The sequence below is a fragment of the Mercenaria mercenaria genome, chromosome 16, assembly GCF_021730395.1.
Source record: "Mercenaria mercenaria strain notata chromosome 16, MADL_Memer_1, whole genome shotgun sequence".
Taxonomy (NCBI): Eukaryota; Metazoa; Mollusca; class Bivalvia; order Venerida; family Veneridae; genus Mercenaria; species Mercenaria mercenaria.
The window spans coordinates 69,834,493-69,906,581 of NC_069376.1; the positions used below are offsets into that span (position 1 = coordinate 69,834,493).

General features: G+C 34.7%; 2 protein-coding genes across 3 annotated transcripts; both read left to right on the plus strand.

Annotated features, from left to right (window-relative positions):
* Window positions 1-2,176: 2,176 nt before the first annotated feature.
* LOC128549383 (N-lysine methyltransferase KMT5A-like) lies at window positions 2,177-55,328 on the plus strand. The gene is made up of 5 exons (XM_053526014.1): window positions 2,177-2,297; window positions 47,617-47,668; window positions 49,636-49,764; window positions 50,340-50,547; window positions 55,218-55,328. The coding sequence occupies exons 1-5, from the start codon at window positions 2,177-2,179 to the stop codon at window positions 55,326-55,328; spliced, it is 621 nt and encodes a 206-aa protein (XP_053381989.1).
* Window positions 55,329-61,529: 6,201 nt separating this feature from the next.
* LOC123540165 (cysteine-rich, acidic integral membrane protein-like) lies at window positions 61,530-70,679 on the plus strand. 2 transcript variants are annotated; one of them, XM_045324972.2, is made up of 4 exons: window positions 61,530-61,682; window positions 66,231-66,941; window positions 67,546-67,639; window positions 69,799-70,679. In XM_045324972.2, exons 1-4 carry the CDS (start codon window positions 61,598-61,600, stop codon window positions 69,845-69,847), a joined length of 939 nt encoding a protein of 312 aa, XP_045180907.2. In that variant the 5' UTR covers window positions 61,530-61,597; the 3' UTR covers window positions 69,848-70,679. The 2 variants fall into 2 exon arrangements, with proteins under 2 accessions (XP_045180907.2, XP_045180908.2); XM_045324973.2 differs by lacking the exon at window positions 61,530-61,682 and adding an exon at window positions 65,425-65,916.
* Window positions 70,680-72,089: the final 1,410 nt, after the last annotated feature.

Below are 72,089 nucleotides of genomic sequence, written 5' to 3' on the forward strand. Positions count from 1 at the left end.
TAAGTTAATCTATTGACAGAAGTACACAGTTCCGGCAATTACCGTGACGAAAATCATTGAAGCAGTTGGCGTTCACGATGGTAGAGCAGAGATGCTGACGACAGATGGCGAATCCATTGTTATAGACGCAGAAATGTTGATGCGGGCCTCGAGTCCTGAAGGAGAGGCTTTAGACATAGAGTTGTGTACACCAAAGGCTCCAGTTGAGTTTAGATTAACACAGCAGGGGAGCGATGTTGTTAGCATAGAAAAACTGTGATGTTCATAAATGTAGGGAATGGGATGCAAGACAGTATTCTCGAATAATTTTCGTTAGTCTAATTGTCTATGACAAATGTTCACCACATGGAGACAACCTGCCGAGCACATGGTGCTCTGGATAGATCGCTTTAAGGTCAAGGTCACACTTAGGGGATCAAAGGTGATATGACTGTTTCATGTGTTTTTTGGTTGATCTGCAATTGCAGTGCTGTTCTTATTTGTTTTGTTCAGTTACAATAATTTTCTTTAATTACTTCTCTTTTATATTACTATAAATAGCTTATTTTGCAACTTAAAGTATAAATGGCTTATTTTGCAACTTTCATTATTGGTCTCAGGGAAAAACTTTCTGGAGTACAAGGACATTGGTACATCCAATTTCAGGTGTATTTTGACAGATCTGTTTAGGCCTAAAAAAATCCCTGTTTCCAGTAACAAGCTAAAAACAAGAGGGCCATGATGGCCCTATATCGCTCACCTGTTATCATTGCACTTGAGGACAAGAAGGCCCTCAGAAAAAATATTTAAGTCCAAAGGACAGGAACAACAAAGGGAAGAAATTTAACCAAAAAAGAAAAAAAATCTTACAAGGTATAGATATGTCAAAATACACCTAAAAATTGGAGGTACCATCCATGTTGTACCACAGGAAAGTGGTCTCGGTTTTTCCCGTAAAGGCCAATAATAACAAAGTTACTAAAATAAGCTATTTATAGTAACGAACAAGAGGACCATGATGGTCCTGAATCGCTCACCTCTTCCCACATGACCCAGTTTTGAGTATGACGTCGTTTTTTCTATTAATTGACATAGTGGCCTAGTTTTTGAGCTCATGTGACCCAGTTTTGAATTTGACCTAGATATTATCAAGATAAAAATTCTGACCAATTTTCATGAAGATCCACTGAAAAATATGGTCTCTAGAGAAGTCACAAGGTTTTTCTATTATTTGACCTACTGACCTAATTTTCGAAGGTACGTGACCCTGTTTTGAATGTTACCTAGATATCATCAAGGTGAACATTCTCACTAATTTTCATGAAGATCTCATGAAAAATTTGGCCTCTAGAGAGGTCACAAGGGTTTTCTATTTTTATACCTACTGGCCTACTTTTAGACCGCACGTGACCCAGTTTCGAAACTGACCTAGATATCATCAAGGTGAACATTCAGATCAATTTACATGAAGATCATTGAACAATATGGCCTCTAGAGAGGTCAAAAGATTTTTCTAATTTTAGACCTACTGACCTAGTTTTTGACCGCAGTTGACCCAGTTTCAAAATTGAGCTAGATATCATCAAGATGAACATTCAGACCAACTTTCATACAGATCCCATGAAAAGTATGGCCTCTAGAGGGGTCACAAGGTTTTTTTTATTATTTGACCTACTGACCTAGTTTTTTACGGCACGTGACCCAGTTTCAAACTTGACCTAGATATCATCAAGGTGAACATTCTGACTAATTTTCATGAAGATCCATTAAAGGGTATGGCCTCTAGAGAGGTCACAAAGATTTTCAATTTAAAGACCTAATGACCTAGTTTTTGATCGCAGTTGACCCAGGTTCAAACTTGGCCTATATATCATCAAGATAAACATTCAGACCAACTTTCATACATATCTCATTATTATTTGACCTACTGACCTAGTTTTTGAAGGCACGTGACCCAGTTTCGAACCTGTCCTAGATATCATCAAGATGAACATTCTGACCAACTTTCATATAGATCCCACAAAAAATGTGACCTCTAGTGGTCACAAGCAAAAGTTTACGGACGCACGCACGGACGCCGCGCGATCACAAAAGCTCACCTTGTCACTTTGTGACAGGTGAGCTAAAAACATTTGAATTTGAAGAAGCCTTGGATGATATATTAGCAGAAAGGCTCGACACAACACCAACTTACACAATGGCATCTTTCAGAGGTACTTCAAGCCCCTCATCATCTGCCAGTACTGCCAGTACTTCCAACTCTTCATCACTGGCCAAAACTGATCTTCAAACTGAAGAAGAAGAGGACTCTGATTCAGGTGAGCGGTCCCAAAATAAAGGTGTTGGTGCACTTAAAAGAAAACGCCAAAGCTCTGCTATGCAAATAATGCAATACCTTAAAGAGTATGAATTTTTTTTTTGCTTTGAGTTTAAAGCCGTTTTTCAACAGTATTTCAGTCATGTAACGGCAGGCAGTTAACCTAACCAGTTTTCCTGGATTCTGTACCAGTACAAACCTGTTCTCCGCAAGTAACTGCCAACTTCCCCACATGAATCAGAGGTGGAGTACTAATGATTTTAGACACAATGTCGTTTATCAAATAGTCACGGAGAACATACGCCCCGCCCGAGGATCGAACTCGCGACCCCGAGATCCGTAGACCAACGCTCTTACCTACTGAGCTAACCGGGCGGGCTTTAAAGAGTATGAAGAACATGAAGAGGAGAGAGAAAAAGCGCGCCTAGAACTAGCCAAAGAGATGTACACTGAGAAAGTTTCTCTCTTCAAGAGTCTTATTGATATAATGAAAAAACAACAGCAAGAAACAAGAAACGCGGCAATGCCACGAAACCAGGTTTTCAACACTTTTCATAAGAATAAACAAGAGTGCCAGAATGTCACAATATACGCCCGTCACAGCAAATTTCTTTACTCTAGCACATGTATTTGCAGATGTAATTTTAATTTTGCGGTTGTTTAGTAATCATTGTAATTCTTTTGTTTTTCTAAGTCCACAAAAAAACTCCTTACCAGGTACACGGTGGGGAAACCAAGAATGCAACGTCACCAAAAAGCAGCGCAAATGAGCTGGCCACACAGAAATTTACGTCGATTCAGGTAAGAAAAGTCTTGTAACTTTTTTATTACTGCAGCTTTCGACTCGAGATAAAGAGCACCGTACCCGGCCTGGAGTATACTATTCTGCGGTAGTGTTCCATGTTGTACGTATAGCTTGGTTTTTGCTCGAAAACGCGAACAGTTGGCAAAGAGGGTATGAGCTGTACCACACTTTTGCCTAGGAAAGTGAGTTTTGACCGTATTTTCGTGAAATGAGGACAGTTTTGACGCTCATTTAATATCAGTGACGAGCATAATAGTCAACCATTGTTTTATTTTGCTATGTACAAGGATATCTGACGATATTTTATTCAAAACAAACAACATTATTAAAATGAGAACATCCACACTGACGACTTTGTTGGAGAACATCCACACTCTTAATTAGATCTACCATTATTGCAGTTATGCTTCCTAAAAGCTATGTCTTAGGCAGTCAAGCTACGTTGTTCAACAACAAATGTCGTCTATACATACAATCAGCAGTTCTAACCATTTACCCCGAGGCTATAGACCAGTTAAAATAGATCTGCCAAATCATATAGCAATGGCTGAGCACATGTTAGGCTAACATTAATCTCTGTGTATAGTGTAGCATAAGAACACCTTGTTCAGATTGATTGCATCTTAGGAAAAACATTATTTTAAGATAACAAGACAAATTTGCATAAAAGTCCTGCAAACAAAGTTTAAAAGCAAATAGAGGATTGAAATAGTTATTGTATTGTTATTTTGTTTATAACTATATCCACCCCAAAGTGCATAAAACACGGATAGTTAGTACTTTAACTAAATGTTATAACTGAAAGATATTTTAAATCTTATTTCAGCAAATGGAAGTCTCTTTCAAATATTAAATACAATCCAACCTTATACATAAACAAGATATATCTTTAAAAATGATGGTCGGCGAATTGTAATAAGGAAAGAAGTTCATGAATTTTTCATCTAACATTCATCTTTCATCTAACATTTTTCAAATTGCAAAACTAAACACCGCACTTTAACAATTTAAATGGTTCTCTTTTAAGTTTTCGCAAAGGTTTCGTAGGGTTGCAATTTTGTTTCGTTTATCCTTAGACGAATAATTACAGCAGTAGTTTGATGAAGATTCATGAAGCGAGGTCATTAAACGTGTTTATATTTTTAGCTAAATTGGTCCCTATCCCCATTTGTAACAAAATAGCAGGAGACCTTACGATATTGTTACACATCGAGTTTGATAAAAATCCATTACATTTTAGTGGTTAATGCGAAGAAAGGCATATCTACTCTTAGCTATAGTGGTCCCTAATAGGGCCCAAGTTCCTATATAAACAAATTTGGAAGAGAACCTTATAATGATGCTCCAGACCAAGTATGACAAAGATCCACCAAGTTGTTCATGAGACGCTGTATAAAGGCATTTCTAGTTTTAGCTCTAGCAGCCCCTAAAAGGGGTAAAATGTCCCAGCTGAACAAAGTTGGCTGCGGGCCTAATAAAGATGCTACAAATCAAGTTTGATTAGAATACATGAGAAAAAATCAATTAAAGGATTTTTTTATTTATTATTTTTATTTATTTCTAAAATAGGCCAACTGATCCCGCTTTAACAAATGCATATTCGCTATTCATGAATCTTTGGACAATGACGTCACACCTATAAAAAAGTGAAGGTCAAGCAAAACATACAATTGTAATTATTTCAATATTTTTGTTTCATAAGGAAAGTTTGACCGTAGTCATATCACATAGATAAACTGTATGCAGCGTACCTTCATTTCAGTGTAATGAGATTCAGTCATTATATAGCATATATATAATAAAACAGATTTCAACTGAGTTCAATATTTGCATACCAAACTAAAGAAAAATATTCATATATAATAAATCAGTTAAATAATTTATAACAAATATATCAAAGCAAACAAGTACTCATTTTAATATGCAATCTGAATAAGTCACAAAAGCAAGAAACCTTTTCATATACAGACGACAATTGTAACAAGGAAAATCTTTTAAAAAGCACTTCTCTACAGAAAAGACTCTTATCACACCCTTATTCATGTGATACGCAGACCGTATTCAGCTCTTTCTTTAATTTGATATATGTTGGTATTTGAACAGGTTTTTATCATATTTATTAAACTTACTTATCATTTTGAGATATATCAATATTCTTGCTAAATAAACTGAGCCAAAGTTAGCTTTAAAACTGTGAACAGCGTCGTTTAGGATAAACGCTTTGTCTACATTTCACTCAGCGTAGCACAGTCACCAGAGTGAAAGAAATTGACACTCTCGTCCAATCAGGCAGAGTGTTACATAAATCTTCCATTTTGATAAATTATCTATAATGCGTTATCAAGTAGTTTGATTTGCAAACTGAAGTCACGTGGCATAGGTAACGAAAACGAATTTAGACGGCGTTCGCCGAAAAAGGCATTATCACTTAAGATGATTATGCACATTTGATAAACCGGCAGAAAGGCATACAATGTATTATCATTACGTAGACTAAAGCCTGGGTTCTGCATACGGAACCGAAATTCATTTATTGAATGGCAATCCCATGACAACAATATTATATTTCTAAAGATGAAACGTGATATTAAAATTGTTCAAACATTAAATAGTTCTAAATAGTGTCTTTAAATCAGCTTGAAAGCGCTGATCTCTTAAAATAAAGGCAACGTCTATAGCCTAGTGGTAGAGCGTCCGCTTCGAGCGCGCGAGGTCGTGGGTTCGATCCCCGGCCGCGTCATACCAAAGACGTGAAAAATGGTATCCGTTGCTTGGCGCTCAGCATTAAAAGGGAATTTTCGACTGAGAAGATTCATTAAAAGCTTCATTGGGGACAATTTACTTTTGAAAAGATGATTTCCTATAGGCACATATTACAAAAAGTTACTAAAGGTCAAAACATTTCGTTAAGCAGAAAAATCACATGACACTATCAATTTACATTTGCTAAAAGTTGCAAGTTTATTCTATAATTTGGGAAAAAATCGGAGTTTAATCAAATTTCAAATCAGTAAAGAAAAAAGAATGGATCCGAACTTGTAGAACTACCTTAGGCATCATATGGAAAAGATTTTCATGTGACGCCTTAAACTTTCGTCAGTATTTATACACCTTTCCACACTCCTCACATCCTTGATTTTCTCTCTCCGCTGTGACTGTCTTAAGTTTTCCCGCAGAGCAGGTTTTCCGGCTGAAGCTTAGCCCCTAATATCGCACTTCAATCAAATGCTGATTTATTAAAATAAATTTCCCATAATTTGAAATGTACTGCAATGCATTGGACAAAAAATAATTTCAAACACTAAATACTGTTACAACTGTATTAATAAAGTTACTAGTTGCGGACACCTATTAACATTAGCAGATCTTAATAATTTCGAAATGTTTTATAGAGCTTGAGCCGTATTGTTCGTTAATAGTAGTTCAGCCAGGAAAATTGTACGGGTGTTTAAGTATAGGTTTGTGGTTTGGCAAAAGAAAATTACATATACTTTGTTATCTCGCATATGTAATTGGTGCCAAAATTATTTAAATGGAATGAGGTTTTATTTTTCTATTATTGGCTAACCTGTTTAGTGTTTAAAATTATTTTTGTTAACAAATTTAAGCTCGCGTACTGTAGGCTATGTGACTTACCGGGTTAATAAACGACTGGAAGTAAATGTTGATTTACCAAAATTAATTTCCCAACGGTCGACATTTGTTGTTGAACAACGTAGCTTGACTGCCTAAGACATAGCTTTTAGGAAGCATAACTTTAAGAGTGTGGATGTTCTCCAACAAAGTCGTCAGTGTGGATGTTCTCATTTTAATAATGTTGTTTGTTTTGAATAAAATATCGTCAGATATCCTTAAAAATAACAAAATAAAACAATGATTGACTATTATGCTCGTCACTGATATTAAATGAGCGTCAAATCTGTCCTCATTTTACGAAAATACGGTCAAAACTCACTTTCTCAGACAAAAGTGTGGTACAGCTCATACCCTCTTTGCCAACTGTTCGCGTTTTCGAGCAAAAACCAAGCTATACGTACAATATGGAACACTACCGCAGAATAGTATACACCAGGCCGGGTACGGTGCTCTTTATCTCGAGTCGAAAACTGCGGTAATAAAAAAGTTACAAGACTTTTCTGACCTGAATCGACGTAAATTTGTGTGTGGTCAGCTCATTTGCGCTGGGTTTTGATGACGTTGCATTCTTGGTTTCCCCACCGTGAGGTAGAGATATCTTAAAATACACCTAAAATTAGAAAGTAACAACTATGTTGACCACAGAAAAGTGGTCTTGGTTTTTCCCTACGGTCAATTATAAAAAAGTTACAATATAAGTTATTTATAGTAACAACTAAGGGAAGTTAATCTTAAAAAAAAAAAAAAAAAAAAAAAAAAAAAAAAAAAAAAGTCCACACAGAAATCCTTACCAGGTAGAGATTGGTCAAAATACACCTAAAAATTGGATGTAACATGCATGTTGTTCTACAGAAAAGTGGTCTCGATTTTTCCCTACGTCTAGTAATGAAAAAGTTACAATATAAGCTATTTATAGTAACAACAAAGGGAAGTAATTCTAAAGAAGGGAACTGCGCAAGACACTTCGTCTCATGATGGTGTATAATTGTGCCAAGTTACATCAAAATCCCTCTATGCATGAAGAAGATATGCTCCGGACAAAGTTTTCATTCTTGTATCCTTTGACCTCTAAGTGTGACCTTGACCTTAGACCTAGGGACCTGGTTCTTGCGCATGACACTCCGTCTCATGATGGTGAACAATTGTGCCAACTTTCATCAAAATCCCTCCATGCATGTAGAAGATATGCTAACCCTAACCCTAACCTAGCCCTAACCCTATTTTTGGTAACAATGACCTTGACCTTGATCCCAGAAACCCCAAAATCAATCCCAAGCTAATTATCATTCTTAATATATTTCAACACTCTAATGTACATTGTATGTGTATGAATGAAATGTTTTTAGTGTTCCTGAATCAGACTTAGCCTATATTTTCATATTAGGTACAGAAATTAAGTATTTATTTATTTATTTTGTTGGGTTTAACGTCGCACCGACACAATTTTAGGTCATATGGCGACTTTCCAGCTTTAATGGTGGAGGAAGACCCCAGGTGCCCCTCCGTGCACTATTTCATCACGAGCGGGCACCTGGGTAGAACCACCGACCTTCCGTAAGCCAGCTGGATGGCTTCCTCACGTGAAGAATTCTACGCCCCAAATGAGGTTTCGAACCCACATCGATGAGGGGCAAATGGTTTGAAGTCAACGACTCTAACCACTCGGCCACGGAGGCCCCAGAAATTAAGTATGTTTGGATAAAAAGATGGTTCAAAAGCAGTAAAAGATTGAATTTTACACTGTAAAACTTATTTTTTTCAAAATCAAAATTTATCACTGTTACAATACAAACTAAATGGGTAAGTATTGTCTTACTCATAACTGGACTTCAGAAGATCAAACTCTGCTAAGTAATAAGTAAAATATTTTCTTGAAATACAGACATGGACTTTTGCGCTAATGGCTCAGAGTTTATATGCAATATTTCGTGATCGTGGTTGTGACTTTGGTGTTAATGATACAGAGTTAATATGAGTTAATATGCAGTTTGTGTTCAGAGCATACAAAATGGTAACAGATAGTTCCATTGCAAATTGATCAATTTTGTTATAAGCTCGACTTTTCATGTTTGCATTTTCAGATAATTATCCTTATAAATATATATTAATACTTTTGCTTTGATTTATATTGTATTTCTATGACATGGAAAAATTGCAACGTTATTTGGGACACAATTATTGCTAGTTACGTACTGACAAGCCTAGGAACAGTCAAGAATGCTGTCTTGCAATATCTTCATTAATTGTGCCCCCCCACCCCCAATGAGTGGTGGGGGAATAATAGATTTGCTCTTGTCCGTGCGTCCGTCCTTCCGAAGTCCGTGACTTCGACCTTGGCCTACTTTCATGTCTTTTAAGATACAGCTTGAAATTTTGATGACATGTACAGTTTTGCACAATAATCTTAAAACCTACTTTCAGTGAACTACTGACCTTTCTTAACCTTTAAACATCTGTTTGATATTTGAAACATAAAGCTCATATTACTCAAGTGAGCAATCCAGGGTCATCATGACCCCCTTGATTTTAATTTGAATTGTCTGCTTTAAGCTTAGTAGGGAGAGAGCAGATCTACAGATCACAGGGTTTTTAGGTCGATCCCGGGGAAAGGTGTATGTTCTCGTTGAGGATTTAAATTAAAAAAACTTTTGTGTTTAAAATAATTTTTTTTCCCTTTTTACCCTCTGATTCCCATATGAAAAGAGGTTGGGCAAAATTAGTGCTAAAAAACAGGTTAGTACTGGTACTAAACCGGGAACCTGGAAAAGGTTTAAACTGCCCCCCTTTTACTGATTTTCAAAACATAATGAATTTTAATTTAAATTTAAAGGGTTAGTAAAGTAAAGTAATTTTAAAAACAAAGGTTCCTTCAATTTTTTGGGTTCTCCCGGGAAAAAAGAACCCAGCCCCCCCCTTGGGAGTAGGGGCCCAATTTAATGGTAGAAAAAATTTCCCGGGAAATGTTTACAAATAAACAAGAAAATTTCAATGGTTTTTGAAAATGGAAACCAGGGGCCCTTTTTTCCAAGGGTTTTTCCAATAAAACCGGGACAATTTTACTTTTGGATTCCCAAGGGGGTTTTCCCACTTAAATCCAGTGGTTTCCACTAATACCAGTGGAAAAAACCGTGGCTTCCACTTTTTTCCCCAATGAAATACCGGAAAAATTTTCCCCCGGGGAAATTCCAGTGGTATTCACGGGAATTCGTGGGTTTTCCATTTATTCCAGTGGTAAAACCAGTGGTTTTCCCACTGGTTTTCGGTTGAAAACCGGACAATTTTTTTAAAAGGTGGTTTCCAGGGGAAATTCAGCTGAAAAAACCAGACAGTGGCATTCCACGGGGTTTCCAAGGGAAATTTTCCCGGAAAATTTTTAACCGCTGGATTCCAGGGGGATTCTCTGGAATTCAGGTTTTTCCGGCTGGTTTGGGGCTGAAAAAACCGGTTTAATTTTACCTTTGGGTTTCCCCACCCTGAAAGACCAGCGTGGCATCCATGGAAATCCAGAAAAATTTTCTTTTTAGGGCAGTTTTTACTAAATAGATTTAAAATTAAAAACTTAAAAAAAAAGTTTCACCTTTTTCCCCCAAATCAGGGTACACATGGGTGAATAACCCCCCAAACAATTTTTCATGAATTTTCCCTCTTTTTTTTTTTTTTTTTTAAAACTTAAAATTTTTAATTTTGTTGTGTTTAACACCCAAGGACCAATTTTTTAGGTCTTAGGGCCCGACTTCCAGCTTTCTTGGTGGGGAAGAACCCTGGGGGCCCCCTTCCATGCATTTTTCTTTCACTTGAATTTAATTTAAATTTGGGGGGGGGTTTTTTTTCATTATATCTCATTTTTATAAGATGGATTTGACTGAATTTTAAAAAAGATGTTCCCCCTTTAAAATCACCCACATCATGGACCCCAAATGTATGAAACCAATCGGTCATAAATTTATTTTTTTAACTTTTTCGTTAAAACTTACAGTATTGTTTTTAAAAAAGGACCTTTTTTTATATATAAAATTTTTTGAAATGAAATACAGAAAAATTTTATGTGCAAAATGAAATTTTTTTAAAAAAGAGTGGGGTTTTAGACCAAAATTAAAAAAAATTTGGAAATAAAAGTTTTTAAACTACTGCTTTCTGCTTTTTAATCCCCCCCAAAGAGTGGGGGGGGTTTTTTTATAGGAAGGGTTTCCCCCTTTTTGGTCCCCCCTTCCGCAGGGGACGGACTTTTTTTGCAATTTTAATTTTGCCCATTTTAAAGGGGGGACATAAAAACATAAAAAGGGGGGAACACTATTGCCACAAAAGGTTTAAACCAAATAAAAATTTAAAATTTCCCCGCTACCCCGTGAGGGCCTTTAAAAGTGAAAGTCTGAAAAAAAAAATTTTAAAAGGGAAACCAAGAAAAATAAATACATCCGGGGGAAATCACCCTTGCGTCAACAGAAAAACGACGATTTAGAAAGAAATTTTTTGAAATTTTTCCCAAAATTTTCAACAAAGTGGGGTTTATTTTTTCCCCCGGGGGAAACAAAAAAAAAGGTCCCCTCCCTTTCCTCATTTGACAAAAAAAAGAAAAAAAAAATGAAAAGGCAGTATCACCTGGAAGGGGGCCCATGATGATAGTAATTTTTGGGAGTTTTTTGGTTTTGTTTTTTTAGATTATTTTAAAACTTAATTTCACTAAAAAATTTTTTAAAATATGGGAATCACCAGTCTGTCAATCGGTATTTTCCAAACCTTTATCTTTAAAAGGATAGAGAGATCTTCCCTTTTTTTGGGTACAATTTTTAGTCCCCTAAAAGTATTTTTAGAAATTAAGGGGGAATTTATCATGACAAAACCCCCCCAAATTTTTTGGTTTTTACTGATGGGTTTAGAAAAAACCCGGTCTTTTTTGTTTAAAACCATTGCCGAACCGGTTTGGGTTTTTAACATTGGGGTTTCAAAACTATTCCCCCAAACCAAAAAAAAAATTTTACCCCCGGGGGAAGTGGGTTTGGTGGGTTTTTGAATGTATCCAAAAATACAGCAAGCCAAGCCCCCCCCAATTTTTTTATTTTTGGGGGAAATTTTAAAACCTGAAACATTTTCCCAAAAAAGGAAAAAGATTTTCCCTGCAAGGGGGGAGGCCCCCATACAAAATTTTGACGGGAAAAGGGTTGGGGGGGGGAAAAAATTTTACCCTTTCCCTAGATTAAAAAAGGGGTTTATCTGGCGGTTTTTTTTGGAAGTTTTTTTTTTTCGTTATTTTATTTTTGGAACCCCCTATATGAAAAACCCAAATTTAAACACAAATAAGAATAGTTATTTTGGGTACCCCAATCAAACCTTTTTACCGGAATTCCCCCCATGGTCTTTTTCTATAATCACTTTTTGCCTCTCCCAGTTTTACCAGAGATTTTCCCTTTTACTTTTCAATTTAAAAAATTTTTTAGCTAAGTAAGATTAAAAAAAATTAAACGGGGGCCCTTCCCTTTGGGGAATCATGGTTTGATTTGGGAATTTCCCCAATTTCCCCTTTTTTTAAAAGGTTTTTAAAAGGGCCAAGTAAATTCGGTAAAAAATTCCCCTTTTAAAATTTTTCCCATTTCTTCCCGCGAATTTTTGGGGGCTTTAAATCGTGGCAAACCCGGGGCCTTTTTTTTTCATTTTTCCTTTGGAATAAATTTTTTTAAAAAAAATTTAGGCCCAATTTTTTCAGCAAATTATTCTTTTAATGTTTTCAGTTGTTTTTCCTTTGAAAACGAAAGTGGGGGCTTTTATTTTTGGAAACCCGTTTTCCTAAAATTTGGGGCCCAATATGGGGGTTTTAACTGATTTTCGGGTTGACTTGCTTTCACTGCTTTACTATTCATATTTATGGGATATCTTGGGGAAAAAATAGGTCTACGATGGAAGTGAAAATCTAAAAATTGTAAAGGGAAAACGTTTAAATTTAAATGAATTTTATATAAAACAAAGAACAATTTTTTTTATTGATAAAAACCAAAAAATTAAGTGAGGTTTAAATGAAGTGTTGCGCAGGGCGCGGAAGAAGTGTTGTTTTTAATGGGGACTTTGTCAAAGGGGGTTAACTTTTAATTTTTTTTTTTGGGATGTAAAATAAAAATTTAAAAACAAATTTAAAATAGTAATCTCTACACCCAAAAATTCCTTTTTTTTTAACGTAAATTTAAACAAATTTGCCCGTTTTTTTCCCCGAGGTTTTAAAGGGTTTTTCGGGAAATAAACGTGATTTAAAGGAGTGGGAACGTGGGGGGTCCACAATTTGACAAAAAAAATCATTTCAAAACCCAAAAAAAATAACAAACACTGGTATTCAAGGGGGCCCCAAACACAATGTGATTGAACAGTAAAAGACAAAAAAGGCAAGCACCGGGTAAGCAAAAACCAGCATTTTTCCCAAAAATTTCGCCCGCCCGTCAAATCGGGGAAAAAAAAGCTTTTAGTCGAATCGGGAAAACGTTCTTTTACAACCCAATTGGGGCCAATTTGCAAAGTTGGATAACAAAAAATTTGAAAAAATGATTTTTCCCAAAAAAAAACAAATGTCCTAGCAAAACAAAAAAATTTGCTGCCAAGTTTGGCAAAAATTTTCTTTGAAGGATTTTTACGGGGGAAAATCTTAAATTATCAGAAGATTCTCATGAATGTAAAAAATCAGAATTTCGGGCCCCAAAAATTTTGGTCGTCTTTTTATGTTTAAATTTTCCCGGGTAGATGTTGAAATGGGGGAATTTTTTTAAGGAATTTTGAATACAAATTTCGGGGCAAGGTTTTTGGTAAAATAAAGATTTTTGAAAAAGGGAAAAAGGTCAACATTGATGATGATAATAATAGGTTTAGTGCAAGTCTAACCCTTTTAAAGCTAGGGGAAAATTTTTTTGCCCTTGAAATTAAATGTTATTTTTAGCAAGTAACCCCTTAAAACTTGAACTTTTCATAACGGTTTTTGATCACTCAAAGTAAAACCAAAGACCCGTCAAGGAAAATATCCCCCTTGCCCAAACCCTTTAAAAAAAGGGTTTTGGTAGTGGTTAAAAAATAACCACAAATAGGGGAAAACATTAAAGGGGGCTTTTGGGGCAAAATCAGTTAAAAGGGAACTTTGCAGAATATTGGGGATCCGGGTTGGTAAAATGGGCCCAAAAATTTAGTAAAGTAAAAACTTTGTTGAAAAAATGTAAAATTTTTGGGGGACTAAGGGGAAAAAAGTAAAAAGTTGAAAATTACTGATAATGGGCCCCATTACGGAAAAAACAATTGAAAAAAAGATAAATTTAATAAATTTTTTTGGATTTTAAACAAATGAAATTTTGCAAAAAAAAATTTTTGGCCCGATTTTTATTTTTTTAATTCCCATTTTTTCTTTTAGAGAAGTAAAAAACTTTCTTTTTTGGGGGTAAATATCCAGCGAGTCCTTTGCCCATTTGTAATGCGGGAACATGAAAACAAGTCCCTTTTCCTCTCCCTATTCAAAAATCCTGTCTGGTTATAACCATACAAACCCTTGTTTTAAAAAACCCCAGTTTTTCCCACCCAGATTCCCGTCGAAACAAAAAAGCTATACAACCAGAAACAGTGAAAAGATTTGGGAAATAAAACCCCAGTGCTCGGACAGAGGGGGTTTTTAGAAATAAACCCCTTTTGGGGGGGTTAAAAAAACCCCCCTTTTTGGACGGGTTGAAAAACCTTTGAAAAAATTGATTGCATTTCCCCATTTTATTTCGGGTTAAGCTATTCAGGTTAAACCCCCCTTGTTGATTTTGGGCAATTTTGTAAACTTTTTAATGAAACTTCTAAACCTTTTTCGGGTTTAAGCTTTAAGACAAAAATTTCCTTTTTATAAAAAAAAAGGGTTTCCTGTTTTTTAAACCCTTGGATAAAAACCATTTCTGTGGGTTTGTTTTTTTCAAAGTTTATTGCCCTTAAATTTCTTGGGGTATGGGGGGGGGGTTATCAGATGTGAAATTTTGCTTTAAACCCGGGGGAGGGTGGGTTAAAAGGGGTAAAGGGTTAAACAGCAAGGTAAAAATTCCCCCATCATTTTTAGGTCCAGACCCCATAATTTAAAAAATATTAAAGGGTAGACTTGGGAATTTTTTAGGAAAACAGATGAAGATCTGAATCTTCCCTCTTTTTTTTCTAGGTAAATTACCAACCTCAAGGGGCCCGGGCCCCCAAAACTCTGAATTTTTTTGGGGAAAAAAAAAAATTTTGAACAAACCTAAAAAACCCACTTAATATTCGCCTTAGAAGTAAAAGTAGGGATTCCCATTTTAAAAAACGAAAACCACAGGGACTAAACTTAACCCCAATTTAATATTGTTACCCCCAGAAAGGCCCCCACCGAAGGGAGGATAAAAAAAAATTTAAAAGAAAACCAAAATATCCCGGGTTTTAAATCAGAGACATAATCAAAAGGAAAGGCACGCCCTGCTTAAGTTTGTAAAAATTTTTTGGAAAAATGGCATTAACAATTCTAGTGCATACTATGACCCTTTCAAAAAAAACACAGAGAGCAGCGGTCGAAGATAATATAAGTTACAAATGTTCGGGGTGTCAAAAACCTAAAAAAGACTCAAATACCTGAAAAAAAAACCCCCTTTTCCCCAAAACATTCCAAAACAAAAAACAAACATTAAAAAACCTTAAAAAAAACCATCAAAAAATTTAAAACCCCAGGAATAACGGGTTTTACAACATAACAAGCAACAGATACGACCCCGCCTAAGACCATAAAATTCAGAGTTATTCCAGTGGAGAAAAAATGATCCTGAAGGACCAGAAAAATAAAAAATTTACACAGCATCTCCACATTTTTAATTCAAAAGTTTCTTTTTTGGCTGAGTTGTTTTTGATGGGTCACGGGCCCGTGGGTCATCCGCTTTTAATTTTGCTCAAACGACATCTGCTTAAACCCTGGGGCCTTTTTTTCCCAAAACTTTACAGAAGTTTCCGTGGATGGTCCTTTCCCAAAAAGCCGTTAAAAAAAATTTCCCCCCGGAAATTGCACATGGTGGCCCCCAAAAAAACTAAAAAAAGAAAATTTTTTAAACAAAATCTCCAGGACGGGCCAGTTTTCCTTATATTATTTATAAAAAAATTTAAAAAAATCTTTTTCCCAAAAAAATTCAACGCATAGAGCAAAAATTTTTGGGATTTAAATTTTAGCATTGTCTAGTGGTCCCCCTACATTTTTTTGTTCAAATAAGACATCAAAATTTAAATTGACCTGTCTTAATTTTTTTGGGGTTTTCCCTTTTTTGGGCGCAGCTGAGGCCCCCCAAAAAAAAATCGTCCCAAAAACGTAAAAACAGTCCCCCAAAAAAAATTTATTCTTTGGGGAAAAAAGAGACTTAAGAAAAGACTGCACTATATAAGAAAAAAAGAAGAGGATTGGGAAAAAAAAGGGGACAAAACCCCATAAATCACTCAAAAAAGGGGAAAAAACCTTAACGTTAAAATTTGAAAAAAGACAAATTTAGAATGAGGGAAATATAGACAAAGATTTTAAAAAAAAAAGGTTCTTTGGAAAACCCTTTTTATTTAACAAAAAAACGGGCAAAGTTAAGATGGGACTAGCGTCGAAGAACGAGAAGAAAAAAAGGCAAAATGACCACTAAAAGTTTAAAAAAGTAATAAACGAAAAGCGAAGAGCCAAGAAACAGATTTAAAATCAAAGGGAAAAAAGGTTTGTTTTGATAAAGGGGAAAAATTTAAAGGGGGAAATCAGGCACCACGAAAAGAAAAATGTATTCGGTCCCTACCTAAAAAGTCGGGAGAAAATTTTTCTGCACTTTTTAAACCAAGCAGTGAAAAAACGCAAACCCCAGAAGGAAAAAAGGGCCTTTTTTTTCAAAATGTAAAGTCGACATCGTACTTGCAACCCCCCCTCTATTGAGCAAATTTTTGTTTTAAACGACCGGCCCAAAAACCCCCCCCCCGGACGTTTCCGGTCCCATTAATTCATTCCATTTAAAACAATTTTTTATTAAAGTAGTCCCGACAGGTTAAAAAAATCCGACAAAAGATTTTTTAAGCAACCGGGAAACCAAAAATTTCTACCGGCATTTCTTCCCCTGGGAAATTAGAAAGTAAGTTTTGCAGTGACCTTGAATAAAAACATCCTTTGTAATGTCAAAACTGAAAAACAATCCAGCAATTTTAAATTTTTCCCTTTTTGGGGGAAACTTTGGGAAAAAAAGGGTTTTTTACGATTTTTAAACCCCAATTTTTTTTTAAACCCCCATAAAAGTTTTTGTTCTTTAAAAAAATACAGTTACAGTAGAATTTTTTTAAAAATAATTTTTCTTTTTCCATCTGACTAAAAATTCCATTAAGAGCCCCTTTCCTTTCAAGGGAACACTTCTTGGGCATTTCCCCTTAGGGGGGTTTTCCTTTAAAAAAATTGTCGCCTTTTATTCCCAAAGAAAAATACTGGCCCCACAAAGCTTTTTGAAAATTTTTTAAACAGAAATTTTTGACAACAAATTGGGGGATAGTATATTTTTTGGCAAAATTATAAAAAAAGGGGCATTCATTCTCTTTCATCCCAAGATTTTTTCATTTTTTTTTAGCTTGGGCCGGTCTTGGTTTTTGGACTTTTTTAAAAAAGAAAAAAGGGAAAGGGTTCGGGTTTTGGGCTCTTTCAAAGGGTTGAAGAAAGGACAAACCTGAAAACATTCTCTTTTAAAATTTTATTTAGCGGGGGAAAACTTTGTTTACAGCAAAATTTGGGGGGAAATCCTAAAATCTTTGGACAAGAGACCCCATGTTCCCCTAAAATCGTCTTTTACGATAATGAAAATTTTGGCTGGCCCGATTTTTTTTACAGCTGCCCACAAGAAAGTCTTTAAAAAGGAAAAGTTTAAAACCGGGCGGGAGGTACCAGAGGAGCTCTTCTCCTTCCAGTTAAACCCATGGGAAATATTTTGGGAAAAAGGGGAAAAAGAACTGAAACACAACTAATGAAAGAAAGCAAAAGGAGCAGGACGCTTTCCTTTAGAGCCCTAAAAAAAGAAACTGAAAGCAAAAAAAAAAATTTGGTTTTTCCAAACAAAAAACAAAGGGAAGTTTCCCAAGGGGGCCCCCAAAAAGGAAAAAAAGAGGAAAGAAAAAAAAGGGGGTCCAAACAAAACCAGACAGGAAAATGAGAAAAAGGACGGGAAAAACAAAAAACTAAGGGGAGGGGCAAAGAGCGGCAGCTGTTTACTTTGAGTTTTTAAAAAAGAAAAAAAGAAAAATTTTTTTTTTTTTTTTTAAAAGGCCCAAAAAAAAAAGGGTTTAAAAAAATAAAAACAAGGAAAACAAAAGGAAAACCATTGGAAAAAAAAAAAAGGAAAAAAACAGCCCAAAAAAAAAACTCGGGGCCAGTTTAAAAAGGGAAAAAATGTGTAAAATGGAAACCTGCACTTCAAACAGGGAGAAACAATGATTTCTTTGGATGGACCATTTTCTTGGTTTTAAAAAACCCCTCCCGTTTTTTCCCAACAGTCCAATCAAATTTAAGTAGGGACCAACAGTGAAACCCTTAAAACTGCAATCTAAAAAGACGAAGGAAAAAAATTCCAAAATCAAAAACATGAAAAATGGGGGGGGGATCTGATGGCAAGGAAAAAAAGGAAAGGCCTCTACGGCCCCCCCGGGAGGGGAATATTTTCCCCAGTTCGGGAACGGGTTTTTGCACCAGCAAATGGTTTTCATTTAAATTGTTTTTGCTGATTTAAAATTCCCACAAAATTTGGGGTCTCACCAATTCCCAGGGCCCAGACTTGCCAAAATTTGCCATGGGTTTTGGCTGTTAAGCAGCAAAAACTTCGCACAGCCCCAAACGGGCCCAAATTCCAAGTATGAAGTAAAAAAATTTTAATATTTTTTAAAACCCCTAAAAATGAAAAATTTTTGTTTTTAAAACTCCTTTTTTTTTTTAAATTTACCCAACTGATACATATTAAATGGATTGTAAAAGCTCGTTTAAAGGGTCAACCTTTGTTTTTTTGGGCCACAATAAAATGATTTCCCCTTTTTTATGGGTTTGGGTCAGGGGCAAAGGGATATTTTAGGGGTTTTTTCCATTAAAAATTAATTCTAAAAATTTTGCTTTTTCCCCCTTCCCGGTTTGGGAAAAACCCCGTCCTGTTTACAAAACGTTTGTTTTTTTTTTATGGACTGTAATAATTAATGTAGTAGTTTTTTTATAAAAATTTAAATAATGAAAAAAAATATAAAGCCTTAAAAAACCCTTGACCACACCCATCTAAAACAAATTTTTAAATTTGATTATTTTTTTAAACCCTTTGGGAGTAAAAAATTTCCCGGATCCCTTTGTTTTTCAAAAGGAAACTTGAACTTTAAACGGGGAAACAAATTTTTTAAAGTTTACTTTTTTGGGCTATTTTGTGTTTTTGGGAATTTTTAAGTTTTGGGGTTCTGCAAACTTGAGGGCGGGCTGTCAGCCAATTTCATTGCTTTAAAAAGCTTTTAAACATCAAGTCTCCCTTTATTTTTTTTTTAAAGTTTTAAAATCTTCTTTTCCCAAATTTTTTAAAACACCGGAGTTGCCCCCCCCCCCCCCCAAAAAAATATTAAATTTTGTTTTTTTCCCTTTTCAGGAACACGACGGGACAAAAAGAAATTGGGGACAAGGTTTTGCCCAAAACCTGAGCTCTGTGTTAACATTTTAATGCGGGAAATTTTTCAAAGTAGAAATGATGTTTTAAAAACTTACTTTTTGGGGCCTCATGGGGGGAAAGGAGGGGGCCCAAACCCCCCTTAACCTAAAAAAAGGGGGCCCAACCCTTTTAAAGGGGTGTTTGAATTTTTTTTAAACATTTAGAAACTACCCACTAATAACTTTACATTTTATATCGGAAATCTAAAATAATATTGAAATTTGGGTCTTCCATTTAAAACCAATGGGAAACCTTTTTTGGTTAATAAAGTATCATAAAACAATGTGTAAAATATTCGTAAGTAATAAAATACGAGGGGTTTAAAGGGTTTTAAAATTTTTTGGGGATTAAATTTATTATTATGACAGTGAATTTTATAAAGGGTTTTTTACTAAACTCTGTTATGTTATTTCGGGTTGTACTGATGGAGAAGATGACACCAACAAAAAGGGAAAACGAAACCCAATAAAGGGCCGGGACTGAAGTCATGGGGGGGGGAAACTTGGGGGGAACCACCCTGGGAACCCCCAATCTGAAATTTCAAACCCTTTTTTACCAGAAATTTTTTACAGCCGGGGGGAAAACCTGTTTTCCGTTTCCGTAGCGCCCCCTATTTTTAAAACCCAAAAATATCGGGTGTTTAAAAAAGGGGAACGAAAAACTTCTGAAAGAAATAACCCATGGCTAAAAATAAAAAAGGGAAATTTTCCCCCGGGAAAAGACAGTTTTGGAATCGTTTTTATTTCCCGGGAAGGGGTTTCCGAAAATTTCCGGGCCATAAACCAATTCCTTTTTGAAACCTCCCAAAACCTTTTTTCCACAATTAACAAATGAAAAATTTTTAATTTTAAATTTAAATTTGCGTATAGCTTTCAAGTGTTATATTAGCAGACCTAGAAATTTCCTACGAATATTCCCAAATTTTGGGCTTTCCTTGCCTCTTTTTTTCGTTTAAAACCCGCGCAAAGACTCCGAAGTTTTTCAGAGAAGTTTGAAAATCAATTACATGTCCCCCGGTACTTATTTTATTTGGCCTTATGATCTATAAAATTATAAAAAAATTTAAAATTGTATTTCCCCATCCCGGGTTTGGGGTTTTGTTTGGATTAAAAGGGGGAAAGGTGGCAATGCTGCAACACAGAATTCTTCCCTGCAGGGAGAAATTGTAGATTGTGGCAGGGGTTTTACAATGGGGTGAGTACTTTAAAAGTCTTTTTTCAAATCATTGGAAGGTTGGAGGGGTCACAGAAATATCAAAAATTGGGAGTTAAAGCCCCTTTCCCAAACATTTTCCCTCCACGTAAATTCCCTCGTGTGACAAAAAAAAGTTAATTTTTAATAACCCCCCCTACGGGTTTAACTGTATTACTTCAAAACCCTTTGTTTAATTTATATTTAAGAGTTTATTTTTTGCACCATTTAAACCCCGGGCAAAGTTCGCAGGGAATGAAAGGTATTTCTACCGGGTCTGAGGTCAAACTGGACCTTTAAAAACCCTAATTTAATTCATCACTGGATATTGATATATTTTTCCCGCATTTAAATTCAGATCGAAGGAAATTTCCCAAAAACAAAACAACATTTCAGCCCCAAAAAAAATTCCAGAACCCAACTTAAACCCCCCAGAAAAACCCCCAACGTTTTTTCGGCCCCAGCACCAACAACCTACACCCCCAAGAAACAACAGCAGCTTAAAACCCCCCGAACTTTTTTCACATAAAACAACTTTTCAAAATAAGCAACAACAACAACCACGAACAAAATGGGGCCAGAAGAAAACAAAAGCAGCAATAAAAAACCCCGGTCTTCCAAATTTTTTCTAAAAACCGGGGAAAAAGGGGGATATAAAAAGGGTAATTATTCATTTAAATTCAACAGGAATGGACCCCCCAGCGGCAACAAAAAGCTTTTATTTTAAGCTTTCAAAAATTTCAATTTTTAAAACAGTTTTATATATTTTTAACTTTTCTCAAAAAAAATTTAAAAAAAAAGGTCACTAATACTAAAATTTTTTTTCCGAAAAGTCTTTAAAAACTTTAAGGGAAATTTCAATCCGGGGGGAATTTAAATTTAAAACTTTTTAAAATTAAAAAAAAATTTTTCGGGACCCGGGCTGTTGCAGACAAAAAAAAAAAAGCTGGATCGGATCCAGAAAGGGCCCGCCAAGAAATTTTTTTGGCTTTGTTTTCACAGAGCAGGGAGGTTGGGCGGGGAGGTCTTTTGCGGGGAAGTTTTTTCAAAAAGACCTGGCTGGGGGGCCCCAATCCAAAATTTAAAAATGTTTTTGGGAAAGGGAAATTAGAGAAAATTTTGCCTAAACATTAAAAAACAAGGCAATTTTTTAGTTGAAGACTTAAATTAGGTTGGTTCTCTTAAATTTTAAATCTTTTTTGAAAGCGCATAGGTTTTAAAATGTCACAAAAAAACCCTAACCCTTTTGGTAAACATTAATTCTCTTTTTTTTAAAACCCAAGTTTTTCTGATAAAAAGCAAAGTTAAAAAAAGTAAAGAAGGATGACTTTTTTAAATTACCCCCATCTCTGAAAGAGAGGGGCGTATTATTTTTAACCCCTGTGGCGGGGATGGGGCGTCCAAAAGCATATCCGCCCTTTAAAAATGGGCGGTTTCCTCGGGTTTTTAACAGATTTGGGGGGAAAAAGTTAGTAGGTAAAATTTTATCTCACCCCTTTTTCGTAATCAACAAAATCCCCACTGGGCCCAAATCGGAAAATTAGGGCCCCTTGAATTTTTCCCAAACTTAAAAATTTTAAAGCCTGTCCGCTTTTAAAAGGGCCTTTTTCACCCAAATTCTGCCCCAAAATTTTTTGGGAAAACTTTGTGGGTTAAAATCATGGAAAATTTTCCGTAACCAGAAAAACCCCTCCCGCCCGAGGCACTCTTGGTTTGGGGGCCCCTTGAATTACTCGAAAACCTGGAAATTTTTACCCTTGCCCCGCTCATCCGTTTTCTTAAAAAAAAATTTGGGCCTACAATTTTGGGGTGGAAAATTTATATCGCCCAAAGGCAACCACAAAACCCAGAAAAATTGCCCCCGGCACTTTGGAAATTATGACCCTTTTAAATTTTGGGCCCAAAAATTTTGGCCGACAAAATAGAAAAAACCCATACAAAAACATTTAAAAATTTAGTACCTTTTGGGCCCAAAACAAATGGGTTGTTTTAAAAGGGAAAAAAGCCTTGCTTTTTACAATTAAAGGGATTATTTTTTTTTTTCAAAATAATGGGGAAAAAGAAAGTATGGGGCGAGGAAGCCGGTGAGGTTTCGTTTGAGATTTTTAAAGAAAAGCCGTCACGGAAAAATGTACTGTTTTAAAACAGAAAAAAGGTGTTTTAAAAAAAAACGAAAAAAGTTTTTTAAAAAGCAAAAAGGGAACAGTATAAAAAAAAGAAACAAAAAAAACTGGGTATAAAAACAGAAAAAAAAAAATTTTTTAATCTGTTAAAAATTTTTATTTTTAAATAAAAAATTTTAATGTTTCAGAAAATTTTTTTTTTTGAGTCATTTTTTAAAGTGATCCCAAAGGAAATTGATTGTTGCCCAAACCCCAGGGGTCAAAGGTAAAATTTAAAAAGATAAAAAATGTAAAGTTCGGGAAAAAAAGGGTTACTTAATAATTTTTTTTTTTAAAGTAAAGTACCTACACGAAGTAAAATTTTATTTTTAAACGTAAAGACATCTAAAAAAATGCCGCGGAAAATTTTCCGCATTTTCCGGAACAATTGCCCGCATAGATCAATTATTCCCCGCATACCTTTGTCCCCCATTTTTTTTGTATTTCCCGCATACAAATCCGCATAATCTTTGCTCCGCATACAAATTTCCAGGTTTTTCCCAATTAAAAATGTCCACAAAACCTAAAACCTTTCCCTTTTACAAAATTTTAAAATTGGGGGAAAAGTTTGGGGAAAATTTGGGGTTTTTCCATTACCCCGCATAAAATTTTTCCCAACACAGTTTCCGCATGAATAGCGGAATTTTTGTGGGGAGTTTCCCTTTTTCCCCCCCGGGGTTCCCAAAACCCCGAACCCCCCTTTTTAAACAATAGGAAAACCCAATCTCTGCTAAAACCGTGTTTGTTTATTTGGGCAGGCAAAAAAAACCCCATTATTTTTCCCGTTACACCGTTTTTAAAATGTAAAAAACCACGTACCTAAAAAAAAATCATAAAGTTTGCCGTAACAAAAAACCCTGCCCCCTTAATGAAAATGTCAAAAGACACCCCAATTTTAAACCCGGGCCCTGAAAGGTTTTTTTTAATCAAAGAATGGAAAATTATAAAAGATATGTTAAAAAAGGGAAATTTCCCTTACAAATAACCAAATTTTTGAAAAAAGTTAAAATTTTTAAAAGACTTTAAAAAAATTTAACTATGTTTAAATGTTTAATTTACTTTGGTTTTAATTTTACGCACCCCGTGGTGGCAATAAAGTTTTTACTTTGTTTAATAGTTGATGAAATTTTATTGATTTCCACTGAAAATTGAGGAACACACAGAAAAAAAAAGGGCCCGTCTGACAGGAAAGGCCCTTTAATTGCGAAAAAAATACAAATTAAAACATAAACAAGAAACCTTTTAAAAAACCCCAAAAAACCAAAACATCGTTTTATGTTCTGGAAATGGTCGTAGTTTCCCCAAAAAAATTATTTTAAAAATACACCCAACCCCTTTTTTAAAAACCGCAGGGAAAACCCGGGTTTCCCTCGTGACTTTCTATTTATCTTTGGGAAAACAACATAAAAATAAAAATTAGTTTGACCCTAAAAACCAGCCTTTTTAAAATCCGGGGGTCTTTTGAAAAAAAGTAAAACAAATGACATGTGTCATTCCCCAAAATTTTAAATTTAAGGGAAAGTTTGAGGGCCGTTTTGTTGATTTTTTCGTAATTAAAAACAAAACAAAAAAAAAATTCCAAAAACCCTAAAAAAAAAAAAAAATCTGCATTTTGTGAAAGACAAAAAAAATTTTAAAGGGGGGGGCTGGGGGGGAAACGAAATTGGGGGAATTATTTTCCCTTCAAAAAAAAACGGGCCTTGTTTTTTCCCAAAAGAAAAGGTGGGTTTTTCGTTCTTTTTATAACATCTTGTTATCCGTCGGGCCCAGACTGTTTATTTTTCAGAAAAAAACCCAAAACCCTTTAAACCCTTTATGTTTCTAAAAAAGGGGTTTATTTGTTTAAAATTTTTGCTGATCAGGGAAACTTTTCAAAAACAAAACTTTAAAACGAAATTTTCCCGTTTGTTTTAACCTTAATCCCCCCAGGGGCCAGTTTTGCCCGGGGGTAGAAATTTTAAAGGGGCCCTTTTTTGGGTTTGGGTTTTCCCTTTCTCGTTTTTTTTTAAACTAAAAAATGCGATTTAAATGTTCTTTCCCCGCATCTTTAAGCGGGAAGGATTAGGTTTTTGGGACCCGGGCAGAGACATAAATATTCTAACGATTTTAAACCCAATTTCCGATTTTTATGCCGAAACGAAATTCGACCGAAAACGAAATGTGACATGCTTTGTTATTTTTGGGTGCCCACAAAAACGGGAAAAATTTAAAGGCTCCTTAAAACCCACCCCTCCCCAAACGGCCCCTCCCCAAATTTTAAATTTTATTATTAGGGACCTAACCTAGCTTTTAAATTTATTAAAATGATTCTTGATGACCCCATACCACCAATTTTAACCCCCCCCCTTTTTCCCCCCCCCCCCCCCCCCCCCCCCCAAAAAAAAAAAAAAAACCCAAAAAAAAAAAATAAATAAATAAATAAATAAAAAAAAAAAAAATTTAAAAAAACCTTTCCTAAACACCCCATTTGTGGGCCCCTTTTTAAACTAATGTCATAAAAAATGGGTTTTAATTATTTTTAAAAAATTTTTTTTTTTTCCAGAATATTTTGCTAAAAGTTTGCTTGTAAATCAAAAGGGGTTTTTAAGGAGCAAATTTTTTGAGAAAGAATGATTGTTGCATTTTGAGCAAAACGGACAAAAACTTTTTAAGGCGACAGGGTGTTTCCCCCCAAAATGTCGCCAAAAAAATTTGCAAACCCCGAAATAAAAAATTTTTGAGAAAAAAGGTTTTAAAGGGGATCACTTCATTGAAATTTTTCATTTTTATATTTTTTTTGGAAAAAAAAACATTTTTTTCCTGGAAAGCTATATTTCAAATACATTTTACTGTTATTTTAAAACTGTGCTGTGTTGAAGGGTTTTAAAAATGCCCTTTTATCATTCCCTACCTTTCCTAAAAATATGGGCCAATTGCTAATCCCCGAATTGAGAAGCAATTTTGTTTTGCCACTTTTTCTTAACTTTTCGACTTTTTTTCCGGCTAAAAGGAAAAATGGAAAAAGGGAAATAGATTCCCCAAAAGGGGGAAAATTTTTGTTTTAAGAACGGGCATGGCAGAAATAATTTGGGAAACCCCCACGTTGAACGGTTCAAATGGTGCTTGGAAAAACAACATATTTGCAGAGGTAAAAAAAGCTCCCCCTTGTAAGGAAATTCACTTTCCCTTAAATTATGGACAACAAAAAAAATTTTATAAAAACCCGGGTAAATTTATTAAAAAACAGTGAAGGACTTACAGACATCGTTTGACTTTTTTCAACGATCCCCCCCCAGGGTTTTTCCCGAATTATCTAAACTGTTTTCCATCCCTTTAAACCTAATACTAAGACCAGTTAGGACAATTTCCCTAGAGGAACCGCGTTTACCGTCATTTTTTTAGAATTTGGGAAAAAAAAAACCTTTTAAAACTGGTCAAATGGTGCTTGGAGAACAACTATTTGCAGAGGTAAAAAACTCCCCTTGAATTTTAATTCACATTTTTTAAATTTTAATGGACAACTATTAAAATTTTTACACACAGCCCAATTTAATTTAAACAGGGGAATCACATTCATTGTACTTTTTCATGTTTATTATTTTGGAAAAAAAAATTGTTTTCTGGAAAGCTATATTCAAAACATGTTACTTTTAATTTAACTGGTTTGTTTTAAACCTTTTTAAAGGCTTTATCATTGCATATCTTTCCAAAAAAATTTAAAGCCAATTGCGTAATGCAAAATTGAAAGCAATTTTAGTTCCCCACTATTTCTAACTTTCGATCTGTTTGCAGGCTAAAAAGGAGAACGGAATTACCCCGGAAAATAGATGCCCCCCCGGGGGGAACCGTTTTTTATAAAAACGGGAAATGGCTTCCTTTAAACCTTAGAAAAAACACCACTTAAAATTTGGAAAAAATGGTTTTGGAAAAAAAAATTTTTTGCAGGGTTCAAAAAGCTCCCTTGTAAGGTAATTCACATTTCTTAATAGGAAAAACTTTTTAAAAAATTTTACACCCAGTCAATTATTATAAATAAATGAATGATTTTCCAAAACATCTTTGGGCCCTTATTAAAACGTTTCCGGCCCCATGGTCTTCCGATTTTATCTTTGACCCCTTTCCCAATCCCTTTAATCTGAATACGAAGACCAGTTGGGTTTACAGCTTCTAGGGGAACCGGTTTACCGTCTTTTTGGGTTTGTTTTTCTTTTTAAACCCAAAAGGGGTATTTATTGCCCTTTAAAATTCCCAGGAAACACTCCAGTATAAGGTTTACTCTTTTCAGGGTTTTCAATGGTGTAAAAAAACATTAAAAAACATACTTACATTGAATTGGGGCTTATTGAAGACAGATAAAAGCCCCCTATTTTTCCCACGCCCCGTTTTTTTTCAGAATATATGCAAAAAGTTTGTTTTGAAAATTTTCAGACAGGGTTTGGGAAAGAAAATTTCCTGAGTAAGAATGTTTGTTGCATTTTGGGCGAAACGGACACAACGTTAAGAACGTATGTTAGGAATTTTGGTGCGAAAATTTTCCCATACAGAATTTCTTTAAACTTTTTGGATATGAAGGACAATCGTCTAAGAAACAAAAAATATGCAATAAAAATCATAGGTCACCGCGTATCGAAAATGGTTATCGCCTTGGAAAACGGCATTTCCCCCAAAAAAGACATTTTCAAGGGCATATAACTTTTTTCGATACCGCGTGACCTGATGATTTTTATTGCATATTTTGTTTCTTAGATGATTGTCCTTCAATATAAAAGTTAAAGAAATTATGTTTATTGGAAAAATTTTCGCCCATTCACAGACAGGGAATTCTAGCGTACGACTTTAAGGCGACATGTGTTTCCAATGTCGCCAATAATTGCAAATAGAAATAAAACATCTATGAGAAAAAGGCTTTTGTGGATCCACATTCATGTAATTTTTATGTTTATATTATTTTGGATAAAACATGTTTTCTGGAAAGCTATATTCAAATACATGTTACTGTTACTTTAACTGTGCTTGTGTTGAACGGTAAAATGACATTTATCATTGCATATCTTTCCTAAAAACTATAGCCAATTGCGTAATCGCGAATTGAGAAGCAATTTATGCTTGCCACTATTTCTTAACATTCGATCTGTTTGCAGGCTAATAAGGAGAACTGGAATTACACGGAAATAGATGTCCCAACGGGGGAACCGTTGTATAAGACAGGCATGGCATGCCATAACTTAGAACACCACGTTGAACTGGTCAAATGGTGCTTGGAGAACAACATATTTGCAGAGGTCAAAAAGCTGCCCTTGTAAGGTAATTCACATTTCTTAATTATGGACAACTATTAAAATTTATACACACAGTCAATTATTATAAATCAGTGAATGACTTACAGACATCGTTTGACTTATTCAACGATCCGGCCCCATGGTCTTCCGATATTATCATGACTGCTTTCCATACCTTAATCTGAATACAGTAAGACCAGTTAGGTACAGCTTCTAGAGGAACCGCGTTTACCGTCATTTTTTGTTTGTTATCATTTATAGCCAAAGGGTATTTTATTGCCCATCAATTCCATGTACACTCCAGTATAAGGCTACTCATTCAGGGTTTTCAATGGTGTAAAAACACATTACATACATACTGTACATGAATTGTGCATATTGAAGACTAGATCAAAGCCTCTATTTTTTACCACAGCACGCTTTTTTTCAGAATATATGCTAAAAGTTTGCTTGTAAATCAGACAGGGTTTAGGATGCAAAATTCTTGAGAAAGAATGATAGTTAGCATTTGGGCGAAACGGTCACACGTTAAGGAACGTATGTTAGAAGTTGGTTGCGAAAATTTTCCAATAAAGAATTTCTTTAAACTTTGGATATGATGGACCAAGGTTTAAGAAACAAAATTATGCTAATAAAAATCAATAGACGCATCACCACCTAGTATCGAAAAAGAGTTATTGCCCTTGAAAAACGGCATTTCCCAAAAAGACATTTTCAGGGAGATAACTCTTTTTCGATACCGGTGACCTATGATTTTTATTGCATTATTTTTGTTTCTTAGATGTTGTCCTTCAATATCAAAGTTTAAAGAAATTTATTTTGTTATTGGAAAAATTTTCGCATCTCACATACAGGAATTTAGCGTACCCTTTTTTAAGGCGACATTGTGTTTCCCAAAATGTCGCCAAACTAATTGAACAAATCGAAATATAACATTTTGAAGCAAAAAGGCTTTAGTGATCCATTTCATGTAATTTTTCTTGTTTATATTAATTTTGATAAAAATGTTTTCTGGAAAGCTATATTCAAATACATGTTACTGTTACTTTAACTGTGCTTGTGTTGAACGGTAAAATGACATTTATCATTGCATATCTTTCCTAAAAATATAGCAATTGCGTAATCGCGAATTGAGAAGCAATTTAGCTTGGCCATATTTTTACATACGGATTTTTGAGGGCTAATAAGGAGAAATGGATTACACGGGAATTGATGTTCCAACGGAGGAACCGTTGATAGACAGGGGCATGGCATGCCATACCTTAGAACAACCACGTTGAACGGTAATGGTGCATGGAGAAACAACTTATGCACCCTTCAGGAGGGTCAAAAGCTTGCCCTTGTAATGTAATTCACATTTCTTTATTATGGGACAAACTATTAAATTTTATACACAAAGTCAATTATTAAAAATCAGTGAATGACTTACAGACATCGTTTGACTTATTCAACGATCCGGCCCCATGGTCTTCCGATATTATCATGACTGCTTTCCATACCTTAATCTGAATACAGTAAGACCAGTTAGGTACAGCTTCGAGAGGAACCGCCTTTACCGTCATTTTTTGTTTGTTATCATTTATAGCCAAAGGGCATTTTATTGCCCATCAATTCCATGTACACTCCAGTATAAGGCTACTCATTCAGGTTTTTCAATGGTGTAAAAACACATTACATACATATTGTACATGAATTGTGCATATTGAAGACTAGATCAAAGCCTCTATTTTTTACCACAGCACGCTTTTTTTCAGAATATATGCTAAAAGTTTGCTTGTAAATCAGACAGGGTTTAGGATGCAATATTCTTGAGTAAGAATGATTGTTGCATTTTGGGGCGAAACGGAACAACGATAGGCGACATGTGATTCAAATGGTTCGCCAAATACATTGCAAATCGAAATTAAACCATATTGAGCAAAAGGATAGTGGAATCACATTCATTGTAATTTTTCTGTTTATTACTCTTTTGGATTAAAAATGTTTTCTGAAAGCTATATTCAAATACATGTTACTGTTACTTTAACTGTGCTTGTGTTGAACGGTAAAATGACATTTATCATTGCATATCTTTCCTAAAAACTATAGCCAATTGCGTAATCGCGAATTGAGAAGCAATTTATGCTTGCCACTATTTCTTAACATTCGATCTGTTTGCAGGCTAATAAGGAGAACTGGAATTACACGGAAATAGATGTCCCAACGGGGGAACCGTTGTATAAGACAGGCATGGCATGCCATAACTTAGAACACCACGTTGAACTGGTCAAATGGTGCTTGGAGAACAACATATTTGCAGAGGTCAAAAAGCTGCCCTTGTAAGGTAATTCACATTTCTTAATTATGGACAACTATTAAAATTTATACACACAGTCAATTATTATAAATCAGTGAATGACTTACAGACATCGTTTGATTATTCAACGATCCGGCCCATGGTCTTCCGATATTATCATGATGCTTTCCTACCTTCCCTAATCTGACTACAGTTAAGACCAGTTAGGTAAGCTCGAGAGGAACCGCCTTTACGTCATTTTTGTTTGTTATTCATTTAAGCCAAAGGGATTTCAATGACCATCAATTCATGTACACTCCAGTATAAGGCTACTCATTCAGGTTTTTCAATGGTGTAAAAACATATTACATACATATTGTACATGAATTGTGCATATTGAAGACTAGATCAAAGCCTCTATTTTTCATCACAGCACGCTTTTTTTCAGAATATATGCTAAAAGTTTGCTTGTAAATCAGACAGGGTTTAGGATGCAATATTCTTGAGTAAGAATGATTGTTGCATTTTGGGCGAAACGGAAACAACGTTAAGGCGACATGTGTTTCCCAAATGTCGCCAAAATAATTGCAAATCGAAATAAACATCTATTGAGCAAAAAGGCTTTAGTGGATCACATTCATGTAATTTTTCATGTTTATATTATTTTGGATAAAACATGTTTTCTGGAAAGCTATATTCAAATACATGTTACTGTTACTTTAACTGTGCTTGTGTTGAACGGTAAATGAAATTTATCATTGAATATCTTTCTAAAACTATAGCAATTGCGTAATCAGCGGAATTGAGAAGCATTTTTGCTTGCCACTATTTCTTAACATTCGATCTGTTTGCAGGCTAATAAGGAGAACTGGAATTACACGGAAATAGATGTCCCAACGGGGGAACCGTTGTATAAGACAGGCATGGCATGCCATAACTTAGAACACCACGTTGAACTGGTCAAATGGTGCTTGGAGAACAACATATTTGCAGAGGTCAAAAAGCTGCCCTTGTAAGGTAATTCACATTTCTTAATTATGGACAACTATTAAAATTTATACACACAGTCAATTATTATAAATCAGTGAATGACTTACAGACATCGTTTGACTTATTCAACGATCCGGCCCCATGGTCTTCCGATATTATCATGACTGCTTTCCATACCTTAATCTGAATACAGTAAGACTAGTTAGGTACAGCTTCTAGAGGAACCGCCTTTACCGTCATTTTTTGTTTGTTATCATTTATAGCCAAAGGGCATTTTATTGCCCATCAATTCCATGTACACTCCAGTATAAGGCTACTCAATTCAGGTTTTTCAATGGTGTAAAAACACATTACATACATATTGTACATGAATTGTGCATATTGAAGACTAGATCAAAGCCTCTATTTTTTACCACAGCACGCTTCAAGCCTTGCTAGTTTCTGCATTATATTATAAAAAACATGGAAACAATTGAACTCCGTATTAAGTACCGAAATAAAATAAGACGTTGAGGTTTGTACAGACTTTGTATATTGATTTTTTACAAAAGATTCAAACCTTGCGTTATTCTGCATTGGAAGTCAGCATTTTTAGTGAAATTTAGTCACTTTGTCATGACGTTTACTAACATATTCTTTAAGCACAGACAATATTGTTGTTCTTAAATTTAATGTGACCATATATATATGGTTTTGCTTGTTTATTTAAAATACCAGAGGTTATAAATCAGATGGCAACCGCTTTTATGGGATAGGGAATAAAATTGGCGCTAAGTACTGATACTCCTGACAGCTGTTACTAGAGTAACAGTATATAACATTTTAAACGAATATCTTTTATGTGGAGAGAAACGATACTTCGTATATGCTCTGACTGGAATTACCAAAATGAACAGAAGCAGTCACTGTTCACATTCTGTTTCCGTGCTACATACGGTATTATATTAAGACCCATTATTCTGAGTGTAACACTGTTACATTTTTTTTTTCAAATCAAAATGTTCTGAATCTGCTGTGACACGTGTAACACTAACGCAACAAGGGTGTAAAATCAGCGTAACATGCCTGTAACATGGTTTAACATTAGCGTAATACGCATGTAACACTTATGTTCACATACTCTTTCTCTGCTACATACGCTATAATAGTTAAATTCATTCTTTCAGGTGTTACAATGTAACATTTTCTCTCAAACCAATTTCTGTTCAGTAGCCTGTAACACGTGTAACATAAACGTAACATCAGCATAACAGACATGCAACATTCTTATTGACATGCTGTGTCTCTGCTACATACGGTATTACATTAAAATTCATTATTTAGGTGTGAGTCTGTAACATTTTCTCTCTCATGTCAAACTTTTCCGTATAGCTTGTAGCACTCGTAACATAAACATAACATGGATGTAACATTAGCGTTACACGCATGTGACACTTCTGTTGACATACTCTTTCTCTGCTACTAATAGTACTTTTTTTAGAATACATACTTTCAGTAACGCCATTACTTTTCAGTCCCTGCATTTACTTTGGACTCAGTCACAAGATTATTCCACTGGTTTTCTTTCATTCTGGCAATGCTATTATCTTTGCAGATATTTGATCTCAAACACATATGCAGAAGAACAGTGGCTTAGTGAACACTTGGGCCACTCCATAGATGTTAATAATGAACATTACAGAAGACATCGGCGTCACTGAGCGAACTGATATTTCGAAACTGATGCTCATGCAAGGAGTCCACCTAGCAGGACAGTATGACGGAAAAAAAATTGGATGAATAGAGTGGACAGGTATGGTTGAATGACATCAAAGATAATCTATCAAACACATGCTCAAAACTTGCTTTTGAAAAGAATATTTCCAACCTACTTCATGAATAGAATATCAAATAATTATAAATGAACATGAAAACAGGCACAGTTATTAAGTGCCGCCTCCAAATTGCAGTGTCATGCTATATTGATGGGAAAAAAGCAAATTCATTAGACTTTTCCAGAAAAATATCTTAATTGTGTTAAATGAAGGTGCCATTCGCATTTCAAAATAGTTGGAGAAAACAAAACAGAAGATGTTTTTTTACTATTAAACAAGTTATTTTCCTTTTTTGGACAATGTTTTGTACTTTCGTCCTTCATAAAATCTTTGTGTAGTGTGATCAGAAACATGCACACCGTTTTAGGATTACGCTATTCATTGTTGACATCATTATATTTTGAATTTTATTTTTTTGTCGTTTCTTTCAGAATGGTATTTTGTCAGATGTCCTTGATGCTGTTCTCCTCAAAACAGAAAAGAAAAGAGACTGAGAACAATAAGTGTAATGTTTACGAACATGATAAGGTATTTATATTTAATTTAATATGTAAATGAAAAAATCACACTTTTGTCCAGGGAAATTCAAATCTTTGGTATGATTTAGTAGCACATTTGACTATTGAAAACTAATTCTGATGAATAACTCAAGGGTCAGGGTCATCATTAAGATGCAAGGTTATTAATAACTGCTGAAACTCGGATCATGTGATTGCCATTAATTACGCAGGGTTGTCATGATACTTTCGATATCGATGTATCGTCATTATCAATTGGTCGATACCGTATGGATATCAAATTATGTAACGATAAATAAACATAAATGTTAGATGAAGAAAAATAATGAAATCAAGAAGTAATTAAAAGGAGAAAAACCCTTTATAAATACTTGTTTATGTTTTGTTCATGACAAAAGGAAAGATCACAAATCAAACAGTGGTGTTTAGGTTTTTATGTGTACTTCTGTTAGGTAATAACTTGTATCTTTGAAATGCAAGTGAGGACGGGAAAACTAAGTCAACAGACAAACTGCTCCCATGTGTAAAAGGCTAAAATATAGACTGTGTTTGAGTCAATTTGCCTTGATGATAAGAACAATTATATATCGATGTATAGTGATATTTGAGTAACGATATACGAACAAAATTCACAGTGAAGCCCTAATTCTTTACTACAAGCTACTGCCTTATTACATGTCAAAGGTCAGGGTCACAATGCAGTATGATTAAAACTGGCGATAGATAACTCAGTATGCTTGAAGTCTTGGAAGTTTCAAATTATTACGAGCAAGTTTGTCGAACTGGTGACTGAGAAAAAGGGGGTGTACACTTTCCATGAAAAAGCTGTTATTTAATTAGAATTTTCAATTTCGATGAAGAAGCTGAGCCACTTGATGGTTGGCGTGGAGAGGAGTTACAACCAGATTGCGCAATAGTGAATGCTTTTTTTCCTAATTTTTGTTTGTTCACTTTATTGAAAGTGAGACTAGCAATCCATTTTCCCATAATCGAGTGTCGTCAACAACTGGGAATAACTCAAAAAAGCATTACACGAATTTCTTGAACCTTGTAGAATGGTTTTGCACTATTCCGAGTCTGACCAAGATGACCGTGACTTTGAAGAAATCACCACTTTTTGGATTTTCTAAAAGCCTTCTAAATTACAAAATATTTCTTGAAAAACGTACTCTGAAACGTGTTGGATAGTTTATAACATGTAAAAAGGATGTAATAAAGAAAATTTCAGTGTGAGGATTGTAGCACATTATGCGTCCTCTTGTGTTAACTTTCTGAGTAAATTTGATCTCGTTCTATTAGAAAACTCTAGACTGGTATATTTTTATATTGCTTTTCTATAAATAAGTTGTATCAGAGCATTGATAACTTGGATTGCAACCTTAAGTCTTTTTCTTGGCAGGGGTTCTTAGGCGAGTTTGAATTTCCATGACGAAGAGAATAGTTGCTGGACCCATCAAAAAAACGGAACAGTGCAAGAACACGAATTGTGGTCACAAAAAGAGGAAGAGGAAATACGGTTTGTATTTCATGGAAATCGTTAAAGCGACATCATTCCTGGACGGAAGATTGTTGAAAAGCAATTCAGGCAAGCAAAATTAAAAACAGTATACTCATAGGAGGTCATGGGAAACATAAGAAGAAAGTGTGGAATAAATAAGCGCAAAGCAAATAAAAGGGGAAATAAAAATGGGTAAGGGGTTTTTTTTTTATGACAATATATTTGGAAAATATTCAAAAGTAGTTACCAGTGTTAAATCAGTGTTCAAGTTATATAGTGTATAATCAGTGATACGTTCAAGTACATGGTAGTCGGTAATCAGTGTTCAAGTTGTACAGTGTTTGTAAACTCAGTGTTCAATATTCTAAGTTTTTTTTAATCAGTGTTCAAGCTATATGATTCAGATTGAAATGGTGATTCCCTTTTTGACTTAGAAAATTCAATTTTCTGAGACAAACATCCCTTGAAATTATAAGTTCATGGCAGTATTTGAGTTAAGAAGCTGTATATTTGATACATGCACATGAATTTCTCAGTAACAATTGTTGCGGACAAGACATTTTGCCATTATGTTTACTAAATGTCTGTGTTTTTGATGACTATTTGAAGAATAGGGGAGAATCTACTCGCCGGAGTTAGCGTGAGCATGAGAGTCACCTAGGGTTGGGGTCAAATACATTTGAAAGTAATTAGTATTACAATTACTTTGCAAAATCAGACAATTAAATACTCATTTTTTTCAAAAATTAATTAATTAAATAAATTACTTTTTGAAAGTATAATTAAATTACTTATTACTATTGCTGTAGTAACTTGGGGGCAATACATATAGGTGGACGACTTAGAAATGTTTGGGCATATGAATTTTTGTGATGGTGCATATTAAATCATTATTTTAATTAAAATTAATAATTTGAAAATACACCCATCTGGTTCGTCAAACAATCTGAAAGTTTGCATATCACTCGGTATTTACCAAGTTATTTGGGATATTGCCAGACACTTGGACACTTGTTCCCATCATGTCGCACTTGTAGACAGGGGAAGGTAATCGGATCAGATTTTGACAGACATTATCCTTTCTCTCTACCTAAGTCATGCCTTACATAAGCCCATTTTCATCTTAACATATTTTGAATTGTAACGTTTTGCTTGCATTTTACTCATAGCTTTTTGATGAACACCAAAAGTTTTAGCAAGTTAGTTTGGGAGTTACATATGTTTCCTTGTTCATTATATTGCTAAATAATATGTCAATAGGAACCCCACAATGGAGATTTGACAGATCCTAACAGCCGAGACCTGGAGAGTTATCTCATTTTAGTCGTACATGCTCGATCATAATTTAACATCATAAGTTTATTTAGGAAATCTGGGTACAATGTAGAGAAAATGCTCAGACCAAAAACTGCAGTTATGCATATCAATGCAAGCATTATGCTTGTAAGGTGTTCTTCTTAAAAATAAAAATTCAAATTACTCCTTTAAAAAGAATAAAGAATAAACTTTGATGATCAAGATCTTCAAATTGCAATACTACTTTTCCTGATATCCAAAAAAACTGGCAGTTTACTTCAAAAGTTGTAGAGAGCATTAATGTTGTCTGTGGGAAACTCATGTTAAAACTTGCTCAATTTCGGCGTTGTATTTATATACTATTAGCACTTATAATAGTCAAGCGCTGTATCGTGACGCTCTTGTTCTTGTATATTGTGCTTTATTGGTATATGTTTGAGGTTCGTTAAATCCACCGTCAGTGTCAATCAGGAACACTAACTGTACCTGTCCATGTGTTGTTTTCGAATGGAGGTTGGGACAGGATTTACTGCAAATGGTTCACATTAGGCATTTGACTGTGTATGAAGAATTTTTACTCGTTAATATGCTTTAATTATCGTCATTAAATGTTTTGTCTAGTATACAAATAAATACATAAAGTTGTCAGCTACAGTGTATTTTTAATAGTGTCATTTCCCAGGAGGTTTCAGCAGTGGCAGGGCATAATAATAACCAGTTCATGAACGACCTTGTAGAGGTCAAAGCTCTTGTTGAGAACTGATTTGAGTGATAATATAAACAAATAATGGTTTTGACTGTTCACTTAGTTCTTTGAGTGGCATAAGAACCCCCAAAATATATACCTTTGGGTTGCTATTTAGTAATGATGTTGTACTGATGTTTTGGCCGTTGGATTTTTACGTTTGAGATGGATTAATATCGTGTCGATGGAAGTGAACATATCGGTGAAAGAAGGGAGCCTGAAAATTCAATCTAAATGTCAAAATGGCTTAAATATAAAAATGACCCCTCATATATATATAAATAAAGAAAGGAATGAACAAAAACGTACCCGCCACTTTTTTGTAACAAGAAACTTCGAAAACGCAAGCATTCTATACGACGCGGTGTATTATTTTGAAGAGGACAAAAAAAATTATACTAGTAACACTGCTTACTGTAAACTGTTTCTTTTAACTAAACAAAATCATATTTTCAATACCTTTTCGTTCATCGCCGAACCATTGCGTGACGTATATATACATGTACCTGTTTCACAGCCTCGCAGTTAATTCGAAGTGGTCGAATGTAGGTACGTCCGTTCGTGCGTCCGTCCGTCTGATCGTCCGCAGCCATTTCTCAGTAACTATCAGGTAGAATTCCATAAAACTTGACATAAACATACTGCGATGATGCCCGTCAAATTTTTTATTCGGATTGGTCAATTTTCTAGAGATATTGCCCCTTCGATTAAATGAAAAATTACATCTGCCAGCCATACTCAGTAACAAGCTGGTCTTGTATTTCATGTGAACTTAAAATTCAATATGAACAAACATACTCAAGGATGCCGGTCAATTTTTTTTTTCAATGGTCAATATTTCTTGCTTTAGTTATTGAATTAATTGTATACAATCTCAGATTTGTACATAACAAACAACCCCTTGGTGAATTTCATTCAACTTTGTCTTCTTTTCCTGAAACATTTAGTAAAACATGTGAAGTTTTGTTACCCACACTGGTCACCACCATGCTTGGTCAACCCCTCCACCCCCCCCCCCCCCCCCACCCCCACTCAAAAACAAAAATAATTCTTTTTTATTATTTCTTTTAATCTTCAAGAATATTTATTAGCATGCAGAGTTGTACCATTGCCCCACCTCGCTCTCCACTCGGTCTTTACCACCCCGACTCCGTAACATGACTGAAAATTATGGTTGAAAAACGGCGTTTAAACCCAAAAAACAAATTACCACCGGTTCATGAGGGCATCCCCCCGCAGCGTTATTGTATTTTTATTAATTAATATTTTTTCATTTTTAATTTTTCATAATATTTATAATAAAAGGTGAAATTTTGTCCTCATGGTCACCCTCCCCCCCCCCCAAAAAAAAACAAAAAAAAACATTCATTTTCTGTTAAATGATTTTGAATAATGAAATTATTTGCTTCTTAGTAACATTCATAACTTTTTTGCCAGAAATATTTTTCTACTATTCCTCACCTCAAGCCCTTTCGGCTGGGGATACCATTTCATCGAATTTGCTTGTTCATTTTGCTACGGTCGTTTAAAACACAGATTTTTCATTTTCCGTTCCGATATTAGTAAATTAAGTTATTCGCCTCCGGTATTTTTCTCTGTTCATGTCATATTATTGACTCATTAAAAAATGTAAAAATGATACAGCAGATTTTCAATTCCACCCAAACCGTAGTTGACCATTCTTGGATTTTTGTTGCGTTTTATTTTCAGTATAGTACGAGTTTTGGCCAAAAGTCACTACTGCATATTTATAGTGTTTATTGATACATCAGTGTTGTTTCCCGTTTGAATTTTGAACTAAAGATCTAAATAATTCGACATAATGTTCATCTCACATTATTTTGGGCTTATTATTTGAAGCCGATATATCTTCTTATATTCTTTCCACTCCTGCTATAAGTTAATATTGTTTTTATTAATCAAAAAGTAGTACGTCTTGCTTGATAGTGATAAGCTTAATGTATCATTACCAACTGCGCGGTCACTGTGTGTTCATGTGTTGCCTATCACATGGTCAGTTGATTTATATAGTAATGGAAGTCTCCGCCCATCGAAATTGATCACGTGATCGCTAATTGTCTAGTCATGTAGGTAGTATAGGGATATAATTAGTGTAAATTATTTATTATACCGCATGTACTGGCTTGCTTTACACCTTTCATAATCCTATGAGATAGGACACCTCCCCACTGACAAATAAATATCTCTATTTCATATGTAATTAACGCAATCCTTTGTAAACACTGTGCGGCACAGTTTAATGGGAATCAGTGCATTAAAAAATGCAAACAAATGGAGAAAGAAGTGTTGACAAGTAGCCGTGTATCAACACACATTTCCATTGTTTAAATTAGTTGATACAAACAATGCGAATTGTGAGGGAATTAGAGGGAGAATAAATGTGCTATAACTTAAAACACGATTTTATTTGCTGTTATATATAGTAAGTGCTTATATTTTGAATGGTTCGTTTAAAACTGAATGCGCATTCGTGTAATATGGCGGTCGAAATTTTTTGAAGAAAAGTAAATGAAAACGGATTTTAAATAAAATAACTGTGCTCAGATGTTCCCTGACGGTTTTAGAAACATTAAGTGCTGGATTCATCATAGTTAAGGAAATGACAAGAATTTGCGAGTTGTAAGTGGAGAAAGAGGAAAAGGGAGGTAATATCGCCATCTACTGGAAAAACATCAGGTGAAAAAATCAACAAACGATGGCGTCAGTCAGTCCCTCGACCCAAACACTGTGCAAATAAGGGATCAGCCGATGGTTAAACAACTCGTTCAAAAAGTAATATAATGTAATCTTTAAACCCTTACAAACCCAACTTACACAATATCTGCTCCAGTGTGCCAAATTATGATCAACAAAACGGTTAGACTGAGTCCTACAAAATATTTTGAATGACGAATATGGGATAAAAAAACTAGGGGCAATTAAATTCAATTCTATGTTTGTAGACGCTATTAACGGTACGTTTGAATAGCTGGATCAGAAGATCAACGAGGTTGAACATATCAGCGGTTTATTAGTGAACACTATCGGACACGTTGTCGTCTTGTCACAAACATTAAACAAAGATAACATTTTCAAAATTAGGACACGCGGAATCATTGTGCCTAAGCCAAAAGGGCGCCCTTACAATGTTAAAAACTACAGGGGTATTAATACTAGTATATTGCAAAAAATATTGTCAAATAGTTTTTAATACAGCTAACAAGTGGGCAGAAATAATTATTATTAATCAGATGTTCAATTTGGATTACGCCAAAGGAATAAGTACAATAGATTGTATTATTGTGTTAAATTCTATAATAAACAAAATTATAAATTGTGAAGAAGAAAAAACTATATTAGGCCTTTATTGCATTTTAGAACTGCATTTGATGTTGTTTAAAGGAATGGAATTGGCCTTTTCGCGTTATTACAAATAGCAGCTTCATCAAAATAGTTATATGTTTAAAAGTTATGTACGAAAATGTGAAATCATGTGTCCGTGTCAATGGCTCTTCTTTACAGATATTTTGGAAACATGCATGGGCGAAAAACAAGGAGAACCATTGTTCCCTTGTTGTTCTTATTTTTCATCATGATATGTATATTCTGTGATGACAGATACAGTAGATGTTTTAGTGCAGTGAATTAAAAATTGTTTCTTTGTTATTTTGCTGATGACACAGTTTTATTTTCATATACTTGTTGAGGGTTTAACAAATTAGTTAGGTAGGTTGAATGCTTATTGTAATCATGGGTTTATAACTGTGAACACCGATAAAAATGTTTGTTATGCTTTGTAAACAGGAATGGATCTGAAAATTTTGATATTTTTTACGAAATCAAAAATGCAAAAAAGTTAAAACGTTTACATACCTTGGAGTAACTATTTTTCTATAAATGGTCGGTAATCTCCAAGCACAGAAGCATTATCAAATCAAGCCATTAGAGCGTTGTTTTTTCACTTAAAAAGTTATTGGTATACAGTTTCGTTTAGAATTACAAGATAAGCTAAACTGTTTGATTCTATGGTTTCACCTATTTTTAAATTATGGCTCGGGAAATTTGGGGTCTACAAAAGACCAGAAATTGAGCGAGTGCATATGACATTTATGGAACGTTGTTAGGTGTTAGACAACAAACAGTAAATGCCACTGTGTACGGCGAATTGGAAGTTCCGTTATAGGTTTACAGAAAAATAAGATAATAAAAATTTGTATAGTTACAAAAAATAAAGATAAGGTGTATAGGATGTATAATATGAAGAATAACAAGCAAACTCGACGAATTGGTATCCCCCGCCGAAAGGGTTTGTGGTGAGGAATGGCAAAAGAATATATCCGTCAAAAAGTTAAGAATGTTAATAAAAGAAATAATTTCATTAGTCACAATCATTTTAACAGAAAACAAATGTTGAAATAAAGAGTAACACAATACATTATGATACTTTGATCCATGACTTAAAAATATTTGAATGGGTTATGCTTATTTAATAAGCTTAGCTTTTAAAATAAATGAGTTATTGGAATGTGAGCTTGAAGTTGAACTGGAAACGAAATATTGTCTCAGAGTGGTTTGGCACCAGGTGTTTGCTGATTAAATGTACATTTGTACATAAAAGAACAGATGTCCTTAGGAGAACACAGGTAAGGATTCTTGAACATGGCTGAGGGCAAGGTTTTGTGCAGTCACAACTTAAGATGTTGAAGGTTTGAACATTTAAAAAAAAGGAATGGAAATATGATTGTATATAGTTCTTTTTTTTAGGGGGTGGGTGGTGCGGGGAACGGAGAGGAAACAAAATTTCACATGATTTGAATTTATAAATATTGAGGAAAATTAAAAATGCAAAAAAAAAAAAAAGCGTAAAAGGGTGAGAAGTGGGCGGGGGGGGGGGGGTGCAGAGGTTGCATGATTAGTGCGTTGGCATGAGGAGTAGGAGTGAGGGGGGGAACTTGCACTGTTGATAAATAATCATTGAAGGTTTGAATAAAAAAATCTAAAATTAAGAAATGAAAAAAAAAAAAATTATTATTTGTTTTTTTTTCTGGGGGGGGGGGGGGGGGGAAGCGGGTTGGGAGGGGGAGGGGGTGTGACCAAGGCAAGGTGGGTGGAACCGGTATGTAGGTTGCGCCATTCACAGTTTCTAAAAATGTTACAGAAAAGACTGAAAGAAATTTAATGAACTTTGCAAAATGTACGATTGTTATGTACAATTTAAAGTGGATTTTAAGCAATTAAAGGGCAATAAATCGAAAATCAATACAAAATTGTGTGTGCACAACACATTATAGTGCTCTCAATTCTGTTAAAGTTTCATAGTTCAAGGTCAAATTATATCAAAAAGTTATGATGCAGAAATTTCCATATCTATATTACCTATATTATAGTTAACACTAGATACTACAATCTGTCTGAAAACTTGATGGGCACCATAACCAAGTCGTGAAATGTTTATGAAGTTTGTCCGTAAATAAAAAAAAATGTAAAATTATTTTTTTTTTGGCGGGGGTGGGGGGTGGTGGGGAGCGGGTGTGTTGATCAAGGTAAGGGAGTGACCAGGTGTGGGGTACACAACTTTCACATGTTTCAATAAATGTTATGCGAAAAGAATGAAAGAACTTTAATGAAATTCTACCAATGGTTCGTTTGTTATGTACAATTTCGGATTTTATAAATTAAGGGCAATACTTAAATTTACAAATAAATCAAACGAAATTTGAGTGTACACAAACCAAATTCGGGATCTAAATTCTGTTTAAGTGTATAGTTCTAGTAGAAAATATTACATCAAAATTTACTGAGCAGAAATTGCCATATATATAGTACCCTTTATAGTTAACTCTAGAAATTAAGGGCCATAACTCTGGTGTTACTTCGGCAATCTGACTGAAACTTGACGGGCCGCAAGAACTATAGTGGTGACATGTATATGAAGTTTTAAAAATTATTCCAACATTTCTAGATATGGCTACGGAAGGTACGGACGGATACGGACCACGCAAAACTATATCCCTCGACTTTCGTCGGGGGAATATAATGGGATTCTATCAAATATGTGGTCTGCTGATGTCAGATGTAGGTTAAATTGACTTGATTTGGTATATATGGAAGATCAAAATATTACAAAGTAGAAACATGAATAAAAAAAATTCAGTGCATAAAAGACCAATACATACAACTATGGTATAATGAAATCAATAAAACTTGCCTAAATAGACACTATTGTATAATTAAAGATGATTTTGTAATAGAAAAGTATTTATGTTGTGTAAGTAATGTAAATCATCGAAAGCTTTGAGTAGATTAGATGCCTTACAGCTCACAAATGTTGACAGAGAAGGTGATACAGAAATATTGAAGGACAAGGAATTAGTATATGTATTCTTGTAATATGATGTAGTTGGAGATACAATTTTCATTTATACTAGTTTGTCCGTTTTACAGAGATATAAGATATAGCTGTATCCACATTATTATTATTCATGGCTAGCATACGTAAGTTTAAACATATTATGAAATGAAACCAAAAAAGTATGATAATAAATTAGCAAAAATAAATCTATTTAGCAAACTGTAAAAGAGAAAATGTTCATAATTGTATAAAGTTTTTCATTTGACGACTCTATCTTCATAGTAGTTTGTCATAATTAATTGTATGTAATTATACCTGTTAATCATATTTTCTTACTTTTCTCATTATATTAACTTTTTGAAACCTTGTTTTTTATTTTGTACCGTATATTACAATGTTAATTATTCATGTTCGGCAAATGAACATATTGTATGTTTTTTGCCTAAATAAAACTATCCTTAAACTTGAATCTATGTGTGTTATAAATTGTAAGTGCTTATATTTTGATGGTGTGTTTTAATTAAACTAAATTCTTCCAAATGTCCTGACAAATTTAGACACGTAAAAGTAAATAAAGAACTGAATGTACTGAAAATAGATAATGTTTGATACAAATTAATGAAAAAAAAAGAAGAATAAGCAGTAAAATAAAAAACTGCAACTTATGAGGAAAATGAAAAGCACTGACCTATACATTTTATTTGTTCATTTGATCGAAAAGAGAAAAGTTTTCAATTTTGAAAAGTTCTTTTTTTTGTTCTTTTTTAATTACGTAAAAATGACAGCAAAAGGCAAGCGTGTTGTGAAAGTTGACAAGAGGGATAATATTTTTAATTCTGTTTAACAAAAAGTCAAACACACGATACTATTTTTTTCACTAGCTGAATTTCATTCTGACACAATAATGCTATAACAAAAAAAAAATGGTAAAAAGTAAATTCTACATTGCAGAATAGAAGCAGATTGAAATGGAACTAACAAGAGGAAAACAGGCGGTGAGTAATGATAATTAGCTGGTTTAATAATTACGTTCATATAAGTTATTATAATTCTAAATGAGTAAGTACTATGTTTTTGAAAACGATAAAATGACATATACTATTAATTTCCGGGTTCTTTAATGATCCTCTGAGAAAATAAATCTGGCTGGTATGATTCATTAGGGACGAGGCGTTAGAGTTTCCGCGGATACCATATAAATGATTTGTTTTATCGAATATCTACTGACTACGGAATCCTGTTCGTGCCACCTTAATTCTCGCCTCACCAACATGCGACATTGCGATAATTATAGAATTGTCACCTAGTCCAAAACGTATATATATGCGAGATTTAACAGTTCTCGCGAGGTTTTTGAGTCGACAATATTTCCAACTACTTATTAAATATTTCAGTTTGATATCTTACTCCTAACGGTTTTTATAAATAAATGAATTTGAGAATATTTTTTCGACCAAATGCGTCCATAAACCTAGCCTATACGGTCCCTGTAAGAAAGTATACAGATCGTACAGATGATGACAAAGCGTACTAAAACTTATTATTTATATAGAAAATTAATTCGATATACAACATAACGTGTTCTTTAGAGCCTCAGTTGATGTAAAACTTTTTCTTTGAAAGATATGGTGTATTTTCGTGCACTTGTTGCTTTTTGATATGACACCCATGTTCGAGCCCGGACGACCCTTGTGGTCGGATTTGAGCCTTGAGTTATACCTTTAGGAAATACTTCTGGGGCCGTATTCATAAAGCATCTTAAGTATAAGTTTTGACTTAAGTTGGAAGATTTTACTTAAGTTTGTGATGATTTTAGCTTAAATCTAAGTAAGAAACTTAAGTCCTATTCATAAAACAGCTTACACTTAAGATACGTAAGAAATACTTAAGTCAGAAAACAAAATGGCGCCGTGAGTACGATAAAAGTGTTGTTTTTCAGATAAAAGCACTTTAAACGTAATTGTGCATGTTGTATCTCACTGAAATTAATGTTGTTTTTTAATGTCTTCGTCCACAATAAAAAGCAATGAATTACTTTAAGTTGTTTTTATGAATAACAAATATACCTTAAGTAAAATAAATTCTCATACCTAAGTAATCTTAGTAAATAATCAATTTCTTATACTTATACTTAGATGCTGTATGATCGGACCCCTGGAATAGTTCTACAAATACATGTAACTTCTATATGATATCGTAAATATTTTTGTCGTAATACATGTATTTGATTGAAATGGACCGATTTTTGAAGAAAATGTATTAACAACATTTGACCTTAATTACCTCAACATGCAACAATTCCGCGATATTTACGCGATAGACTGTGGTGTGTTGTTGCTTCTTCTCGTGTGTCTTAGTTAAGTAATATATGTCGACACACGACACGACACTTAACTATGAACAACGACACTCAATTTTTACCGCAATATTTTTTTTCCAAAACCTAGCGCGACAATGAGACATTCAAATGTTAAAATGTCGTGTGTAGTTGTACATTGTCGTCCACCGCGTTGCAATGTTGTGCGCCCTGTCGTGTGTCTAGTTGATTGTCGATGACATTCATTGTGGAACTAATCGGGATTCCCGTACTTCTGACCTTTACAAAGGTTTTTGTGTAGTTAGAAAAATTTCTACGGTAGCTATAGTAAGAAATAAAACCAGATGTAACGATAAATGATCAAATGTACAAGGATAGTTTCGCAATTTGTATATGACGCATACTTTAAAATACATATATTTATATAATTTGATACCTAAATTAGATACGTAACATCGTTAGAAAGCCCGTTTTGATATAGTGAAGTTACAATATTATATTACTTATATCATTTTTTAGGTTTAGGCTACATGTGTATCGAAAGGTTTTAAACTTATTACCCCAAGTTTAGTATACCAAATACGTATCATTGGTTTTCCTATCACTGTGAAAACATTATCAGATCTTTAAGCTGTGATAGTTATAGGTTATTTGATTTTTATTTTATTATTATTATTCTTCTGTGAAACACTGAAATTTATCAGTGAAATAAAATTGATATTTTCACTGTTTTAAACAGTGAAAATATCATTTTTATTTTTCACTGGTACGGAACTACTTGAATGCGAAATGATATGAATTATAAAAGATAGAAAATTCTTTGCAAAAATATTCTTCAGTAAAGGTAAAGATGTATAAACATAATAAAAGTAAATCAATTGTTAAGGGAAAGGATTAAGATTAGATAGTGTGTTTCTAAATGCCGACTCAGTGCTCTAGTGGTAGAGAGTCGGCTGCGAGTGCGGGAAGTTTATAGCTCATCAATGTCGACGTACACGTGGTATAGTAGCTTCTCGGTTTGCCCTCAGTTTACGGACGGACGAAAGTCAGTCCACGTTATTCATCAGCGTAAGTCTGTTATTTGTGTTATATGGGACTAAGAAAAAAAAAAATTTCAATCAAAAGTCCAGTATTAATTTTCAGCTGGGGACCATTGTTGTGTAGAGATCTTTTAAAACGTTGTTTTAGAATCTTAGTAAAACACACACACAGTTCTTAGTGTAGTTTGAAACGTGTTTCAGAAATGCTCATACTTTGCGAATATTAACACAAATTGCTTCTTCGCTTCAAGAAGAATAGTGAAGTTAAACTAAATTTGTTATACTAATAACGAGCGCGGTGGTTTCGGAAGAAAGACAAAACTCAAAAACAATATACTATTAGATTTGAAAAATAATGACTGTTGAAACATTTAAGAATTACAAGCCCTTTCTTTTTTTCTAGAATACAAAATATATACAACTTTAAATATAATTTAATCTTTTCAGAAAAGAAGAATAAACCCAAAAGAAGATGCACTATTTTGGTGCAAGACAGGCCTCGACAAAGATGGGTTCCAGAAACAATTTATTAATGAGGACATTGGTGTGTAATCTTTCATTTCATTACAAAATGATGATTTTCGCAGTGTTGTAGATTCGTTTGATATAAAAGGTTTTATTTGAAAATTTAAATGCCAGGAAATATGTTACTTTCCTCCGATTACAATTATATGTTGCTTAAATTGTTCGTTCTATACGTTTCTTTGTCTTTGTGCTCCTAATTGATTATTCATAATTTTGCTTTAAAGGGTTTGGAATATTCGCTAAAAAGGACTTCAAGCAAGGTGACTTTCTTCTGGAGTAATGACAATGGCAATGACAATGACAAGACAATGACAATTCTTTATTTGCTTCAAGACCGCCGGCTCATGAAGGTATATAAATATAATATACAGTTTCTCAAATCAGTATAGTGTGCGTAATAACGATATAAACTATATTTATAACAGTGTAGCATATGGGTATTTGTTTCAAAAGTATTCCTCCATCAAATCTAACATTAAATATCTTGCGATATAAGTTTGTAAAGTTTCTTTCTTTTTTCAAAAATGATAAAAAAGAAATACGCTGTTGATTTTATCAGTTCGTCATTTCTTGTAGACATAAGAATAATAAAAAAAAAAAATGTATTAACATCTGGGCGCGTATAAATTTGTTGGTATATGTAGTACACGGGAGATCTCTATAAATCACAGTACACAGGAAATGGTACTCGTCCCTCAACAGAATTGTTATCGCATAGTTACATTGTCTATTTCTCTTGCGGTATTAGTATACCTTCCTTTTCAATTCTCTAATCTACTACCTAATCTAAATTAACATAAACGTATCTGAACTTATCAAATTAAGGTCATGAGGTATAGCTCAAAATTCTAACTCAAGTTTTTAAATTTTTATCTCACAAGTTTAGTATTTAGGTTTAATTTACTTCAATCTTGTTTATATAATATCCTTTAACTATTTTCAAAATTTTACAAAGCACGACTCATACTGCACATTTTGACTTAACATACATGAAAAAAAACCAGAACATCACCAATTTTTAACAGCAGGTACCCGTTAACATGCCATTCGTATCATATTTATGCATCATATTATAGCATTTCTTCACAAAAACTATCATTGTGATTTTAGAATTTTCATCAGTCTTTAAATTGACCTTTTGTATGTTGTTATGTATAATGGGTATCTACCACAGTCTCCTAAAATTGCAACATTAGATGTTTTCTGTTTAGCACACATAAACCTTTTACATGCGTAATACTGAGCACGTTCTAGTTCATCAAACTTATATATGCCCCATATTTCAGAACCGTATAGCAATTGAGGACAAACTTTACAATCAAAAATTTTAAAAAATACAGATTTTGACAACTGACCACAGTTGTATAGTGAATTTAGAATAGAGATTAATACTCTTTTCCCTTTAACACATAGGTCATGAACCATACAATTCATGGATAACTGTCTAGTAAATGTCAATCCAACATAACCAAATTTATTTACAACTTCAATCTCAGTATCTTTATATTTCCATTTTTCATTCCTCGTAAGTACGCCGCCATTTTTAAAGACTACAATTTTAGTTTTGCCTTCATTTACTTTTAATTTAAATGTATCACAAGAATCTGACAAAATATTCAGTTGCCTTTGAAGGCCATACACTGTGTCTGCTAATAATGCAACATCATCTGCGAACTTTAAAAGGAATAACTTAATAGTATCTGGGTGCAATTGTATACCACCTACGTTATTATTTGAAAGACATCGTTCTAGTTCATCTATAAAGAAACAAAACAAGATAGGACTGGCTAAACAGCCCTGTTTTAAGTCGATCGTACTTTGTATATATTCACTTCTTGAACCATTACATCTAACGCATGCCTTAACATTATGATACATACTTTGAAAACTTTTAAACAAATTACCTTTTATACCATTTTCCTTTAAAATATTCCATAGAATCTGCCTATTTATAGTGTCAAAACATTTTTGAAAATCCACAAAAGCAACATACATTTTCTGTCTCTTTTTTTTTAAAATGCGGTCTATAACAGACTTTAAAATAAAGGCATTATCAACAGTTGAATAACGTGTCTTAAATCCGGCTTGATTTTCCGAAATCTTATGATACATTTGTACATAAAAATTTAACCTCGAGACAAGAATTCCACAATATATTTTACACAAAACATTCTTTAACGAGATGCCTCTATAGTTCTCTACATTATTTACGTCTCCCTTCTTATGTAGTGTTATTATAATAGATTAGAGTATGTTGGTGATGTAATAAATACCCAAGAAGCTGAGAAAAGAAGCAAGATATATTCCCGTGAACCAAAGTCAACACCAAGATGCTATATGTATTACTTTTACTACAAGGGAGAGGAACGCTGGTATGTGAAATTATTACTTACGCTGCTGCATAAAACATTATGTTAATCTGAATAAAAGTATATTTTGAAAAGTATGTTTTATACAATTTTGATATCGGGCATCTGTGACGTGACATGTCCCGTCTAAAGGTATGAGTACATTAAGATCCATAATTATGTTTATCCACTGTCAGCTGGCAGAAAACGGTAAATAACTTTTATATATAACTGAAAGCTAACTTGGTCTGTAGCATTTTAATTTGTTTCCACTTAGGGACCGTCGGAAATTGAAATAGAAAAAAACTTATAAACAACTTTTTCTCATGAACTAGATATGAATATTTATCACACATCGTTAGTAGCACTGTTCTATGGAGGTATGTTACATTTAAAAACTTTAAATGACCTTTAGATAAACCGCTTTCAACCAGCATCATCAGAAGCAGGCTCGTATCGTCACTGGTCTAAGGTGAGCAACTTTGGCTGTTTTGGGCCTCTTGTTTAACATTGTAAAAAGTTTAGTAGACTATTGATAGAAAATCTATTAAAACGTTTCTGTGTGACATGTACAGACTTTTTTTCTCTTTTTATTTTAGCATCGATGCTACAAAAGAAACACAGAGACTGGCGAAATTTGTCAATGATGCTTCAATGAAAGATCCGAAGTGCAACGCAAAAATGAAATTAATTGTGTGTGAGGGCTATCCAAGATTGTGTCTTTTTTCAATCAAAGACATTAAATGCGGCGAGGAAATTCGTTATGATTATGGAGAGGACGAAAATCTTTTGTTTTGGAGGACAAAGGTAGGGTTTAATTATTTTTTTATGAATTTTACCAGCTGATCTAAAATCATTTAACACAGATGCTACAACTGGCATTGTTCTCTTGCATAATATGTTATAGTTAAACAGGTGAACACCCTCTGCTCAATTTGTTTAGTTTTCACATCTATATCATATGCAGCGAATTTTGCAAAGTGAAATAGGCAGTGAACATTTTTGTAATTCAAACCTAGCGTTTATTAAAGTAATGTTATTTATTTGCCTTGCACAGTATGATTGCCTTTGTGTAAGTTATATTCACACTTCATTTTAGGCGAGAACATACGAAAGATGCACGAAGTCAGATGGTAGGAAACAGACGGAAAAATTTAAAACAGAAGGAAAATACTTTGTAATTAATGCATCTGTCAACCACATACCGGTATTTTCGACTTCTGTAAAAAAGTGACAACATGGCCAAAAAGTCTGTAATATTTTTTTTTCTGGCAGTCCTTTCATACACCTAACAATTAAAAACTAGAAATGTGTCCATGGGACACAGATGCCCCCACAACATGACATTAAAATGACAATTTTTTCCCAGGTCAGGGGCCAAAAATGACAATTTTTTCCAGGTCAGGGGCCATAACTCCTACAATACTGAATGAATCCGGATGTGAAACCCCAGGTGCACAACTGCACATGCTGACCAACATTCCTGTAAACTTTGGTGACTCTAGGTCAAATACTTTTGGAGCTACGCACGACACAACATTAAAATGACCAATTTTTTGCTAAGTCAGGGGCCATAACTCCTACATGACTGGATGAATCCGGACGCAAAACCCCAGGTGCACAACTGCACATGCTGACCAACATTCCTGTAAACTTTGGTGACTGTAGGTCAAATACTTTTGGAGCTATGCGCTACACAACATTAAAATGACCATTTTTTTACTAAGTCAGGGGCCATAACTCCTACATGACTGGATGTATCCGGACGCGAAAACCCAGGTGCACAACTACACATGCTGACCAACATGCCTGTAAAGTTTTGTGACTCTAGGTCATATACTTTTGGAGCTAGGCACGACACAACATTAAAATGACCAGTTTTTATAAAGTCAGGGGCCATAACTTCTACATGACTGAATGAATCCGGACGCGAAACCCCAGGTGCACAACTACACATGCTGACCAACATTCCTGTAAAGTTTTGTGACTCTACGTCATATACTTTCAGAGCTACGCGCGACACAACATTAAAATGACCAATTTTTACAAAGTGAGGGGCCATAACTTCTACATGACTGAATGAATCCGGACGCGAAACCCCAGGTGCACAACTACACATGCTGACCATCATTCCTGTAAAGTTTTGTGACTCTACCTTAAATACTTTCAGAGCTACGCGCGACACAACATTTTCGGAAGGACGGACGGACGGAAGGAAGGACGGACGGACAAAAGCAAATCTATATGCTCCCCCCCAAAGTGGTGGGGGCATAAAAAACGTCAGTTCATCAATCGTCTGTTAGTCAGTTAGTCTTGCAAAACAATAGCAATTTATTTTATGTATACATGTTTACATCCGTAGCAGAATATATCAACCATGTTTATTTATAAATATATTCTGACGACGATCTTTTTGATGTTGAGTGGAATTGCAAAGAGCAAACACAGCAATCTTTATCTGACCAAATATGTAACGTAATGAAATGGATTTTGTCTAAAGTTTAACAAATGATCTATCACACTTATTTGTGATCATTGACTGCTGAAAGGCAATGACCTCCAGATTGTACGACAACAACAAAAAAAATGTTAGATACACATGTATAAGAAAAGTTTTGCTATAATATTATGTAAGAAGGCTTTGACAGTTACTGACAGCTAAGTTATACGTTATGGAAACACATAACAATTAGTTGTTTTTTTACTAATTATTCATTCAAAATTGACAGCGTTTGTAACGGTGTATTGGAAGAAAACTGCCTTTAATAAAAAGCTTTATTTTTAGCTCACATGAGCCAAAGGCTCAGGATGAGCTATTGCGATCACCCACCGTCCGTCGTAAGTCGTCCATCCGTAAAACTTTTACGTTAAACGACATCTCCTCATAAACCGCTGAGCAAATTTCATCCAAACTTGTATCGGGAAATATGCACGAGTTCTTCAGCGGAAATCCCGATGCAAAGACAGGGTTCGACACTAACGGTATCCCAGGGGCCCCGAGGATCCCAAATTTTGAGGAGGAACACCAACTTCTAAAAGCTGTGATTCCGGCTGGATACCTATTTTTTTGTCAATGATATCCAAAAAGTAAAAGATAAATACCTGTTTGAAAAATATTTTACCGTAGATACCCATGTATAATGCGCACCCGTGTATAATGCGCACCCCCGACCTTAGTCCAAAATCCTGGGAAAAAAAAATAAAAAATTTTGGTCAATTTTTGAGGTGGATGGAAAACGAAAGTAGAGTTTACATCGACACCGGTAATAAATTTTATCTCCGCGGCGGAGAGCAGCATCAGTCTCACGGTATTATCGATATTTGTTTTCTCGAAAATAAAACCAGTAAATTATTGTTATATTTGTTGTTTTACCTTTTTTAATTCACTATTTTGAATAATTAAATAGCAGCTGATTCAATATTTCGGAATGGTATCTTTCAAAATGACATGAGCTTCTCAATTCAAACTGATAACAAAAGGTGTGATAGTCTTTTTGTCACGATCATAAAGCCAGTAATTACCGGCAATTAACGTGTCACCTCGTGTCAATTATGCTGTTCACAGTTTGATCTCGGTTAAAGATAATTCTCGATCTTTAATTGGTATCATAATTTTTGTGATTTATAAACATTTCTTTCGTCAAAATACTTTTAAATTTATATGAAATTAATTTTGTTTCAAAGAAAAATAAACAATTCGATCTTTTACGGAACGTAACGGCAATCTTAGATTTTAGCGGAGACAGTAAGCGCGGGGAGTAGTTTCCCTTTACCAAAATGGCGAACATCGGTAACAAACTTGTTTGAAGTAGGAAAATTGTCTATACCTGTATATTATGCGCACCCACGATTCGGGGGTGGTCCCGGGGGTCAAAAAACTGCGCATTATACATGGGTATCTATGGGTAATTAATAATCAATCGCTTTATTTTCGTTCTTTTCCTAAAGAAACAAATTCCGGATGTTTAGTAACTCAAAATATGGGATTTCGTCATCATTATTTACGTACAAGATCATGTGGTTACTATTTAAATATATCGGGTACTTTTCAAAGAAAGACACCAGGGTTTTTTCCTAAATGTGCACGACGCTACGTCATGGAAAATTACTGAGAAAACTGCTTGCAACTGGCCGGTTCGCGGGACTTTTCCTCGTTCTAAAAATAACAACCATTTAACATCTAAGTATTTTTAAATGTGTTAGGTCATGAAGGTCACGCGTGATACACGCAGATTTCCCCTGAACAACAATTTGTGTTTACGATGGCTTGGAATTTATGGCCTTACACAAACAAGTATAAAATATATTTATATTTGTAGCTCTTTGCCTTACATAACGGGAAGTGTTAATCAAAACAGAAGGACCGCGGCTTCCAAATATTTTATGACACCCCAAAGGTTAATTGCAGCGGAAGTCACCCGTGATGTACAAACGTTTGATCGTCAAAATATTACTTAATATTATCTAAAAATATTTTAATTTTTAGCACAAGATTACTGTAGTCGGTTACGAGTCTCGATCTCGGCGATCTTTTTGCACTTTCAGAAATTTTACGATCCATTATTTTTGTAGTGTTATTCAGTTTGATTTTTTTTTTATATATAAATACTTACCGATTCGGATTCGGAAGATAATTCTATTAACTATAAATCAAACTTTCAAACATCAAAATGAAATTGTATATGAATTTCAATGTGAAAGTAATCCAAAACAGAATTTTATGCCTAAAAATATAATTCCCTTACTTTAACACTTTATATCTTCAAACCTCAAAGAGAAACTACAATAAATTTTGTATCATCGGAAATATAAATGCCAGGTACAATTAAGATTTTATATTTTAAAATATATGAAGAGTAGTCAAGAATTTCAAGAATTTTTTTTGATATTATAATTTTTAGTGGTTGTCACAACAGACTTGAAAATGATTATATCTATAAGAAGTCGAGACCTTGTCTTGACATTGGCAAACATGTAAATTGATATCAGTTTGGATACATTCTTCTGTAGGAGTTAAGGTGTCAGCCACTCAATATAGAGGTTGCGGGTTCGAATCCCACTGGGGTCACGGCCGTAACTTCTCATAACACACCTGTTGTGATTGCTTTTATATATCATATTATGAGGGATCCCAAAGCCTGAGGAGGACCCCCAGATTTAAAAAGTAGAGATTCCTTTTGGAACCTTGTTCAAATAAGTTAGTGTCTAACCCTGAAAGATAATAACCTTTTTATTACATACGCATCTACACGTATAAATATTATGTAAATATCATAAATATGTTCAATAGCCTGAATAGGATTGACAATACTGAACTAAATAGAAAAAATTGTGCAACTACATACGCTGAATTACGTCACGCACCCGATATGAAATTCAGGCATCAGTGTATGGAAAAATATTGACGTTTCTGGTATCAGTGTAACTTAACGGGGAATAGAAACAAGTATGTAATAATATCTTTTATTATCTTTCAGCTGAATATACGCAAATTCCAGAAATATTTTGTGAGCGTCATGGATATTCCAATGGATGAGTTTATTCACAAACAATCGGAAATTGAATCGTCGTCTGTTATGTTGCTATAATGTTATGATACATGAGGAGGCATTACGTATGAACATACTGTAACTTGACAAGATGTAAAATAATGTTGAGTTAAAGAAAGTAATTTGGACTTTGCCCACTCAGAAAATAATTTGCTGCTTGAAAATTGTAAAATGTGTTACTTTTTTATTATCAATATAGAATACATATTTTTGTAATTTTTGTAATTAAGTATTATTATTCTTACTTAAGAATGTAACATTTCTTGACCCCTTGTGTAGTTGTGCGGTCATGTCAGTTGGTTCATGTTGTGAATGATGGCTTTTGGTTGTATTTGAGTACTGTGCAGAGAATGTTGCTCAACACAACAACAACAACAGTGAAAGAAACAAGACAATACAAAGATTTATATTGCTTAAACTTACACAGTACATAGCAAAGACAATACATACATACATTTGATGTGAAAAGGTTGATATTAGTGGAGATGTTAACTGGACATATGCTTTGTTGACAATGATCTGAAATTTCAAATACATTAATAGACAATCAATTCGTGTATAATAAACAAGTGACCGAAACATTCGCAGATTTTATTGATCCTCGTACCTCATAAATAGATATATAAAGGTACCTTTCCTCTCTTCAAAGACATACATATGTATGCCATGTAATATAAAGTGGATGTAACGCATGGGCGACAAAAGGGTCGCCCAAAGGTTGTGGTGGGATACCAAAATATAATAAGTGTATAAACTCGATACATACACCAGGAGTGCGAAAGAAAAAAAATGTTGTCTTATCTTTTTATCTTATTGCCGTAATTAAACGGATATTAATTGTGCATTTTTCCTTTTTGCAAATGCATGCCTACACATGCCCTTTTGATGAATTTTCATACTTTAAAACAATAATTTATCAATATACTTGAAGAAATCAGATTCGAACATTGTAATATTTTATGTGTCCTTAGAAATGTTTGGAATATCATTTGAGTTTTCATTAGTTTCGAACTTGTTTGTAAGTCAGTGTCGCGTAGTAATACATTCCACATTACACCTATATTTCCAAATATAAAGAGCCGGCAATAAATTCCATTTAGAATAACTTAGAGGTGTGTCAGAAATGTAACAATTGTTCAGCAATATTAAACTTATTAATGTATTTATTGTGGAACGAAACGTAACGAAACGGATATGGTCCTCAAAATGGATTAGAACATAGGAAATTACCATTCAATATAAAAAAGAAATCAATAATTCTTAACAAGAATAAAACTTATTTCCTACCAACTGTATGGACCACTACTAAGAGCAACACGCGTTACGTTACGTTTCACTAAGTACATTTATCATGACGATTGTATCAACATTTCTTATTTGTTTATGACCTATAAGCTTTTAACAAATCCATCAATTGAACATAAGCGGATGTTAAGACTGGCTATTGATGAAATGTTTGTAATATTTTGTGGCATATTGACTATGTATACAATATGTGACTATATGGTATACACATATACTAGTATCTACTTCGCACAATTTGTGTTACAAAAATGTTATGAGGAAATAAATCGGGTCATTCGTCTGCATTACATGTCTTTTTTGTTTTTGTTGCTTCCGCCATCTTGTTCTACTCGTCCATCCCGAATGTGTGCATTTATGGACTGATGTAAACTAATGACAAGCTTATCAAATAAAAGCAACATAAAAGGAGTACTTTTACTTTACATAAAAAGTGCAATATTTGCCTATCTCCTGCCTACTTCACTGTCCTGGAAAACCAAGGGTAGGTAACTGTGGTTATTAAAAACACAGTTGACAGGCTCCAAGTGCCAGTACACTATTATGTTTAATGTAGTAACAAACAAAAATATTAAAAATCAGACTGTCCGTTCGTCTGTACGGGTAATAAAATGCGTCAGGAGTGATCTGTTTTAAGTCCGAATATGCCGACCAAGCTCTATTAAAGTTCTCTAAATGTCTTATTTATAAATATATGATTATAATTGAGGTCTTATTGGATAGGTATGGAAACTAGAGCTATCACTAAAGGTGATGAATGTACCCCCCGCATGCACTGACACAGTACATTGCAATTTGACACACACAAGACTGCATAATTATGTGGACTGTATGTATATAAACTGTATGCATACAGTATAGTAACAAAAAACAAAGTCCCATAACTATGCAGAATATTTATCTAAAAGAATGTAACATGCCCCATGCACAACTAGGGTTGGTACTGATCACTTGTGTGAAGTTTCATTAAATTGTGTGCAAGGGTTTGGTAGATTAGGCATGCACAAGATTGCATATGCAGACTGTATGTACATAGTATGTTAACAAGAAAGTCCCATAACTCTGCAATTTTTGTCGCTGAAAGAACCTAACATGCCCCATGCACAACTACTGTTGTTACTGATCAGTTGTGTGAAGTTTCATTAATTTGTGTCAAGGGGATGAGGAGAGATGGTGTCAACAAGATTGTGTCTATGTCTATAGTATAGTAACAAAAAAACAAAGTCCCATAACTCTGGAAAAAAAAATTCTGAAAGAACCTAACATGCCCCATGCACAACTACTGTTGTTACTGATCACTTGTGTGAAGTTTCATTAAATTGTGTCAAGGGGATGAGGAGAGATGCTGCGCACAAGATTGTGTCTATGTATATAGTATAGTAACAAAAAACAAAGTCCCATAACTCTGCAAAAAATTTTTCTAAAAAAACCTAACATGCCCCATGCACAACTACTGTTGGTACTGATCACTTGTGTGAAGTTTCATTAAATTGTGTCCAGGGAATGAGGAGAGATGGTGCGCACAAGATTGTGTCTATGTATATAGTATAGTAACAAAAAAAAAAGTCCCATAACTCTGCAAATTTTTTTTCTAAAAGAACCTAACATGCCCCATGCACAACTACTGTTGGTACTGATCACTTGTGTGAAGTTTCATTAAATTCTGTCAAGGGGATAAGGAGAGATGGTGCGCACAAGATTGCGTCTACGGACAGACGGACAGACGACCAGACAGACAGACAGACAACCTGAAACCAGTATACCCCCCCTTACAACTTTGTTGTCGGGGGGTACAATAATCTATATCTATTTATCCAAGAATTTGAAATCAATCTGTTAGCCCGTCCGTACGAGCCGTAAATTTGTTAAAGATTGCCTATTTCAAGTCATAAACTATAAAGAACGATGTCTTAATAAAGTTGTATTACTTCATTGTTTGTGAAGTTATTATTATAAATTAGGTCTCAAAAGATATGTATTCAATAACTACAATTAAATACCAAAATATCAACAACAAAAAAAATTCAGGCTGTTCGTAAGACAGTACGGGCCATCAGAATGGTTTGTTTCAGGTCGGAATTCGCCATCTAAGCTCTATTAAAAATCTTTAAATATCGATCTTAACTTTAAATATGTGATTATAATTGATGTCTCATTGGAAAGCTATAGAATAGATAGACAAAAGACCCTTTTCCCATTCCAAGGTTACATGCAGGGTTATCTGCACATTGTTATCCAAAATGAGGATAGACTGCTGGGATGGAACATTATTATTCTTCAAATAAGATAACTGATAAAATCGATTTGTATTTTACAGGACTTCTTCTCACATTTCCTCTCAGTCGGTTCCATAATGAAAACTTCATTTCTATACATATTAATAATTACCCTTATTACGATGCAAGTGAAAGTAAAACTCGCACCGAGTTGCTTATACATACAATGCCAAGTTGCAGTTTGATAAAATGATTAAAAAGACAGTCTGCACTCTGTTGGTATTATATACAAATACTTGTATAACGATTTAATTAATATTTTTGGCTCGAATATGATAAAGAGCTTGACAGCATGTGGGACAATCCTTCTTGATTGGCATCAGATTGGCTTCCTGATTTCTGCGACCAGACCTAGTGTTCACAAAGCATTTTTTCGGTCTGCAATTTTAATATCAATTTTACTAAATCTTCAAGATTAAATTTCAACTGATATTGACCATCAAGAAGAAATAGATACTTGAAAATAGTTATTAACTTACAATTTAATTTTTAACATGGAATTTAGACATAAATGACAAAACAGTTTCATTATCAAACCCAGCTGAGTCTGAAAATGTGTTGTGAACATGGGGCCAATTTTCAAGTATTTTATTTAAAAAAAATAAAAATGTCTCCGGATGTATGCCTCTATTGGAAGAATTTTTATTTGTAAGTAATTATATATAACTGAACAGTAAAAGTTAATAAAGCGAACGAGCGAGTAGAAACACAATAGCACATATTAACAGGAAAAACAGATGGAAACTGGTAAATTTCTTTTTATCAAAATACTCATGCTGGGTATCAGTTAAAAAAAATTATACGGCGCTATATATAGACAGATAAATGCTTGCATTCAAGTTGTCAACAACCTAGAATATTTTGCTACATTTTCGCAGGACTGGTACAAAAAAATATCCAAATTTAGAATAACCACACAAATCGCATCAATATCTTATACGTTGGCTTAAGTGTCGTGAACAGTTGAGAAAAAGCCCAGTGCCATAATTCTTACTTGCTGCATAAAAACATGTCGACTGAAAAGCTTCTACTTGCTGTTTATAATTCCGAGGTCTTGCCTCTGTTGAAAGGTAATATTTCAGCTTTATTTTGACTTTGATTCTGACTTTAATCACGGAGTTAAAATCAAAAGCTCGGAACACGGTTCCACAAATCGAGGAATGTGAAATTTTGCATTATACAAAACAAATGAAACAGGATATAAATATAATAAATGAAGAAATGAACGGAAAAAAAAGCGTTGATACAACAAAGTTACTACAAAACATCGCCCGTACGAATCAAATAATGCGTCAAGAACTGACGGTTTCAGGTCGAAAACTGCGTCCATGCTGAATTGAAGTTCTCTCCATCTCTTATCATTAAATATATAGTTATAAATGTGGTCTTTTTCGATAGATTTTGAATAGATCTACAATAATTGTATTTCTAAAAAAAATTAAAATAAATTTGTTAAGAATTACCCATTTCATGTCGTAAATTAAAAGTATGTCTTAAAAATGTTGTAATACCCTCTTGTTTGTGAAGCTTTAATTATAAATTAGGTCTCAATAGATAAGTATTTGATTTGTTAACAAATACATACCAGAATATCAGAATTCAGACTGTCCATCCGTCCGTATGTGTTAAAAATGCATCCAGAATTTGTCTGTTTCAGGATCTCTTATCTATAAAGATTGTCCGTTTCAGATCATACAGTGCCGTCCACACACACACAAAAAAAACACTTCAAAATAATTCATTGACGTATGTAAGGTTATTCGAATCTTTCGCATTTTTTACGTTCTTTAAATACATTTTACCGGACGCGTTAGAACAGAGGATGTTTTACATTATAAATTAACGCGCTAACTATGCTCTAAACAACCTCGTTATTCATTTAATTATAACCCTATCAACAACTACTAAATAATTAACTGAAATATGTGAACTTTGGAGGGTTTTCCCGGTGTTTCGACACATTTAACCAGGCGCTTATGTAGAGTGTAAAATATATAAATTTAATATATTCTTAATGTGCTTTAAAGGTCCCAAGCAAATATTATTTTATATGATTTTAGCTCTATAAACGCCTTATAAATAGTCTATTCGAGCCCTACGTGCCTGCGAAGTTTCGACGAAACCCATGGTGTAGTTTGCTAGAATGGGGGGAGTGGGAATCAAAGGGAGAGAATGACCCATGGGCTGATAAAGAATAATTAACGTGGAGCTAGACTTTGAGAGAAACAACATTTAGGCGACCATTTATCTAAGTAGTCGAAATGTTGTTGTTTTGCATGAACAGAGTACATTTTACTTTTGGGCGACAATAAAAAATGTATATTTTTTTATTCATCTATGTAAGCCCGCAAGCCTAAAAGTAACATATTATATAATCTTACCTATTTTGTTTTAACAAGAAGAATACGTATTGTTAGCGTTTTCATCTAATTTTACTGATGTCGCCTAAATGTATAATTTTCAGTGATGTTGCCTAAAGGTAGAATTTGTAATTATATATATATATATATCATCTGCCTAAAGTGTCCAGGTGCGGAATGTAGGCAGAAAATTAAACGTTTGAGTTGTCTCCCTTCGGCCTTGCGTGTTAATATTACGATGAACAGGAAATGGACTTAATTGTGCAAGGATATCCGAATAGAAAACCGCCATAGTAGTAAGTTTGCAGACTAAGTTGTGCAATGTTTACCGTAGTTTAATAATTAATTTTCACGTTATTCATTTCATTTTATGAGATATTATCGCATTTTGAAAGCAAAGATCAATTCGTCAAGCGGAGAATTGTTTTATAATCAACCAAAACTGGATCTGATCAGTAAGCATGCCATTTTACCATTTTTGGCGTTTGTCACCCCATCTAAGTTCTAGCGATAATTTCATTTCGTACCGAGTTATGCTGGTTATACCAATTACCGTGAATTTTAGTTCAGTGGACTCTACATGAGAAAAAATATTGTATGAAAGAATAAATTCTGTTTCATCATGGAGATGGAGGTAAAATAAGGTTGTAGATAAGAATGTGGGACTTTATGTACCAGTCCACTTATGTACCAGCCCTTTATGTACCACTTTATGAGACTTTATGTACCACATATAAAATAAAATAAAATTTAAAAAAAAATCCAGCATTAATTGATCTCTATGAATTCTTCCTTATTCCAATTTTGTGAAAGTACCTGGTACATAAATGAACTGGTACATAAAGGGTCGCACCCGTAGATAAAGCCCAGTCCGCCTCGGCCCATCCAGACCATCGGAAATTGCCTATTTCATGCATGCAGAAACACCCGCTAATGCCCTGCCCGGCCAGACCATCGGAAATTGCCGATTTCGAGCATACGGAAACACCGAAAATGTACGGAAATCAATACACTGAACTTGAATGTTATAACTAAGCCTTAGGCTCCCACGTTTACACGTTTAAACGAGTCGGTGTCTTGTTTTACTCATAAAGGTTTACAAAATTTCTCTCCGATTAAAGGAAACGACTTAAGCTTTCAATTCAATCCACTTGTCTATATCATGTTTAAATTGTACAACTATTGTTAATTGATGTATACAAAAAATATATAGATGAATAAATAAGTTTAAACCAAAAGAAATGACTGGCCCTTCAATTATTAAAGTCTGTCAATGTCAGTTAAACTAATCATAAATAGGTTTTTGTGCCCGTTTATTGGTATTATTTGATGCATTTTCGCGAACAGTAATCCGCCATTTTTCCCAACTTGTTTAAAGTAGGATAACTTCCGTTATCCAGACAGAACTGTTCTGTGTAAGAAAGACGTAACCAGCGGTGTACGCAGTGATAAATTTGATTCGATTTACTGTTCCATTTTGCACAAGAAGTGCATCAAACAGTTTTAAACAATGCGCCAAAATGTCAACAAAATCTTGAATACAGATGCATAATTGACCGACGTTTAAACGGTATCGTTTCATGTTTTAAAGACTGTGTAAAAGTTTACAAAAATCTGTAATCGTGGGAGCCTTAGTTATAACAGGACGATAAATGTTTTGGATCGGTTTTGAAGAGTTTTAAATCATTGTCTAGATAAGATTTTAAGATTTCCATGGAAAACGATATCTAGAATGAATATAGCTTCCGGTCAGTGAATGCGCATGCCTCGCTCACATTCAACGAATGCGCATGCTTAATGAGGTTATGACCCGATTCCAGTCGACGACTGCGCATGCTTCTTGCTCTGGTAAAAATTACCAACCAGCGGCGGATCAAGGATTTTTCTGTTAGAGGGGACGCAAAAAATATAGCAGCCGATGTTTAGTATTGCGTTCTTCTGTACCCAACAGCGGCAGATCAAAGATTTTGTGTTCGAAAAGGTGATGCGATCAGCTTTTTAGACGGAATAAAGGCTATGACTAGTTCTTTCCCTAATATCTCTAGTCAAAAGTTACGATTGTTCTCAAAACACATAAAGCAAGTGTCCTCCCCAATATCAGAATAACTTGCGACGCGCCTGCAAGGAAACCATTAGACGTGTGCGATTCAAGCGATTCTTCTTTTAGAATCAATTCTAGGAAGCAGTTCTGAAGCATTCAATTAGGGGGTTCTGATTCTCGGCATTAATTCTTTTGCTTCCAGATTTATGCGTACAATCTACAAATTAAATCGCCAGGACAAGGATTTCCTATTTTTTTTTTTGAAGTAGAGTATTCAAATAATGCAAGATCGTCGTGTAGCATCATTGATTATTTTTATGTATGTGAATCGCCATTCTCATTTTCCTCCTCTGTGAAGATCTTATCTACTTCTATGGTTACTTTAAGTCTACCAGTACAGAAATCATTTATGCTGTAAGACTAGGAATAACATTTTGTAATTTCTGTCTGCTATAATACTTTGATGATATTGTTTGCCTCCTTTATTTGTGTAATTTGTTGCAATGCATATAATGCATATTAGTCTGAGTACTTTGGTTATGTGAAGAGGGATTTAAAACAACTTGGAACAAATGTTCTAGGCACAGGCGGTTTGTCATATGCAAGACCCAGGTTCATATCTCAAAGGTCAAGTCACACATACGGGTCAAAGATCACAAATGTGACAAATAAATCTTGTCTGAGGAGTATAACATGGCCTTACCTTCAGAGATTTTGAAATAACTTAGCACAAAGTATCTTTAGAGGCCGCAATTTTCATTGGATATTGATGAAAGTTGGTCAAAATATTGATATCTAGGTCAAGTTGGATATTGGCTCAATGAGCCTCATGTGGGGTCAAAAACTAGGACACTCGGTCAAATAATAGGAAAACCTTGTGACATCTATACAGTCCACATGTTATATTGAATCTTGATGAAAGTTGGTCAAAATGCTGACGTTCTTTGGTTTCTTGATGTTAATTACTTTCAAATTTATGACTGATTTCTGGGAATTAAAGGAACAGCCATCCTATGTGTTAAGAGTGCTCATGAAAATGCCAATCATTTTGCTGAAAAAGGTTGAAACAAGAGCTGTCTCCATAGGATGACACATGCCCCCGATGGCACTTTGAATGAATAGTTATGGCCGATGTTAGAGTTTAGGACCTTTGACCTACGGAGCTGGGTCTTGCGCGCGACACGTCGTCTTACTGTGTCACACATTCATGCGTAGTTATTTTAAAATCCATGCATGAATGACAAAGATATGGACCGGACATGCCCATCAATGCACTATCATGAAAAATGACCTTTAACGTCTAAGTGTGACCTTGACCTTTGAGCTACGGACCTGGGTCTTGCGCGTGACACGTCGTCTTACTGTGGTACACATTCAAGCCAAGTTATTTGAAAATCCATCCATCGATGACAAAGATATGGACCGGACAGGCCCATCAATGCACTATCCTTTAAAGTCTAAGTGTGACCTTGACCTTTGAGCTACGGACCTGGGTCTTGCGCGCGACACGTCGTCTTACTGTGGTACACATTCAAGCCAAGTTATTTGAAAATCCATCCATCGATGACAAAGATATGGACCGGACACGCCCATCAATGCACTATCCTATAATGTCTAAGTGTGACCTTGACCTTTGAGCTACGGACCTGGGTCTTGCACGCAACACGTCGTCTTACTGTGGTACACATTCAAGCCAAGTTATTTGAAAATCCATCCATCGATGACAAAGATATGAACCTGACATGCCCATCAATGCACTATCCTTTAATGTCTAAGTGTGACCTTGACCTTTGGGCTACGGCCCTGGGTCTTGCGCGCGACACGTCGTCTTACTGTAGTACACATTCATGCCAAGTTATTTGAAAATCCATCCATCGATGACAAAGATATGGACCGGACACGAAAATTGCGGACAGACCGACAGACCGACAGACCGACAGACGGTTCAAAAACTATATGCCTCCCTTCAGGGGCATAAAAATACTAACAGATAAATAGCCAATCCAATTTTCCAAAAATCTAACTAGGCCACGTCCTCTGATTTTTAAAAAAACCTTTTGACTCTTTATAATTAATGATTTAAACATCTAAAAATTGCAATGTATTGTCAATCCTGATTAGGTGATTTCTCGTGAAATATACGACTGTCGCCACTTAAATCTCATAAATATGCCTTCTATTTATGCATATGTATGATACCTTAGTTCTAACTTGGCATTGAAGAAGTGCTGTCCAATTTTCTGCTCACTGTTGAAGCTGGACAGACGCCAATTAAGACTTTTCCAGGGCCATATAAAGAGATGTGATCAAAGCAAGGTGTCAATTGACTACCTTACGAGCTGAATTATTAACTAGAACAAATAAGATATTTTGAGAAATTCTTGTTCAAATAGTACACTTGCATTCAAAAATTGTGCTGAAACATAAGACCATTTTATTAGGACTTGCTTCCAATCTCTTCTAAAGCTTCTCAGAAGTTACTCAGTTTGCCCAAAAATGAACAAGGCATCTATCAATAGAGTAAGGCTGGAGCAGCTAAATTAAGTAGTATGGAATTTGTTTAACACATTTTTCGTCTGGACTTTTTTAAGGCCAAATAGTGGAGTAATATTAGAATAATTATTCAAGAATGAGGTGTTTTAATACTTGTAAGTGCTAGTTGCTATTATAGACATATATTTCTATTTTGATGAAAAAAAATCTGTGAGAAGGTATATATATTATTTTGAAATGCCTTAAAGATTAAATCTTGTGAGACCCTTACTTAAGGCAGAGGAATGATTCCTGTAGTCTCAATGTAGGCAGATGCCCTAAGAAGCAGGCAGATCACTATCTGCCCATTATATAGAGAATTATATATGGGGGGATCAGAAGTGTCAGATAAGGTGTAGGAATTTATCTAACAGCCTGGCTTATTTTGTTCTATCCATGGTACAGCAAATCTTTTTATATCTGCATTCAGCTGGGATTGACAACGTAGCTGGTGATGGTGAAGTAACTGGTGATGACGGCGTAGCTGGGAATGGCAACAAAGCCAGTGATGTCAATGTTGATGATGGAGACCAAGCTGATTGTGGCTTAGCTGGTGATGGCCAGATATCTGGTGATGGTGACCTAGCTGATCATAACGACGAAGCCAGGAATGACGTCCTAGCCGGTGATGGAGACGTATCTGATAATGGTGATGTGGCTGGAAATGCTGTTGGTGATGGGAATGTAGCTGGGAATGGCAGCTTAGCTGATGGTAGAGACCTTACTAGGTATGGTGATGTAGCTGGTGAAGGGGGCGTATCGGAGACAAGAGTTGTAGCGGATGATGGGGACACAGCTGGGAAATGCGATGTAGCTGGTGATGGGGACATAGCAAGAACTGACGATGTAGCTGGTGTTTGGGACGTAGCTGGTACTGATTATAAGGCAGGTGATGGTGACACAGCTGGGACCTGTGATGTAGCTGGTTATGGGGACGTAGCTGGAACTGACAATGTAGATGGTGATGGGGACACAGCTGGGACTTGTGATGTAGCTGGTGATGGGGACGTAGCTGGAACTGACAATGTAGATGGTGATGGGGACACAGCTGAGACCTGTGATGTTGCTGGTGATGGGGACGTAGCTAGGCCTGGCGATGATGCTGGTGACGGGGACAGGGATGGTGATATGGCTTGGAATGGTGAGTAGCCCGAGTCAACAATAAGGATGGGCCTGATCTTAAAGAATGTTGTTATTTTAAAGATAATAAATTATTTCATGCTTTTCGTTGGATTACTGTAATATAACAGTAGATTATATCCTGATAAACTACCGGTGAAAATTATCAAATTATAATTTTCATTCTTCTGGTTTTTGTTTAGCCGCGTTTTTCAGAAACTTATGCTTTTAGCATGAAATAAACAGAAAAATTGTTTGTTTTAGTGAAAGATCGAATATATTTCACCTCGTGAACACCAAAAGTTGTTATTTTCACTCGTGGCTGCGCCACTCGTGAAAATACCCTTTTGGTGCTCACTCAGTGAAATATATTTCGATCTTTCACTAAAACAAACAATTATCCTCTATGAAATTTTTATTTGACAGAATATGACTTTAAATCACAAATCAAACTATGACGAAAACCTGAATTAAAAAGCATGCTTCCCTTTGATCAAGTGAATGCATAATGCCCAAAGCACTATGTAAGCGACATGTAGGACTTCTGAATAATTTTATATGTAACTACAGCTGATTGTCTTGTTCTTAATTGTTCCTTTATGATAGGAGATTGTACTATGTTTTAGATCAACTTTGGGGTTCAGTTAGGGTTATACCTGTAGAGCAAGGCATGCCTGTTGCTGCTTTTCCAATGTGTTCCACAGTGTTGGCAATAGGAAGGTAATGTTTCTATTGAATCTTTCAGTTGGTAAATACTACACATGATTTATAACACTGGACAAGGTATTTTAAAGATGAGTTATTTTTTAAGGTATTTAAATTAAAAAAAACCAGTAAAGTTCCTGTACTAGAATCATCTTTGGGACTTTTACACAGTGATCTTTAATTTTAAGTTTTGAGTCTGGCACTCTCTCTCTCTCTCTCTGGGCAGATTCTCTCTCTCTCTCTCTCTCTCTCTCTATATATATATATCTAGGCAGATTCTCTCTGCTCTCTCTCTCTCTCTCTCTCTCTCTCTCTCTCTATATATATATATATCTAGGCAGATTCTCTCTGTATATATGTATATCTGGGCAGATTCTGCCAACTTTTACAGAATGAATCGTAGATCAAAGGATATATCTGCCCAGAAATGCGGTAGTATTATCCTATACAGTAATGAATACATTTGACTTTGTTTGGCAAAAATGATTTTTCAGGCAAACTATTTACAAATATTTAAAAAAAAAGTTTGAAATGGTCTCAAGGTCACCTATTATAGCTCGACTTTTGAAGAGGAGCTTCTTGTACTCTTCCCATCATCTGCATCACTGTCGGTGTTGCTTTTAGTTAAAAGTTCTTTATTATGGTCAGTATCTTTAATGCTGTCAAAGATATTTGCTTTGAAAACATATTTATTTTCTCACTTTTTAGCTCACCTGAGCACTTTGTGCTCAAGGTGAGCTTTTAGGATCACACTGTGTCTGACATCCGTCGTCCGTCGTCAACATTTTGACTGTTAACACACTAGAGGTCACAATTTTGACCCAATCTTAACGAAACTTGGTCAGAATGTTACCCTCATTGAAATCTCGGACGAGTTCGATAATGGGTCATCTGGGATCAAAAACTAGGTCACTGGGTCAAATCAAAGGAAAAGCTTGTTAACACTCTAGAGGCCACAATTTTGACCTTATCTTCATGAAACATGGTCAGAATGATAATATTGATAATCTGTAGTTCAAGTTTGAATCTGGGTCACATGAGGCTAAAAACTAGATCACTAGGTCATATTCTAGGAAAAGCTTGTTAACACTCTAGAGGTCACAATTTTGACCCATTCTTAATGAAAATTGGTCAGAATGTTGACCCATTCTTAATGAAAATTGGTCAGAATGTTACCCTCATTGAAATCTCGGACAAGTTCGATATTGGGTCATCTGGGGTCAAAAACTAGGCCACGGGGTCAAATCAAAGGAAAAGCTTGTTAACACTTTAGAGGTCCCAATTTTGACTCATTCTTAATGAAATTTGGTCGGAATGTTACCCTCATTGAAATATCGGACAAGTTCGATATTGGGTCATCAGGGGTCAAAAACTAGGTCACAGGGTCAGATCAAAGGAAAAGCTTGTTAACACTCTAGAGGTCGCAATTTTGACTCATTCTTAATGAAACCTGGTCAGAATGTTACCCTCATTGAAATCTCTGACAAGTTCGATATTGGGTCATCTGGGGTTAAAAACTAGGTCACGGGGTCAAATCAAAGGACCACCAGAGCAAAAATTTAAAAAAAAACTTTAAATAACTCCTTCTCATGAACCGCTTGTTTACCTTTCATCTTATTTGAAGCGACTGAAATCCAGATTTTGAGTAAATTTCAACTTTTGACTAAATCAAAGTTAAGTCATTCCATAAACATAAAAATATCGTTTTATGTGTCTAAACCTGTTCTAAAATGAAGAAAAAAGTTTTTTTTCCGAGGCCGGGATTCGAACCCGCATCTTCAAGGTTTCAAAAAATTTACCAACCACCTAGCCCACTCGACCACTCCGCTTTCTATATACACATTGCTATTTGTTAAAATATATACCGTTGAATTTACCCCGTTAGTCACGGAGTAAAATTTTCGACTTGAAAAGTAAGAAAAACAAGAATTTGCAGCGTTTCTTCTCTTAGAAAACTTGTATACTGTAATCAAATTTCAGTGACCTAGATACATCTGTAACACTAAATAACTTGAAATAGATTATTTTTTTTGAAATCGTCAATTTGATGATCTGGATTTCAGTCGCTTTAATGTAGACAGAGCCATGAGACAGGTGAGTGATGCTGGGACATTATGGCCCTCTTGTTTGCAGATTCCTGGCTTGGGTTTTTAAATCTTTTGGTTAATTTGCAGGTGCTTGACCTCAATCAGGGGGAGGTACAGTGGCTTTCTAGCCATTTAGCACACAAAGTAAAAAGATTTCTACAGGCTTCAAGAAGCTACTGTGGAAATAGGAAAGGTCTCCAAACTTCTCCTGCTAACAGAAAATGGGGATGTAGCCAAATACACAGGAAAGTCATTGGAACAAATTCAGATTGATGGTAATTTTCTTGAAGTTAGTTTTTGTAACTGCTCTGTATTGTCACAAAAGCTGCATTTAATGTTTTCAGCACATTTAATCAAGGTGCACTTTACTGAATGCTTGATGTTCCTCGTCAGAGTGTCTGTCAACACTTTACCTTACCTTGTAGAAGTAAGCAATGAACATTTGAGTTAAAATTGACAAACTTTATATTTTGTTGAATATGACTGGGAAGATTTCCTACCTAATTTTAAGTCGTCTTTGTTGACAGATACAATGGGAGCTGTCTAATCCGAACCTTTTCTGACCAGAATAATTGTTCGGATTGCAAAGGTGTTCAGATTACACAGGTTTTCTATGACGCGATCCAGTGAAGATGAATATGTATACCTGTGGCCAGTGTTAATACCTGATTGTTTTTTTATATTAACAGAATAACCAAGGAAAACATTGTACAAATTATGTTATTATTTCTAATACCACAGGCGCTTGAAGCTCTACCAATTAATATATATGTTTATAATACCCTACCCACCTAATATACTACCGTATGAAATTGTACAGGTTGGCAAGTAAATAACTGTAATTTTTAGTCATTTTTACCAGCTGATACATCGACCCACAGATAAAATACCATTAAAAATTATATTTCAAATAGTAAAATAAACATTTCTCTTATAGTGTGCTGAATACATCCTGCAAGAAATATACCCAAGTCCTTCGTTTTAATTATTTTCATGCACTATCAAAAGCGCCGCACTGGCATTCCGCTATACCTTGTCCAGCTTCCGGCTTTAGAATTTTGAGGTGAAAAACTTTTTAGAAAAAATGAATAGCAATAAAGAATTTGTATCAATCAATACATTCTCATCCATCAGATGTTCGTCAAAATCCCGAGACGAACCTCTGATTTATTTCTGTCGTTTATTTGGTGAGCATGCGCACTCGTAATTACTACCGGGAGAAGTTTCAGCCAATCAATGTTGGCCACTATTTGGCACGCCGAATTGAAATTTCAAACAATATGTTATAAATGTAGTTGCTAACGAGCGATAAAGACGATATAAATAACATTTTTTAATAAGTTTTATCAGTAATCAGTTGCAAATGTTGATACTGGTTTATGTTGTATTGACATGTATCATCCCTGACATGTATCATGCAACTTGCCATTTGTGGCTGTGTTTTGACAGCGCATTTTAGTACAAATACAGTATTATTTATATGTAAGACAATAATTATTAACTTTGTATTGATAAGACAGTATCTCCTTTCAAATTATTTAGTATTTAATTATAGAAAGAATTAAGAATTTGTTTAACTTTATTTTTTTAACTTATAGCGATATACACAATAAATAAATAAATTTGGTCAGGTTTGCGCCATTTTTTGTCCAAACAGGTGTTGTATTCAACCAGTTTTAACACAGAATTTAGCCTGTTGACCCATATATTTTTGACCATTTTTAAGTTCACAATACAATTATCTATACAGAAGAAAAATAGGGGAAAAAATCTGTGAAACAGTTTTTTTTTTTCAAAATTAAAAAAAAAACTAGAAATTGCTTTTGTAAAAAAGCACATGTCTCCCCCAATGCAAAGTCCTATAGGCAAGAAGTCGGTAGGGGTCAGGAGCGAAAGTCAAAGAGACACTGATGGTTGGCTGCAATAGGGATCATCTACTTGGCATGTCCAGTCATCCCGCTAAATTTCAACACTGTTGGCCTAGTGGTTCTCAAGTCAATGTTCAGGCTCCTTTGACCTTGACCTTTGATCAAGTGACCTCAAAATAAATAGGGGTCATCTACTCTGCATGTCCAATCATCCTATTAAGTTTCAACATTCTAGGTCAAGTGGTTCTCAAGTTATTCTCCAGAAATGATTTTACATGACCAGGCCCCTGTGACCTTGACCTTTAACAGACTGACCCCAAAATCAATAGGGATCATCTACTCTGCATGTTCAATCATCCTATGAAGTTTCAACATTCTGGGTCAAGTGGTTCTCAAGTATTGATCGGAAAAATTGTTTCCCATGTTCAGGCTCCTGTGACCTTGACCTTTAACAGAGTGACCCCAAAATTGATAGGGGTCATCTACTCTGCATGTTCAATCATCCTATGA

Excerpts from the sequence above, each read along its gene's own strand:
- LOC128549383 (XM_053526014.1), top strand. The coding sequence starts at position 2,177 with ATGGCATCTTTCAGAGGTACTTCAAGCCCCTCATCATCTGCCAGTACT. Across the intron at positions 49,765-50,339 it reads TACAAGGGAGAGGAACGCTG|CATCGATGCTACAAAAGAAA; the intron begins GTATGTGAAATT and ends TTTTTATTTTAG. Across the intron at positions 50,548-55,217 it reads TTTTGTTTTGGAGGACAAAG|CTGAATATACGCAAATTCCA; the intron begins GTAGGGTTTAAT and ends ATTATCTTTCAG.
- LOC123540165 (XM_045324972.2), top strand. The coding sequence starts at position 61,598 with ATGAGATATTATCGCATTTTGAAAGCAAAGATCAATTCGTCAAGCGGA. Across the intron at positions 66,942-67,545 it reads TGGTGATATGGCTTGGAATG|ATCAACTTTGGGGTTCAGTT; the intron begins GTGAGTAGCCCG and ends ACTATGTTTTAG. Across the intron at positions 67,640-69,798 it reads ACAGTGTTGGCAATAGGAAG|GTGCTTGACCTCAATCAGGG; the intron begins GTAATGTTTCTA and ends GTTAATTTGCAG.